The 72,089-nt window shown below is 41.4% G+C and overlaps 2 long non-coding RNA genes across 4 annotated transcripts; both read right to left on the bottom strand.

The window, feature by feature from the left end:
- Nucleotides 1–2,657: 2,657 nt before the first annotated feature.
- LOC140530250 (uncharacterized) lies at nucleotides 2,658–19,262 on the bottom strand. 3 transcript variants are annotated; one of them, XR_011975872.1, is made up of 6 exons: nucleotides 18,225–19,262; nucleotides 17,327–17,415; nucleotides 13,943–14,252; nucleotides 10,159–10,221; nucleotides 7,659–7,861; nucleotides 2,658–6,990 (listed from the first exon to the last, which is right to left on the bottom strand). It is a non-coding gene; the product is annotated as an uncharacterized lncRNA (long non-coding RNA). The 3 variants fall into 3 exon arrangements; XR_011975871.1 differs by having other exon boundaries at nucleotides 2,658–7,861; XR_011975873.1 differs by having other exon boundaries at nucleotides 2,658–7,794; nucleotides 18,225–19,261.
- Nucleotides 19,263–36,474: 17,212 nt separating this feature from the next.
- Nucleotides 36,475–42,504, bottom strand: LOC140530252 (uncharacterized). Its single transcript, XR_011975875.1, has 2 exons — nucleotides 37,625–42,504; nucleotides 36,475–37,527 (listed from the first exon to the last, which is right to left on the bottom strand). It is a non-coding gene; the product is annotated as an uncharacterized lncRNA (long non-coding RNA).
- Between the last annotated feature and the right edge of the window lie 29,585 nt (nucleotides 42,505–72,089).

Here is a 72,089-nt window from a genome sequence, read left to right on the forward strand (position 1 = left end):
AAACATTCCTATCATCTACAAGGCACTATGTGAGGCACTTGAGGAATCACAAAGATGGGAAATTATTCCATTGGACAGGCCACTATCATATTTTGATTCCTATGCTCAGACCAAAAGGTAGAAAGCTGGATTGGGGGCAGAATCTAAGATCAGTGCCCTGTCAGATGGTAAGGTGACCAAGGCTGACAGTTGGATCAATATGACCCATGATATAAAGCAACAGTTTTCAAACTTTATGATCTCGGGACCTCTTCACATTTTTAAAAATTGAGGACCTTATACATTCAAAAATAATTGAAGGTCCTAAAGATCTTTGATTTGCGTAGATTGTATCTGTTGATATTTACCATGTTAGACCTTAAAACAGATAATTTTAAAAATATTTATGAAACCATTTGAAAATAACAATATTAAACCCATTATATGTTAACATAAATAGCATATTTTATGAAAAATAACTATATTTTCCAAAACAAAAATATTTGTGAGTAGTATTGTTTTAGATATTTACAAATTTGTGGAGAGAGGGCGAGAGAAAGAGAGAGAGATTTATGAATCTTTTTAGTGTCTGCCTTCAGTAAAAGACTGGATTCTCCTATCCGCTTCTGCATTCAATTTGTTGCAGTAGGATTGTTTGGGGTGAAGGATATGAAGAAAATTTGGGTTCACACAGATAAGTAGTTGGAAAAGGATTTTAATAGGCAAATAATCTTAGAATTATTGTAAAAATATTTAAACTTTAAGGGCCGTCTGAAAGTCTCCACAAACCTTGACTTGACTTGGTGGGCTAGATGAGTTTACATTCACTCATTCACCAACTAGAATATCTCAGCCCCAGAATGAGGGTTCCAAAGCTGAATGAATTAATTTCCTTTAGAACTGAGAGCATGGTTTCTGGAGGTCATGTGCAGAGGTAACAGGTGTAGAGAAGCAAGCAAGGTGGGGCTATAGTGCACAGAGGATTGGGTCTGATGTTAAGAAGACCTGAGTTCAAATGTGACTTAACAAACTTAACAGCTATGTGATCCTGGGCAAGTCACTTAACCTGTTTGTCTCTGTTTCCTCATCTATAAAACGGGAATAATAGTAGCCCTATCTTGCTGAGTTAAGTGGATCAAATGAGATAATATTTGTAAAGTGCTGTGTAAAACTTAAGTAACTTTAAAAATGTTAGCTATTATTATCTTTAGTATATATGCTTAGGTGTTTGATTGGAGCCAGTAAGAAATAATGGTCTACAGGAGTTAGCATTCATGCATCCCCTAAACACATAAATGTTATGGTAATCCAGACACTGCCATTGGAAGAGATTACATTAAACCCCAGAATACTACTCATTAAGGTTTACAGACCCTCAAAAGAAATTAGCCTAGCAATCCAAATGGGAAAAACCGAGTGGATGCTTCCCAGATTGAGTCAGGCTGTTTAATAGACAGGCCACCCATTAAATCAATCAGTCTTGGACAGGGGGCTACAAATGAACAATAAGCCTGAAATTGATTAGGGGGAAGGGAGGCTAATTGATTACATTTCAGAAACTGAGGAAATTGAGCATCATTTTCACTGTTCCCAAGTTGTTTTCTGCAGCCAAAGCCTGTCTTTTTAACAAGACTGTCTATCCTCCAAGTGATGCTATGTGATTGGGAATTATTGAACAACACCATATTCTTCGAAGTATTAAAACTGCAGGTCTCCCACAGTGGAAGTAATAGGATATAGTGTGTCATCAATGATGATTTGCATATGAGATATGGTATCAAAGCATCATCAAAGAAATATATGAATGGAAAATCTGATCTAGTCTTAGAGCAAGAGGTGAGCAGGGTTGTGGGGAGGGGGATGTAGGGGCAGGGGTAAGAATTGGTGGACAAACCACATGTGACCCTGGGATCTGTAAATTATTAAAAGCACTAGATTAATTAAGGTCTCCAGTGCCAAATGCATATCTATGGCTGATAATTTATGAAAGAATATGCACAGATGTTGATAGACTGATAGAATGTGGGTAATTTGCATCTCTGCCTGCTCAAAGATTGCCGGTATCACTTAGACCTTGGATCCATTGAAGAATCCTATCCAGGGAATTCTTAACCTTTTTGTGTACCCGGGACCCGTCTGGCAGTCTGGTGAAGCTGATGGCCCCTTCTCAGAATCCTAGCTTTAAATAATTAAAGGAAATGCCAAATTTCAGTTAAAGGTTAGTGAAAATAAAATGCAGATTTTCCTAATCCAAGTTCACAAACCCTTTGAAATCTATCAGTAGACCCCTTGAGGGTCCATGAGTCCCTCGCTAAGAAGCCCTGATCCACGTATTTTTATATTAGTAAGACATACGAGACCTATATAAAGAACATATTAAAACAATCATGACAAATGTTAAAGAAAACCAGAATAAAGTTAAACGCATATGTACAGTAAAAATTTCAGCACAAATTCTTCACAATAACCCTCTACATGGGTAATATAGGAATTATTCTCCCCATGTTACAAATGAAGAGATTGAGGTTCAGAGTAATTTGTCCAAGGTCACACCAGGACTCTACAGTTGAATAGCACTTTACAAAGTCCCTTCACACACACACACAGTCTTATTTGATCCTGACAACCAGTGGTGTGCAGGTAAATATTTAACAATCAGCTCTCCAGAAAAATAAAACAACTGAATGTTGGACACACTGTTAAGTTTTATTTTCATTATTGGCATTTTCTCCATCGCTTTCTTAAATCTTGACAATTAACAAAATAATAAACCCTGATTTGTAGGATTTGCTGATTTCCAAGGTGTAAGAGTTCATAGTAAAAATTTTACAGCCTGCTATCTCAAGCTGACTCCAGCACGACCCTGCTCACAAACATGATCGTGCAAGAATCGTTACTCCCATTTTACAGAGAAGAAAATTAAAGTTTAGGAAAATCTATATGTCTTGCCCAAGGTCACATGGTTAGAAAATGACAGAAGTAGACTTGAATCCAGTTCTTTGGACATGGATTCTAGTGTTCTTTGCAACATATATGCCACACTGCATATGGTAAGCACTCAAAAATTACGTGCTGCTAGATTGGGAATGGCTCACTCCCTTCTGTGGGTGCCACATGAGGATATGATATGAACAGCTCCCACCCCTAAGGTGTGATCCAACTCCGTGTCTTATCTGTCATCTTGGATTAATGTGCTCCCTTAAGCAGGAAAGTCAGAATGTCTTGCTTCCATAAATCTGCTCTCAAATTCTTCGAGACATTTCTTCCTGGCATTTCAGGAGAGCTGGCTTAAGGTTCTCTGTGAGGAGAAAAAAAAAATACACGCACGCGCACACGCGCACACACACACACACACACACACACACACACACACACACACACAACTGGAGAACAAAGTATCCGCTCTGCTTGACAGTCCACCAGCGTAGGTTCTAGGGAAGGAGGCTAGTACTTCTATCCCTGACAGGCACCAAGATACCTGGAATGTGTGAGGTATGAACTTTACGCCCCCATCCAACCATGCACCTACCCCTTTCCCCACTGCCCCAGTCCGGTTTCTTATGATTTCTACCAGCACAACAACAATCTACAGAAAAGATTGAAGTGGCCTTTAGGGGTCATACCAGAGACAACCCGTGGAGCTGCCAAAAAGCCTTTCTGGGACTCTGGAGACAGTGACTCAGCATTTGAGCCCTGATTGCTTCAGGTCACATAGAGGTTCGATGTTGAAAGGATTTGTTATTTCTGTACAAAGCAGAAAACCCTGAATTGTTCCTTAGCCCTCCCTACTCTCCCTGCCACAGGCAGATGGGGTGCTTGTCCATTTAAAAAGACAAACACCTTCCATGCTCCGGGGGGCGGGGGTGGGGGGGGGTGGTGGTGGTGCATCATATAGGTCTAAGACTTCCAGTGATGGGCGAGGGTCGGCTGGCTCTACTTCACCCTACCATCTGAGCACCCACATAGGAACTAAAGCAGGGAACTCTCTTAAGCAAGTTAATGCCTGAACCCCAAATTGGATTTTCCACTTTGCATTTCTTTTCCCAAGTAAGTGATCAAATACATTCTTGAGATGAATGTGTTCAGACTTAAAGGTGATCTTATGAATTCAAGAGATCTGGAAGTCTTTGGTCCAAAGAGTTTTCCAGACTGATATCCCAGGCAACTTTTTTAATGGACAAAGATGACCACCAGCAGGGAGATGACTGGAAATTGTTTGGACAGTGCAGAAGCAAGGTGAAATATGGCCATGGCTATTTGGCAGTCTCACAAACTATGTTATGTTATGTTCTGATAGGATTTAAATGTCAGCTTTCCAAGAGATTGTAAGAATAATTACAAGTTAAGTTGCTAAGTCCTCTTTTAAGTCATTATGTTAATGTGCCCTGTGAATTCATTACTTTTGAGTACAGGAAATAAATACCTACTCCACACCTGATTTACACTGTGTATTAAATACTTTTCTACTTCTGCTTTTAGAGAGACATGGACATGAGTGAAAATAAACAGACAGATAGATAGATAGATAGATGATAGATAGATAGATAGATGATAGATAGATAGATAGATAGATAGATAGATAGATAGATAGATAGATAGATAGATAGATAGATAGATGGATGGATGGATGGATGGATGGATGGATGGATGGATGGATGGATGGATGGATGGATGGATGGATGGATGGATGGATGGATGGATGGATGAATGAAGCTAAGCTTTAAATATTTTGTCCCCAGGAGTCAGGGTCAGGGTAAAATGAGTCCAAGATTATGAGGAAAGGGAATCTAATCTCTCTCATTAGAAGCCAGACTCCCCTAGACTGAAAATAATCTGAACTGCATGTTTGGGTCCAGAGTAGAAAAGGGTCCCTGGAGGAGGAGTGGGTGTGGGGGCCCAGGGTTCTTGGCCCCCACTTTGTGGAGTAGATACCTCCACAGCATCTTTCACTCTTGTCCTCTTCTCCGTAATCCCATAGCTGCCCCTCAAGCTCATGCATTCCACCATCTCTCAGCTGGGCTCTTGTTCTAGATTCCTATTTAAGTATATTTTTTTGTGTGGATGGTTAGGATTTTGTTTTGATGAGACACTATGATTTCATCACTAGGCATTCTCCCTCCATGCTCTGTACTGTATGTGGCAACCCAAGATACAATGGGAAAAGTAGTGACTCAAGTTAGAAGCCCTGGGTTCAAATCCTGACTCTCCTATTTTTTTAATTTAGGTTACCTTCGACAAGTCACTCCACTTTTCTGAGTATCCTTTTCCCTCCTCTGTAAACTGACATTGCTTGATTAAATGATTTCAGAAAGGTTTTCTCACCCTACCATCCTATCAACTCTCTATATTTTTTGTATTTGTTTTTTGTCCATGTTTATTTTTCCTATAAATGCCCCATAAACTATCTCACTGACCCATGGGAGGCTTCTCTTTTCTTCTGCTGCTAAAGGGATTTTTGTGTCAGCCTTAAAATTCCTTATACCCAGAAGTTTCAGGTTGATAAGTACCTTTAGTTTAGATTACAATTTCTCCAAAGCAGCCAGGGTATATTTATTCTTTGCACCCACAATAAATACATGCTGCTGTTAACAAGGAGAAAGGGATGGGTGTATTTGTGTGTGTGTGTGTGTGTGTGTTTCAAAAACAGACAAAGAGAGATTGAGAGAGAGATTGAGAGAGACAGAGAGATGGAGAGACAGAGATTGAGAGAGAGAGAGAGATTGAGAGGGAGAGAGAGGGAGAGAGAGAGGGGGAGGGAGGGAGGGAGAGAGAGAGAGAGACCTGACATCAAACTTTAATATGCCTCTTTGTACCTTTTACCCCTTGCTCCTGATTTGCCTCCTGCATGAAGCAGGAAAAAATCGAATCCATCTTCATTGAGACAAGCCTGAAAACACTTGAAACCAGCTATGACATCTATCTCAAGTCTTCACTTCTCTAAGCATAACTGCCTACCTCATGTAGTTATTTCTGGGAAAATCAAAGCAATTTGTGGATCTTAAGTCACATAAAAATGTCAGTTATCATCAGTATTGTCCAAGGCTTTTTTTTCTTTTTGTCCAAGATTTGCCACAGGGACAGTTTTCTTTTCTCTTTACATCCCATCTTCCCATGATGTCTCTTCCAGCTTTGATGAGAAGCTGGTGTAGGACCTGATTTCTGGAAGTGTCCTACTGTGTACAATTATTGAAGGAAGCAATTATGAAAAAGTTCAAACAATTAACTACTAAGCATCTCTTTATTAAGCATCTACTATATGCTAATGATTGGAATTGTGTTCATTCTTTGTTGCCAAAGAAGACAATGCCATCAGAGAAATGATGACATGACTTGCATTTGATTTTGTTTTGAGTGAGGGAGGGCAGTGCAGGCCACCAGCCTCACTTCTCCTCCAGATTGGAATATAAAGATTAAAAAGGAGGAAATTCATGCCCTTAAAAAGATTGCATTCTTTGGGAGAAGACACGCATAAACATATGCAAAGTATAGAAAAGTTAAATGTGAGTTAATTTGGAAGGGAGAGGGAAAGATACAAGCATCTGGAGGAATCCAAAAGACTTCTTAAAGAAGGAGATATTTAAGCTGAACACTGAAAAAGCAAGAGATTCTGAGAGGCAAAGACAAGGAAAGGGAGCCACCTCCCTTCCTGGAGTGACAGCAGCCTTTGTGAACATTGAGGATGCTAACTCAAACTCCCATTTATCCAGATGATTCAAGTTCCCCCAGGGCAAGGTTACATCTCCCTTCACCTAAGAGTGGAGCACCCCAGAGGGGTTGGGGTGATATCTAATGACATTGATTCAAGCCCCCATTCCAATATGTTCTCCTCAATATAAATTGCCAATGACTAGCACCCCAGTTTCATTTAACCAATTAATAGAAGGCCTGTCTACCACCAGAGGTTTGCAGCATTTATCTCTTACTCATACACAGCCAGGCTGCTTAGTGCCTTTTTAATGCATACCAGTCCAGTCTCAACAGCCAATCAAAGATCCATCTCCTCATCACCACCTAGGTGGAGGAGCAGAATTAGTTACCAAACCATATGAGCATGCTCCTAAGTCCATGTGGGGATGGCATCAGCCGGACCCAGTATACATACTGGACTCATTGGCCACTCCCTCATTATGTAGTTAGTAAGTGAGAGAGTTGGGATTTGAACCCAGGGACTCTAACTCAGGAGCCAATGATTTTTTTCCCACCCCACCTGGGACTCCCATCTACAGTATATGGTGGGGAGATAGTACACCTAGTGATGAACTCGTATTTCCACCAACATAGAAAATCCTACTGAGGAAGGAATTTCAAAGGTCTTCTAGAGGAGCCCTGTCCCTTACTGGATGAGAGTCCTGAAACTCAAATGGGTACAGAGGATCACTCAGATAGTGATGAGAGGCAGGATTTGAACCCAGGCCTTGACTTGTAAATCCTGCATCCCTGCCCCTGTGGCACAATATAGCACTTCACAGACTCTTCTCATGAGGTAGGAAGGAAAGACATTCTTCCCATCTTGAAGGTAAAAAGACAAGAGCTCAAAGAGGAAAATGACTTGACTCGAGGTCTTAAATCTAGCATTTGTAAAAGCCAGTATGGAAGGCCAGGTTCCCTCATTCCAATTCTACTTTTCTAATCACTCTCTGATATTCTGTCACCCTTCACCTACCCAGCCCCACACTCACCAATGCTCAAGACTTCACTTTCTCTAAGATAAATGAGGCGATATAGTAATGGTGGCTTGGGTTAGTCTTCACTCTGCTGCTTCCTCTTTGGGCATCCTTGGTCAAGTCAATGAATTGATTTGGAGTAAATCCTTCCCTAGAAGACAAGAGGTGTGGATGCAATGTTTCTAACATTTCTTCCAGGTGTCCATCTCTCTGTGATTCTGTGAGAAAGATGAAAGAGAGACAGAGACAGAGAGAGACAGAAACAGAGACAGACAGAGAGAGGAGGCAGAGAGACAGAGATAGACAGAGAGGAGACAGAGAAAAAGACAGAAAGACAGAAACAGAATATGATTCTCATCAAACCAATTAACTTCCATTCATAGTACTGGAGTTCCTCTCCTAGCCCCTAGCTAGAAGGGACCTCAGCAATGTTCTAGTCCCAACTCCTCGTTTTACAGACTAGGAACTGAGACCCAGAGACATTTAAGACTTGCCCTGAGTCACATGACTAGGATGGAATTGGAGGTGAAAGGGAAGTTTTCCTTCCTCCAAGGCCAGGACTCTGTCTGTCCCTCCATATTGCCATTCCAAATTTCACAAGCGTCCTTGGATAGCCATGCTGTATGCATGTAACCACCTGCCCTCCACCTCTTCCACTTAGCAGCCATGTGACCTTGGTTGAGTCATGAACCTTGCTGGGCCACCAGATTTCCACATCTGTAAAACAAGAATAATCTTCCTCTCAGCCTATCTATGCCTGCCTTACAAGGTTGTGAGCATTAATTAGTTAGTTAATTAATTGTGAGACAATGAGCATCGATGTGCAGTATAAAAGTAATACTATACTAATATTATTAATAAATTGGACTCCCCCAGAACTGTACAAGAGAAGCCCTGTTCAGATGTTCTGCACACTCGCCCCAGAATTTCAGCTGGTCCTGGTCTAGTTGTGCGATTCCACTGGTGTTGGAATCCCCACCCCCAACGAGGTCACCAGCTCTTCTGCAGCAGCCAGCATGGGGGAGCTGTCCAGAGCATCAGTAGCTGGTTCAGGGTCTCACAACACTTCAGAGGTTTGTCTTGAACCCAAAGTCTTTCAAACCCCAAGACTGGTCCTCTGGATACTGTGAGCCATGTTTACTACCTCTCATCTCAGGTGCTCCCAATTTTGACCTCTCTCAGACCCTCGCTTCTGCTTAACAGAAAGCCTTCAAGCCCCCTTGCTTTCGTATTGGTGATACATAATCTTCAGAAATTTTCCATCTCCTTTCAGGCTTATTGTTATTATAATGATATCCCGGAGGGATTTCTTCTATGTCATGAAACAACAGCCTTTTAAATTCATGTGATGGGCTGATCTTGCTGTTTCATCTCATCCCTAAATGTAAATGTTTCTGGTGCTCTGGAAGGAAGGAAAATGGAAGAGCATTATTATGGCAGTGGGTGAGTCTAATGGCTTTTCTCTGCCAGGGACAAGCCAAGGCTGGAAATATTTATTGGTTCGGTCTTTCAGCAACACGGTATTAATTGTCTTAGAGTGTTTTGATAGGTAGTTAGCATGAGGGCATTAATGAAAACAACCCCACTTCATTTTAAAATTAACTACTTGGCCATTGAGCAAGGGGAGCTGACAAATGATGGCAATAAATTTGTGACGGGAATTTATGTCATCGTAACTCAGAGTGGGTCCATGGGCATGCTCAGATGCAGTGAGGAGAAAGGGAGCGCCAGAGGGGTGATGCATGGGAGTGATCACAAAGATCAGACATTCCCTCCCAACTTTGCTGAATCTTCCCTGAACATCCCTGCCAGGAATGCCAGCTCTCGTGGCAGATTTACAGAGGAGTGCACCTCCTCCTTACCTTGGCGGGGCTGACCACCAAATCCCAGCTGGCCCAGGGAAATTTGTCTTGGCTCCAACTATCTAAGGAAAATATTCTGCTACAACTTTTAGGTAGTAGCCAACATTAAACATCCATAATACCCATGTCTCTGAAGACCATACAACTTTATACAAAAGGCATACACAGCTGTCACTAGGAATACTGGCACCTGGGGTCAATTTAGTTGAGGGGAGACTTCAGAGGCAGAGACAGTGTCTGACACATAGTAGGCACTTAATTGATGCTTGTTGATTTAGTGACTTGTCACTATACTGTATGTAAGGAGAGAAGATATAGACCCAAGTATAACCATCATGGACAAAGAGCCCATGATATTGTTTTGGAAAGAAGATCATTGCATCATAAATTTAGAGTTGAATTTTCCCGTTCTTCTCCTGCCCCTTCCCCCCGCCCCCCAAAAAAACCTTGTGGTGTTGAGAAGAAATTTTAATCCATTCTGATAAAGCCATTCAGACCATTTCTGTTGATGGGACATATACTTATTAAATTCTTGGGCTAACATGGTATCTGCTGAACAGGTTTCCTGTTTCCTCTCTTTCCTTTTCACTAAAATAGTAAATATGGCATAATGCATAGAGCCAGGAAATACCTGTGTTCAAATCTCCACTTACCTATTTATTAGTTGAATGACCTTGGGCAAAGCATTTTATTTCTCTGAACCTCAATTTCCTCATCTGTAAAATATAAATTAAAAATTACACTTATTTTTATTTGATCAGAGTTGTTAAAAGGATCATATTAGATAATAAGCGAGAAAATACTTAGTAAACTTACAATTACTATGTAAAGGTTAAGCTATTGTAGAAATAGAGAAGATTTTGGTCATAGGATTATGTTAGAAGGGAGAGTTAATTATCCTTGTCCTCTTGTTGGTGAGATCTATGTTTGTTTCTCAGGCTTTCATCTGATTTAGAACTTGAAAGTTATCTTAAGCCTAGCATTATGAGATCCGGTTCTAGAACTGCTAACAATAGAAATATGACAAGAGAAAGAAATTAAAAGTATAAAGGTAGGCAAAAGGGAACCAAAGTAATCCCTAATTGCTGATAACATGATGATTTACTTAGAAAACCCTAGAGAATCAACAAGGAAACTAAGGGAGAAAAAGTTATAGGTTATAACATAAACTCAAAAATGAGCAGCATTTTTATGTAATAACCAAATCCAATAGGCAATACTACAAAGAGAAATACCATTCAAATAACTACACAATGCATAAACTATCTCTGCTATTCACTCTACCAAAGCACACAAAATATTTTATAGATTCAATTACAAAGTGCTCCTTAAAGAAATTAATAAAGAGCATTTTAAATAGCTGAAGGAAATGTCAATGTTCATGGCTGGTCTGTGCCAATATAATAAAAATGACAAAATTAATGTTAAGTTTACAGTTTTAATGTGATACCAACCAAATTGTCAAAGATGAATCCTTTATAGAAGTCAATGAAGTAATAACAAAATTCATTTGCAAGAACAAAATATATAGAATACCAAGGAATTAATGGGGGAGGTGGGAAGGGTAGGAATGAAAAAAAGAATAAATATTCCAGTCCTCAAGCCATATTATTACAAAACATCAATCATCAAAACCATTTGACATTGATTAATTAAAAAGAAAAGAATAGTCACCTAACAGAGCAGACCAGATGGAGGAGTGTCACAAATAAAGGAACTCAATAACTGTGTTTGATAAACTCCAAAACATAAATTACCTAGGAAAGAATTCTTTATTTGATAAGAACTGCTAGGACAACCAGAAGACAGTCTGGAAGAAATTAGGCTTAGACTCAAACTCTCTTCCACATTCCACAATAAATTCAAAATAGACTTGCAATGAGAATATTAAAGATCATGACATTAAAAAATTTGAAGAGACATAAATCATATACATTTCACAGATAAGGGATGGATTTTTAACCAAACAGGAGATGGAGGCAATTACAAGAGATAAAAACAGATGATTTTGATTATATGCAATTGCGAAGCTTTTGTACAAACAAAATTATGCATCTATTATAAGAAGGGAAGTAATCAGCTGGAAAAAAATCTCTAGACCACATATCTTTGATAGCCAAGAAGTGTAAACAACTAACACTAATATATAGGAGACAAAAAGTCATTGTGTTGTTATAAATGTATTTTTGTGATTCAATTTTTGAACTACAAAGCTATGCTGTTTGGTAAGTAACAACTTAATAATACTGATGTTTCATTATCTAGCTGCCTGTGGACATAATGAGACTTCCCTACTGGTCAGTCTTAACATCATGAATTTTTGCTGTTGCCTCTCTAAAATCATGGTCACCATTTCTACTTCTCTTGAAATGTTTGAAAACAAACAAATATACTGTTCCAACTTCTGGAAGAAAAAGAATGGGGGAAATTAAATCATGTTTTTAGGCAGAATGGTGACATAAGAGGTCTGAGTGAATGACAGAAACTTCGGAATAGCTGCTATGAGGAACCACAGCAATTGTGGGGGGTACAGAATAAGAGGATCGTTCTGCGGCAGTGAGAACTCAGTTGAGATTAGAAAACTTAAATATGTAGAAGATGCAGGCAACATGGGTGTGCAACTTCATCAGAGTCATTCAGAAGCAGAGAAGGTGAATGGTGGGGGTACCCAGAAAGGATGGGTTGATGTACAACAAGGAGGCAGGAGCTTTGAGTGTTGAGAGTAGCACATAATTGAATTGTGGGTCCAAAACTGGGAAGCTGGAGCAGGGGGTAGTGGCCTCAGAGAATAGGGAGAAGGTGCTGGGACTGGTAGATTTAGGAGGGATGGAAGCATCAGAAGCTATGATCAGATGGATGAATTTCCAAGTTCAGGACCAAAAAGGTGGGACCTTTGTGATTAATGACAAAATTAAGGGTATATCCATCCCTGCCTGATGGATGAGGTAGAGTGAAGATGCAAGTCACAAGAGCTGATAAGTGGAGTGAACAGGTGAACTAGGGAATTTGAAAAGGCATCAACTAGGGGCAGCTAAGGGACACAGAGGATAGAGCACTGGCCCTGGAACAGGAGGCCCTGAATTCAAATCCAGCCTCAGACATTTACTAGCAAGTCACTTAACCCCCAGTTGCCTTGAAAAAAAATAAAGGACATCAACACATGTATTGAAGTCCCCAAGTGTAAGGGTAAGGGTTCCAGTGGAAAAGAAGCTATGAACCTGGTTCTGAACTCCTTGAGAAAGGAGAATGACCTGGCACTCTTGCTCACATCCTCACCTCTCCCTACCTATACTATTGCAATAAACTCCTAAGTGACTTCTGGTCCACTCCATCTCCTTTCCACAGTTTCTCAGATTATCTTCCTCATATATCACTCTAATCATGTCATTTCCTGTAACAGCAAGCACCCTAGCACACCCAGGATGACTGCTAACACAGGTTCTTTGATCTGCTTTACTAGGAAAGATAGCTGTTTAAGGGGTCAACAATCTTTTTTTAATGACATTCACGAGTTCAAGGGGAAAGTCAGCACCCTGAACTTTGGAGAAAATACAAACAGAGAAAATACAAGCAGAGAAATAAAGACCAACAGACAGGGCTCTGACTGTCTGAATCAAAACAATATTGCTATACACTTTACATATACCACTGGATCAAGAGAGTCTTTACATCTGAGAATTTGGGGGTCTGAACATACAACTACTCAGAGTCTCAACTAGGGAATCACAAGGTCCTTCTCATAAGCAAGCCCCCAAAGCAAAATACCAAATCAGAGTATATATACTCTTCTCAAAGCCAGAAGGCATCACAACCCTCATGACTCAGTGTCTAATTAGAAATTATCAAAAGGTGTGAAAGCCTTCCTACAAGCAAGCCTGCCCTAAGTAAGCTTCCGTTAATGGACTCCACATGCGGCCTATTAATGGGCAGGGAAGATCGTAAATCTCATTAATATTACATTCCCCCACTGGAAAGACTTTAGTGGTTTCTTCAATGCCTGCTGAAGAATAGATTCCTGATCCTGGCACCCAGAGCCCTTCATAATCTGTCTCCAATCTACCTTTTCAGAATTTCCATCTCCTTCATCCATTCTACACATTCCAGCCAAACTAGAATTTTCTTGGACTGCATTCATCATCCACATGTCTGCTTGTATCACCTCACAATCTTGTAATAGACTCCTCTCCCAGCCTCCTAGATATTCTCTGTCTAAATCTTTCCCTTTCTTAAGGAAAAACTCAGATGCCATTTCTTCCAGGAAGCCTTCCTTGACCCCCTTAATCAATCAAACATTTATTAAGTACTTATTATGTGCCAAGCACTATGCTAAACTCTGGGGACATAAAGAAACACAAAAATCAGCCCCTGTCCTCAAGGAGCTCTCATTCTAATGGAGGAGGCAATGCCTAAATAAATAAGTTCATGTAGGATACATACCAGAATAGGTGGGAGTTAACCTTAGAGAGGTCAGTGGTGAAAGTCATCTCTTTGTCCTCAACTCTTTCATAGTACTTTGTCTAGACTTCTCCTTTACTATTATCTCAATTTCCTCCATATCCTAGCAATCTGTATACTTGTCCTCTGCCTCCACACACAATTTTGGTAGTTTCTTGAGTGTCGGTTCTGTGCTGTATGTCTTTGCCTAGCACATAGAAGTGCTCAATTAATTGAATTGCACCATAGCAGCAAAGAGAAAGTGGAATGATGCAATGATTTCCTTCTCATCTTCTCTGCCGAGGAGTTTGACCTTCAAAGAGAAGAACAAGCAAAGTTAATCTTTTAAAAATTGAATCCCAAGTGAGGCAATAAGATATTCAGAGGGAGCAGCCAGATGTCTGAAACGAACCCAAATCTCCAGGCCCACATGAACCACATCCTGGGGAGTTGTCCAACATACACATGGGAAGATGGAGGCACTGGGGATCATTTTGGACTAGTCATGGAGAAGGAAGGAGGTGATCCAAATCCAAAAAGGAAGGAAACAGTAAGAGACTTCACTGGCAATTTCAGCCCAGGGCAAGCAATACTGTGATTGGAAGCATCTCACTGCCATGGAAAGAGCTTGATATTTAGAGTTAAAGGAACTGATTTCAAATCTGACCTAGGAACTTACTGCCCATGTACACGTGGGCAAGAAACCTAGCTTCAGTGGGCTTTCTCACGTGTAAAATGAAGGGATTGGACTAGACAATGTTTAAGGTCTTGTCCTGTTCTAAATATTTTATCCTATTGAAACCCTTCTTTGTGGAGAAATAGAGAGAGAGAGACAGAGAGAGAGAGAGAGAGACTAATAGAGAAGAGAGAGAGACAGAGACAAAGACAGAGATAGAGAGAGGCAGAGATAGAGTAAGAGAAGAGAGATAGAGAGAAAGAGAGGAGAAAAAGAGAGACAGAGAAACAGAGAGACAAAGACAGAATCAGAGACAGAGAGAATATAATTTGAATTTCAGCCTAGTTATGATTCCTTCTGTATGTTGTACTCATTTTTAGCAAACGCAGAGAATGCAGTAAAAATCAGCTTATTTTTATCTGGACACAAGACCTGTTATGAAAATATAGACAACCATCAGGCAAGGTTTAAAGAGAACAGGCAACTCCCAAAGATGATTGATGCCAGTTCCACCAGCTGAGGTGAGGCAGATGAGAGGCAAAAAGTAGAGAAGGGCTAAATCCACCATGTCCCAATGTGGCAACAAATTCTGTTCAGGCAAATGTCTCCTTTAGCAGTGAACCAAGGCTAGTGAGTCAAGCAAGGTCCCTATTGCTTATGACGGTAGCAGCATCCTTCACTTGCTTCTGGCCCAGCATGCATCCACACTCTGGACCTCCATAGTTAATGAATGAATGCAGTGTTTACTATATGCCCAACACTGTGTTCAGCAATGGGGATTTTCCAACTTCACTCCCTCCACCAGCCTTCTCACCCTGAAGATACCTTGACCTCTGAAATCTTTCCTCTGATTGGTGAGTTCCCGCCAGGACTGATATTTCATGAAGAGTACAGGCTGTTTGTTCCTAACTTGTTGGTATCTTGCACCTCTACCCCAACAGCCCATTCTGAACCCTTCCCCTGTGGCCCCTCCTCTGATTGGTGAGTTCTTACTAGGACCAGGATTTTATGAAGAGAAAAAGCCATCCATCCTCATATTTCTCCTAGTTCCATTCCAGCTACTTTTTGTGTGTTGTCATTCTCAGTTACCATAGAAGCTCTTTGAGGGAACTGATTCTTTATTTTTGGGGGTGGGAGGGTGTATTTGTATTGCCAGCACTTAGCATAGTAGCTGATCCATAATAAGGACTTAATAAATGCTCTATTTAGAAACAGGGGCAGTGGGCAGTCATGGTAGCAGGGTAAAAGACAAAATGATCAGAATGGAATTCAAAGCATCGCTGAGGCCAGCTCAGTACAGTGGGCTGTGTAAATTGGTGCTCGGAGCTTCTCCATCCTAACAGTGTGGGAGCCCTAGAATAGGAGACTCCAAGCTGAGTGGGGGAAGCCCCCAGGGCATGGTCTCTTGAGGTCTGCTAGGGAGTTCAGGAACAAGACAGATGGAAGAAGATGACTAGGAGGAAAGTGACAACAACTTCTCCCCTAGGCAAGGGAATTCATTGTTACAATGACCCAAGGGCAGAATCCAAGTTGGGATAAAACTTGGAGGTCTTCCAGTCCTACCAAAATGGGATCTGGCATCCCATGGGTTTTTTGTTCCCTCCTACATGGCAGGCAGGTGTGAGGGAAGCATGACAGCTATTACTAGCCCTTGCTGGATAAAAGGGCATTATTTGTGTAGGGAGGACAGGGGAGCCCGATCCCTCTGAGAGGAAGGATGTAACAGAGAGGACTGGATTCAGAATTTCTTTTGGAAGCAAAATGAATCAGGAAGTAAGGAAATCATCAACAACTTCCTAGCAGCTCAGAACTTTCTTCAACTCCTTGGCCAGCATGGGACCTGAGGAAACCCTCACCTCTTCTGCAGAAGGAATAGACGTGTTAACATTTCACACCCTTTTCATTTCGTACCCTGGAGCAAAGCTTTGATCACCACCGGATGGCTAAACTAACCATGTTTCCCTTTTCGATAGAGTTATTTATGCTGCTAGATTTGGAGAATTCAGAAGCATTCCTTCTCTACTTCAGTAAGACATTGGATCGTCTTTCTCCAAAATCTTGCGAACAGGATGCAAAGACATCAACTATACGGTTGGATTCCTCTCTAATGGGACAACTGAGTCCAAAGGTTATAGATGAATGGTTTGGTACAAGTTTGCAGGGAGACCTTTGTAATATGCCCCAGAGTTCTTCATTTGACTCTGTCCCATTCAATATTTTTGCCAATAATTGAAGACATACTGTAGATGACATTGCTTATCAAATCTGTGCATGGCACAGACCTGGAAGGGATGGTGAACTGATACAGCATATGGCAGAATCAAGATCCTAGCAGTTCAGGCCAAGTCTAAGGAGATGGAATTTAATAGAGGCAAAAAGTTAGGTGGTGCTGAAGTGGATAGAATGCTGGGCCTGGAGTCAGGAAGACTCATCTTCCTTAGATCAGATCTGGTCTCAGACACTAGCTGTGTGACCCTGGGCAAGTCACTTCACCCTGTTTGCCTCAGTTTCTTCACCTGTAAAATGGCCCAGAAAAGGAAATTGCAAATCAGTCTAGTATCCTTATAAAGAAAACCCTAAATGGGGTCATGAAGAATCAGACATGACTGAAATGACTTAAGCAACAACTGAAAAAAAAGAGCTAGAGGTTTAAATTGAGGGCAACATCATCTTATCATCTGCTCTGCCACTTTGGACCCAGTTTTCCTTACCTGGAACAGTGTCCGGCTCTGAGTCAGGAACTGTGCTTCCAGGCTGGGAAAGCTGATCCACTCAGCTTTGGAATTCTCACCATCTTGATCTGCAAATAAGAGTGTACACAATTACCCAGGTCAACGCATCTGGCCAGCCCCAAAGCAAGCATCCCGTCCTGTTTAGCCATCCACCCAAACTCTTTTAGCACCTGCCCTGCTTCAGAATGCATTTCCTTCACTCCACCACACCTCAGCCCCTCTTCATCTCTTATTCTGGGCATAGCTATCAGGTCGCTGCCACCATTGCTTCCAGAATGGGAGTGTCAAGTAACTGTCCTATGGACAGACCTGCCATAGCTCTGCATCTCCTGAATGAAAGTACCTTTCTTGGCCAACTTTCCTTGTGCCTACTGTCTCCTCCATTAGAATGCAGGCTCCATTTTTAATATTTTTATGCCTAGGGCTTAGTGCTTAGGAATGTTTTTCATTCATTGATTCACTTGAGCTAAGAGAGAGAAATGGTCACCCCAAAGCTGCATTACGGTCATTGTCCAGAATAAAGTGGTCCCCACTTACACTCTCAAACCTTTTGCTCAGTCATTATGTCTACTGCTACTTTACTTTCCATCAGTTCATAGAAGTCTTCTCAAGTCTCTCCGTGTCCTTTATATTTATTGTTTCTTATGGTGTCTGACATGTTTTGAGAAAGTTGTTAACAAAGCTAAGCACATCCAGAAGGTAACTGAGATGGTAGGCAGCTGATGGTGCTGGGTCAGGAGTCAGTAAGGCCTGAGTTCAAATCCAGCATCAGACAGTTACTAGCTGTGTGACCTTAGCAAGTCACTTAATGTGACAACCTTTGGAATTTCCTCAATGTAAAGTTTCCTCAATGTAAAATGAGGATAATAGCACCTACCTCATAATATTGTTGTCTTAAATGAGGTGATATTGTATAAAGAACTTAGCACAGTGCCTGGAACACAGTAGACACTAGATAAATGGCTGTTCCCTTCCCCAAGATGGTGAAAACCATGTCATGTATGTAGTGGTTGAAGGATTTGTGATGGTTTATCCTGGAAAAAGGAAAAATTAAAATATGTGAGGGGAGACTTCAGCTATTTGAAGAGCTATCACGTGAAAGAAGAGAAGATCAGCTCCATGTGTCCTCTAAAGGTCACGTCTTCCTCACTTCCTCACTTCCAAATCTTGTTTGGAATTCATGATACCCCCTCCCTGCCTCAAACAGCTATCACTTAGAGAATATTTTATGGCTTGCAAAGTACTTTGTTTATATGATTTCATTTGACAAGGACTAACACCAGTGGACAAAAGCAACAGGAAAGCAGATTTTGATTCAGCATAAGAACAATTTTCTAAGAATTTGAGCAATTCAGTGCAATGGATTACCTTGTTAGGTAGTGAGCTCCTCAGTATTCAAAGTATTCAAACCATAGATAGAAGCTCATGAATTAGGGATGTTGCAGAGGCAATGTCACATGGGGTAGAAATGAGGCTATGTGACTACTGAGTCTTCCAACTCTAAAACTTTATGTTCTTATTCAATTCAATTTTGTGTTTGTTTGATATCGCTCCAAAGTTTCTATTATCTCAATGAAAATTTGTTTGGATGGTCTTTGCTATTTATGAAAAATGAAAATGGCCTCCTTCTATTTCAAATCAATCAAGAAACTTCTATTCCCAGAATGTTCACTGTGTGCCCAGAACCATGCTCACCATTCCCCTTCCACTGGCCTTGGTTAGAACCACTCACTTTATTATGAGAATACTAGGGGCAATGGGAAGATGAAGGGGCCCCAGAGACAGGATCTAGGTTCAGATTCTACTTATGGAACCTTGGGCAAATCACTTCATTTTCCTCAGCCTCAATCTCCCCAACTGCAAAGTCAGGCAATTGGAATCCAAGGCCAGAGAGGTCCCTTCTATACCTATGAGTCTATGAACTTACCATTGTCTCCATTTTCGCCCAAGGGTATTTCCCTTATCCATGAGTGGGGGGGGGGGGGTATGGGTATGTGTGGGTGTGTGGGTTGATGTGGGGGGGGTATGGAGGGGTATGGGGGTGGGGGTATGGGGGTGGGTGGGTGTTGGTTTCTACTAGGTGAAGAGGTATTACCTCTTACCCTATTTAAGGCATTTCCAACCTGGGGATAGAGTAGCCATCTTTAACTCACTATGTCCAAAACTGAACTCATTGTTTTCCTCCCCATTCCTAACTGTCCTTTACTTTGGAGGACACCACTGTTCTCCCAGACGCTCAGCTCAAAACCTGCCTGTCTTCTTGGACCCATCGTTGTCTCTCACCCTTCATATCCAACCTGTTGCCAAATCCTGTAGACTTCACCTTAATTTTATTTGCTGACATTGACATGGCACCTTAAGGTTTGCGAAGCACTTTACAAAGGTCATTTGATCCTCAGAGCAACTCTGGGCAGTAGGTGCAATTATTATCTTCATTTTACAGATAAGGAAATTAAGACAGAGAAAGATTAGGTTACTTGCCCAGAGTTACACAGCTAGGAAGAGCATAAGCCTAAATTTGAACTCAGGTTTTCTGCATTCCTGGCCTATATCCACAGGGCCCTCATTCTAATGACTTTCTACTGTCAAATTAATCTTCCTGAAGTGCAAGTCTGACCAAGTTATGGCCTCACCCCCACTCAGTGAGCGTGAGTGTCCTAACACTCCCAGGATCAGGTCCAAAATCTTCTGCCTTTTCAAGCTCTTTATAACCCGACCCCCTCCCACCTTTCCAGCCTTTTTATACCTTACTCACCTCCAAGGACTTGGATATCCAGTGACACAGACTTTCTTACTGTTCTTTGAACATGTTTAGGTTCAGGACATTTTTTCTGACTATCCCTTGTGCCTAGAACTCTCTCCCTCCTCACCAACCTCCTTCCCCATCCTCCTCACTGATCTCCCCTTTCCCCCAGCTCCCAGTTTCCCTGGCTTTGCTCAAGTCTCAGCTACAATCCTGCCTTCTACAAGAAGCCTTCCCAAATGCCTCTTGTTTCCAGTGCCTCCTTCCCTCTGTTAATTGTCTCCAATTAAGCCCATCAATGCCTTGGGTGTACCTAGTCCTTTGCATGTTGTCTTCCTCATTAGACTATGAGATTGTTGGGAGTTGGGGCTGCTGTGTGCCTTTCTTCATGTCCCCAGTTCTCAGTGAAGTACCTGGTACACAGTAGGCACCTAATACATGCTTGCTGACAACTTGGCTTGGCTTGAAATCTGATTGGGGGTGTTACCACTAGGGACCTGGCTGATAAGTCTGAGCTAAGACACCCCTGAGCCCGCCCCACAGAAAGCTTCAAGCACCAACTGCTGTTCTGTGCACAGGAAGTGTGACTCTATCCAACTTTCTCATGGAAGTCATGGAAAATCAACCTAAGATCAGAACAAGTCATTGCCACATGAGTGTCCCCTCCATGACCACATCACTGATTCACCTTCTAGGAGGGAGGAGTGATGCTTGTGGCCACCAGCAGAAAAAGACCATGGAATCATTTGTTTTCCTCTTGGCCAACGGAATCCTAGAATCCCAGCATTTTAAGAACTGGGAGGGATCTGAGAGGTGGAGGCAGCTAGGTGGCTGTGAATAGAGTTCTGAGCCTGAGTTCAAATGCAGCCTCAAAAACCCTAACCCTTGGTCAAATCATTTAACCATTATTTGCCTCAGTTTCCTCATCTGCAAAATGGGGATAATAATAGCACAAGGTTGTTGTGAGAATCAAATAAGATAATATTTGTAAAGTGTTTAGCACACAGTGCCTGACTTAATAAATGTTAGCTCTTACTTTTCATTATCACCACCACCTAGTCTGACGAATGCCTGAACAAGACGTGCCCAGAGCATGGCCATCTCACCTCAGCCTGGACTGCATGAGGATGAATGCAATGCATGAGAGCTGTGTTGTGTGAGGGTGTTACTACTCTTGTGCTCCTAGCCCCTCTCTCCACTTTGCTCTAAGAGCCCTACTGGATGCTCACTTAGTCATAATGTGCTCTGCTTACAGGTGAATTAGCTCAAGATTTTCCACCTTACCATTATAAACATTTCCCTCATTACCCTATTTCTTCTACTGGAGATAAAGTGGCATAATGGGAAAAGAACAGGAGTTGGAAACAAGAGGTCCAAGTCTGAACCTGCTCAGGCCCCAGAAGACTGCATTTCAGAGATCCTCACTTTCAGATACGGGTTGGATTAAATGGCCTTTGCTGTCCCCTTCAATTTTCAGGGTCTTGAATGATTGATTATCTGATGATGTAATACTACTGATTAACCTTCTAGGGCAGCTAGGTGACTCCCTGGGCTTGGAACCAGGAGACATCTTCCTGAGTTCAAATCCTGCCTCAGATACTTAAGCGATGTGACCTTGGACGAGGCACTTCACCCTGTTTGCCTCAGCTCTTCATTTGTAAAATGAGCTGGAGAAGGAAATGACAACAAGAAAACCCCAAATGGGGTCATGAAGGGTCTGAAAGGACTGGTCAACAATGGCACAGATTAACCAAATGACCAAAGGCTTTTCTATCTGTCTGCAACCTTAGGGTCAGGAATTACCCCCAACTTGAGATCCCTGGTATGACTTTGGAGGGCACACTCACATAATCTTTCTAGCTCATCCCTCATCTCAGGAAAACCCTGGGAACATGTGGGAGCCCTGCATGAGGGGAAGGGCCTCCTGCGTGCCCATGATATGTAAAACAAGAAGACCAGTGCTAACAACCAGACAGGGCTGGTCTGAGGAAGATAATCCATAAATCTTACATTACTATAGAAATGACTGCTCTTGTCTTATGAGATTGTTACTTTTGAAGGCAGGGAAGGCTCTACTGATCTTATTCCCCACAACATTTTGCACTTACGAAATATTTGTTTGAATGAACTGGCGCCATTAATCTTTGAAGATTTAGCTAAAGAAACCCAAAGCTTCTCTTAAGTCTTAGACGTGGGGGAGAACACAAAGGGAAGGTCACACTTTATTTTTCTAGATTGTGTCTTCTCCACAATTAAAGGCTGAGTTGTATTAATGTCAGTCGTAACCAGTTAACATCAACCTTAGCCAAAGCAATACACACACACACACACACACACACACACACACACACACACACACACACACACACACACTTCTGGATGAACTAGAGGTAGACTTGAATGTAGGTCTTCCAAGTTTTAAGATCGGCTCTCTATCCTCCAGGCCATGCTGTTTCTCACTGGTTTGTTATGGTACTAATTTAGTGATTTTCAATTTCACACTCAACATCGTTACCCCAAAATTCTTAGGGTGTTAAGTGAAAAATGTAGTGGTGACAACATTTAAATTTTCTCTTCATTCTTCCCAGACTCAACTTTCACCAGGCTTTTCTAGCCAATATTTCTAAGGAGCTAGGTTCTATAACCATGAACCAGAATTTAAACTATACATTTTTTCTTGTAGGCTGGATTGTATTGGCAAATTTGGTTTGCAATATCCTGAAATTGTTGCTTGATGTGGAATCATAGCCTTTAAACACCAGTATTTTCATAGTGGATCATGGGAAATCAATAGCTTTGAAGAATCCAACTTGTAGGTGTCCTAAAGAACAGAGAGCAGGTGCAACTAGGCTATAGCTGGATACCAATGACCAGTGGTGTGCATAAAATGGCATCCATGGTATCAGACAGGAAAGCTATGACCAGAAAAATGAGTAGGGCAGTCATCTAGCAACCACTCATAACAAATAGAGAGCCCATGTATAGCTTTGGCTGCCTCCAAATAGTCAGAGAATCTGAGCATTGAATAGATCCTCTGTGAAGCTCTCTGTGCCTTCTTTTAGTTGGCAGCTGGGTGGCACAATGGATAGAGGACCAAGTGTGGAGTCAGGAAGACCTGAGTTCAAATTCAGCTTCAGACACTTATTAGCTAAGTGACCTTGGGCAAGTCACTGAACCTGTGTTTGCTTCAGTTTCCTCATCTGTAAAAATAAGGATAATAATGTTATTATAACAGGATTGTTGTGAGGATTAAATGAGACAACTGTAAAGCACTTAGCACAGTGCCTGTGATGGTCTCTATACATTAGTGCTGCTGCTGCTGCTGCTGCTGCTGCTGCTGCTGCTGATGATGATGATGATGATGATGATGATGATGATGATGATGATGATGATGGTGACGATGACGATGATGGTGGTGGCGGCGATGATGATGGTGGTGATGATGATGGTGGTGGTGGAAGCATTGTTGAGAGTCCCCTCACTCATGGTCCCTGCAGCCAGCTGCCTCCTTCCTTGGGTGAGCTCCTGCCCAGGACCTCCATTTGAGGAAACTCCTGGGCTGATCATAATTCATTTCTCTCCTAAATCTACTCCTGTTGTTCATGATTCTCCAAATATCCTCACCTGTGGAGAAGATTTCTTGGCTGGGGTTGTCCTAGGATAGAGAGATAGATAAAAGAGAGAGATAGAAATGAGTAGATGGTAAATGGATGGGTGGATGGATAGGTACATGGAGACAGAGAGAGAGAGAGAGACAGAGAGAAAGTGAGAGACAGAGACAGAGAGAGAGAGAGAGAAAGGGAGAGAGAGAAAGAGAGAGAGACAGAGAGAGGGAGGGAGGGAGGGAGAGGAGGAGAGAGAGAATATTTGTTAAACACTATGTGCCAGACACTTATTAAGCACTCAGGGTACAAACACAAGAAGGACAGTCCGTGCACTCAAGGACCTTACATTCTCATGGAGGAAAACAGCACCTGAAAAGTGACCCAGAAGAGAGGGCTGGGGGAGAAAGGGGGAAGGTAGACATGGCCTGCAAGTGTCATGGAGGCAGGGTCCTGAGCAAAATAAGGGGAAGCTCCCCTATCAGAGGAGGAGATGAATAGACAACGTCTTAGGTTACACAGGTGGGGGTGGGGTTGGGAAGGGCACAGGGAATGAGGTAATGATGCTCAGGGTGCAAACAGCATGGTGAGGAGATGCCTGGGAAGTTTCTTGGAGGCCTAGTTCCAGGCTAGACAAGATTAATGCTCACTTATTAGAACTGGGCTTCTGAGGTACAGAGTCTGAGGGATCAGGTGTTTTGGGGGGGAGCACTATGAGGATGCTGGATAGCACGCAGAGATAGAAATGGCCAGGAAGCCTTTGAGAGGCAGGGGGACATGGACACTAAAGCCTGGTCCGGAGGTTGCCTTATGAGTAACTCTAACTTTGAGAGTTCAGGGATCTCTCTTTCTTTGGAGAAAAAGGGAATTTTCTGGGTTAGGCTACTTTTTGGGGAGAGAATAAGAGTGGTATGGACCCCAGTGCTCCAAGAAACAGCCAGAAGGGACCAAAGCCTTTGGGCCCAGGGGAGAGGGAGCGAAGAACAAGCTGTCTTTAGATAACTGGCATCCCATGGGAAGAGAGGCTACCTCCTTAGGAGCCTCAAGGGAGTCTCCCTTCTGGGGGAGAACAGACCCTTATAAGGTTGTATTTGTCTCCACGAGTTGAAAAGAGGACTCCCCAGAATGGTAGACTACCATCACCTTGCCAGCAGCCCCAGGCTGTTTTTCATCCTGAGAGTCCAAACCCAAGAAAGCCTCTACACATCTAAGAATATCATTAGGAGCCTGAGGAGACATGGGAAACATATTCTCCTGTCCGGATTGCCGCATTGGGCTCTCCTTCCCAAAAGGAAAGGGGATAAACCTCGAGGTGGCTCTGTGAGTCGAGGGACTGCGTGGGTCTATGGACGCAGCACTGTGTTGGGAGTCACCTTACCTGAAACCTTAACTTCTGTTCTTTTCCAAGGGGTGTCCCAGGAGACCTTTTCTAAAAGGAGATCAGAGGACTTCAGGACCTTGATGGAAAAATAGAATCCTTGGAGAAGAAAGTAAATTGTATAGATTATTTATGAATTATAGGGGGTCCTTTACGTATTTATTTTCTTCCTTTGTTTATGGGCTCCTTTGAGTTTTGCATGTTTTGTGGTATGTGTATGTGTGTGTATACACATATATACATATGCAGGTTTTGTCTCATGTCCAATTTGTGTACTTGTGTGGGAGCTGGGGAAGGATATTTCCCCCTCTCTGTAGCCCCAGATATAAGCTGTACTCTGAGAGTTTCTGAAGTCAGCTGTGACTTCAGAATGAGCCTAAGAATTTGTGATCATTTGGTGGTTGTGGCCAGCATTGGACCGAGTTTGTATAAAGCTTGTTTGGGTGGGTGAGAGAGGGTTTACTTACAGAAGAGCCATTCCTTTGGGGCCCTGGAGCTTGCACCAAAAACACTGCAACCACTTTTTTTTTCAGCATCACAATCCCAGAAACTCCGCATTCCTTCCTCCTGTCACTATCAGCTTACTAACTTTATGGTGCTTTTACCAAAGTGAAGTTAAGATTTGTCTCCAGAAATCTTTGTACCCAGTATTTTTTCCTTTGTACACTTGGACTCCTCAATTATGGTTGCTTCAGCTAGCCACAACCCTCCCCCATCCTCAAGGGCAGTGCAAGGTCTTGGGCCTGGAATTCATTTAGCAAGGCTCTAAATTTAGAGATAGCCAAGTAGCACCCACAGTCAGTACAGTCGTGCAGCTGTGGTTTGGGCCTTCCTCCTGACTCGGCTTTGCTCTGCAGTGGGGCACCAGCCTGCTGGGACTGGGAGAGCCTGGGAACTGGAATCAGGCCAGCAAGCTCAAGCTAGCTGCTGTTGAGGCAGTATTAAGCCAAGACTCAGCTGTTACCCTCCTGGGAATTGGGAACCCTCCCTACCTTGCAGCCAGCAGGTTACCTGGCTAAGGAGGCAGCCCAGAGAAAGGAAATCTGGGTGAAGGCCACATCTGGTGGGAGACCTGACACTTCCATGCCTGCAGCGTCAGAAGCTTTTGCCAAACACCACACCCTTCTCTGGAAAGGGTGACTTAGTAGTTTGTGAATGAAAGCAGCAACAACAGAGAGGATTTCAGGGCAAATGATTGGGAGATGGGGCTCTCCTTCACATAGGAAGTCTATCAGCCATGGTCTCTCTAAGTGCATCCAAAGTGTCTAATCATTAGAGCCAAAGGGGACAATTTCAGCTCTCTCGCTGTGAGCTGGAGCCTGCCTTAATAAATCACCCAGCGGTTGGTGTATCTAAGTCCAATCATTGTGAAGCGGGGATAAATCACGGTTGTCAATGCCTACTTAGATTTTACTTATTCAAAGTGGTTACATTCCAAGATAGATGCTCCAAGCTGGTAACCAAACACCTCCAGTGTGGCAGCCCAGGGCCCTTCTGGAAACAGCTTCTTGGAGCTGGACCACTTTCTGAGCATTCTCTTGGGGAAATGTGGAAGAGCATGGGGGAGGGGTGTTAGGTTCAGTTACAGGCTGAGAGATGATACAGTCCTCGGGACAGAAAGAGCTCTGCCCTGGAGAGCTAAATAATTCACCATTTCTTTCAATGGGGGGTTGAATTCCCTCCACTTTCCCTTTCCATCTTGACAGAGATCAGGGCCAGAAATCTTACTCCAGGTGTTCACCTGAACATTCAAACAAATTGGTCTGTCGTCAATAAAGCTCTTTGGCACCCAGTACTTGAACAATGGGATGTGTGAGGGGGAAGTGGGGAGATCAGAGAGGGGGTATCCTTCCTAGGGGAATCAAGGCTGGGACAACATTTCTGTCTAATATCAGAGGCACATTCATGGTGGACAGATCACTGGACATAGAGTCAGGAAGACAGGAGTTCAAACATGGCCCCTGACACTCACACAGTACCAAGCATACAGTAGGTGCTTAATAAATGTTCATTGAATTGTTCAAGTCACTTAATCTGTCTTGGTTGCTTGGTTGTTCATCTGTAAAAATGAGGATAATAATACCTGTAGTAACCATCTCTGCATAAGGGAAGGCATCTTACAGTGAACTTTTGGGAGAACATGAAGAAAAGTAACACAGGGTGGCCAGGCATGAATTGATGAATAAATCAGTGAGTATTGTGGAGAATGACATTGGCTCCCACTCTTCTCTCTTGTGATTCTGGGTTGACTTGCTCACCCAACCTGTACTCATAATGGCAGTTCTGGATTTCCAGAATGGGGCCTCCAGGTTGCTATAAGTCACTCTCCTAGGATCCTGGAGGTAATTCTGGTGGGGGAAATTTCCTCCTACTACTTACAACCATAGCTCTTGAGCTCCCACCAGTGTTCCAAGACTAACTTCATTAACTCTTTTTTAAAATAAAATTTTATTTTCCCCAATTACATGTTAAAAAAACAATTTTTAACTTCTTTTAAAGTTTTGAGTTCCAACTTCTATCCCTCCTTCTCTCCCCTTTCCCCTCCCTGAGATGGTAAGCAATCCAATGTAAGTTATATATGTACAATCATGTAAAACATTTCCATATTAGTCATTTTGTATAAGAAAATGAAAGAAAGATGGAAAGGAAGGAAGGAAGGAAGGAAGGAAGGAAGGAAGGAAGGAAGGGAAAAGAAATGAAAAATAGCATACTTCCATCGTATTCAGACAATATTAGTTATTTCCCTGGAGGTAGATAATATGCTTCATCATGAGTCCTTTGAGATTGTCTTAAATCCTTGCATTGCTGAAAGTAGCTAAGTCATTCACAATTCTTCATCTTACAATGTTGCTGTTACTGTGTACAACATTCTCCTAGTTCTACTTACTTCACTTTGCATTGGTTCATGTAAGTTTTCCAGGTTTTTCTGAAATCATCCTGCTTGTCATTTCTTACAGCACAATAACATTCCATCACAATCGTATTCCATAGCTTGTTCAGCCATTCCCTAGTTGCAGGGCATCCCCTCAATTTCCGATTCTTATCTACCATGAAAAGACCTGCTATAAATAAATATTTTTGCACAAATAGGCCCTTTTCTCTTTTTTAAAAAATCTCTTTGGGATAAAGACCTAGCAACGGCATCGCTATGCACAGTTTTACTGCCAACTTCATTAACTCTTCATCAGAAACACTTACTCAACAGAAGGCAGAGAAATAATAGCAACAAAGTATCATTCTAGCTGTAAAGCGAAATTGACCTCTCCTAGCAATGCACCTATTGTCTCTAGTGGGGAAAGTGGGTACAAACTTAGAGAAACCCAGCAGGAAAATTCTGCCTGTGCCCAGAGCACTCCGCACAGTCAGCCTTCATGTTCTTTGTCCTCCTTATGGGGAGTCTATACTACAAGCCACAGATGGGTGAGGCCTCTCTGCCCTCTCTACTCTCCCCTGTAGGGACTACTATTATTCTAGACTGCTGAAACAGTGTTAAACTCTTTCAACAAAACAGAAATCCTAAGCCTGAGTTCTATAGAGCATTTCCAGATCTGTTACCTTCTCTGAGCTCTGAGAACTTTCCACCTATCTAACAGCAGACAAAAGTAGGAGCTCCAAGGTCTGTTCCCATATGCTAAGATTAACTCAGAAGCAAACAGAAAGCCTGTTTTCTTCCTCCAGCCCACTCAAACAGGTAGCAGAGCAAAACTTTTCTTCCTCCAGTTAGGTAGAAGATGGCAGCGAAGGCTCTCTGGTCTTCCTGTGATTCAATGTTGAGGATGATTCTTTGTCCCAGAGTTAAGGATTCTTTTCAAACTCAGATCTAAGGTGTGTTCTGACGCACTCAGAGATGTGGGCTTAACAATCCCTACTGTTCCAAAATAGGGTCTCTTCTATGAAGTTGTTCACCTCTATCTCATGAGAAACAAAAAACCACCTTTCTGTGGGCCAAATCACAACTAAGCAGTATACAATTATCTCATGGTCACCAGGCAGTTCTAGGTATTAGGCTACCATCTTCACAGTCTTATCTAACAATCATTTGCAAAACAGATGCTAGGAAATATTAGTTTAGCCACCTATAGTTTTTCTCTTCGATCTGTTTTCCCACTATTTCTTTTACAACTGCCTTTGTTTCTATGCCCTTTCAGTTAAAATATCTAAACCAGAAAGAAGTATCACTTTACAAACAAAAGAATGAGAAAAGATTGAAGTGTTTCCCATGTCCTAGGTACAGTGCTACAAAGTGACACCATATCTCCTCTTAATGACTTTTCATTCTAATAGTAGCGACGACATACAGCAGAAGTGGCGGTCAGGTAAAGGAGTTAAGGGAATCATAAAAATGGTTAAGTTTTTGATTTTGAAGTTAAATAGCAGCTTTTTTTAGAAACAATAACAATATTAATTTGATTACTCTGCCCAAATAAAGAAGTAACAGGAATGGTTCCCCACAGACGCCAGAGCTGACTACAAGACTGCTGAGGTGGTTAGAAAGGATGGTTTGATGCTGCCTGTTGTAGTAACCTAAGGAAGTCCTCACCCATCAGTCAGAGCTCACCTCCACGCTCTCATCAGGACTACTGACATGGATATCTACTGAAATATTCCAGGTAATATACTATGTGCAAGGGAATTTGTACTTGGCCTAATGGGGATTGGATGCCCGCCCTGCCCTGTAAATCAGCAGATTACGTGGCATGAAAAGGAGCCCACAGTTGAGAAATCTGGTTTGCTGATACTTCTGGCAGGTCAGCCATATGTATAACACAGTAGCATAAACCATAACCCATAACTTTAATCCAGAGTCCAGGGAGGGTACTCCACATTGGGAGAAGCCTGGCATTGTGGATAGAGTTCTGTGTTCAAATTTCACATCTGACATTTTAGTGTTGGGTAACCATGGGTAAATCACTTAATCTTTCTAGTCTCAACAGCCCAATATATCAAATGGGGATAATGATGCCTGTAACACCCAGCTCACAGGATTGCAGTGAGGCTTGAATGAAATAAGGTATAGACAGTTCTTTGGAAACATTATAGTGCCATAGAAACACCAGGGATCATTATTATCACTTAGAGATCCCTTTACCCTCGAAACTCAAGATAAGTTTCATGTAAAAGGCGAGTAAGTACAACATCTATTTATATTTATAAACATGTCAACTTGAATATGGTTGGATAGGTATTTGAATTATTGATTGTTAAAACCTGAAGCTGAATCCTCTGTCCATTAGTTCTTGTGAGAAGCCTGGAGACAGATTTATGATGCTGGAGTTTTTCTGGTTAGCTGGCAGTCAGTATTTCTATTAATTATCGTTCATACATTAGATTCTGCAGAATTTGTTATAAGCACAGAAAAGAGACACTGCTATTATCCCACCTAAAAAATGTTTGCTCAAGAGAAATGTTTCCTATTGGAGATTAAACCATGGTTTGACTAAGGAGCCAGTGAATAGATTGAGTAATGTCACCCTCATGGGAGGGGATCTTTCTTCCCTAAAGTGAGCCCTCGTCTAGTGGGTTTGGATGATATCTCTGACCTCTGACCTCAAGCTCAGTGCATCCTGAGGTCTGTCAGTAACTTCCAAGTTGAGAAAAATATAGGGCCCTCCTCCAGCCCTTAAACTGCACCTTGTTTTCAGTCCCTAGCAAAACAAACCAAACAGGCAAAAAGCAGATTATTGAGTATGTAGTGAGCTTTTAGAAAGGGGTATGTTATTCACTAGAAAGCAGCAGGGGCTCCCTTAAAAAATTACACCTATTGGCTGAGGAAAGGGGTTCTCGGATGTACTCCCCAGGATGCACCAAGGTCATGCTCAAAGACAAGCACACCAAAAGCTGGGCTCAAAGAAGTTACTTGATACAAGTCAGCATATTCACTCAATTTATTCATTCATTTAATAAGCATTGATTAAGCATTTATTATGTGTCAGGTACTGTGTTTTATGCACTCCTCCCCCTCCCTCCCCTTTGCAGCTCATTTTACATTGGATCTTCCTTCCTCACAATTTAAGCTACCAGAGGGCAGGCTTTGTCTTGGGGTTTTTTGGCTTGTTTTTGTATCCCAAGAACTTAGTAAATGCTTGTTGACTGAGGGGTTTCACTAACATTCTATGGAGAATACAATGAAACAGATGTAAGATGTAGGCATAGATATACGCCTATCCAGTATTGTGTATATGTGTGAGGGGTGAGGCATGCATGTATATATGTTTGTATAAATGTATGTGTGCATATACGTGTTGTGTATGTCTATATTTATTGTGTACGTACATGTTATATGGGTATCTATGTATGTGTTTATATGTAAAAGTAATTTGAGTAGAAAGATACTAGCAACCCGAGGGATCAGGATAAACCCTATGTAGTATGAAAGTTAATTCAAAACAATTAGAATTAAACTGGCCATATCTGCACACGAAATGTCAAGAATGTGGCCAGGATTATAGCAGAGAGGTGATCTCATCCCTAGGGAGGAAGAGGCTTCATTACCACAATGCCCAGAGAGACCAGGCTTGGAAACATCTGGCAGACTATAGGAATAGGATCTCCTGGAGCCACATCTGTCAGAGCCCACATCTCCAGCAGACCAGAGCCCCACTGAGCCATTTCTGCCAGAACTGCATCCAGCTGAGCAGAGTTCAGCAGAGATCAAGTCCATCAGAGCAGAACAGGCAAGAACAGCATGATGTCATCACCAGAAGACACTAGGGGCCCCTCAGTGATGGAGGTTTGGGTTTTCTGTGCCTCTCCATGTACCCACTTTTCCCACCAATACTGTGTGAATTTGCGTGAGAGTTTGTCCCAGGTTTTGGGGGGTTGAAAATATTGTATTGCCACTCTTCCTTACTATGCTTTTACATTAAATGTTTTTGTTTTGAATTAACTGTCTTCTTGTTGACTTAAAGGTAATACACTAGTAGGGGCTCATGAGCTATAGTTTTAATGTTTGCATAGTAACAGAGAAGCTTAGACTTTATCTCTAGTTATCTCTAGGGGGGGTGACCCATTCTGCAAGTTATTTCCACTGTGATAGGACACTTGAACTGAGTTTTAAAGAAATCTAGAGATTCTGTGAGTCAGTAGTACAGAGAAAGGGCATTTTGAGACATGGGGAACAGCATGTGTGAAGATATGGAGGTGGGAGTTGAAATGTTACATAGGGGAAACAGCACATTGGTTAATTTGGAGGGTAGATAAAGTCCACTGGAAGGCATCTGAGAGCCCTCAAAGTGCTATGTAGCCTGATGGATCTCCAGGTGACGCCGTAGTGCATAGAGCAAAGGGTTTGTAATTAAGAAGACTCATCTTCCTGAGTTCAAGTCCTACCTCAAACTTCCAGCTGTGTGACCCTGGGCAAGTCATTGAACCCTGTTTGCCTCAGTTTCCTCACCTGTAAAATGAGTTGGAGAAAGAAATGGCAAACTATTTCAGTATCTCTGCCAAGAAAACCCCAAATGGAGTTATGAAGAGTCAGAAAGGACTGAATGACAACAACATGTAGCCTTTCTTTGGGTGACAGTCTCAAAAGTGTGAGGAAGCAGGGTTGTTGTATACTAAGTCTGAGTCCTTGTTTTCCTATCAGAGCTGTCCATGGCTATGCTGAAAAAGTGATCAATCAAGTAATAGAAATTTATCAAGTGTTCACTTTATGGCACTTTTTTACATTAAATGTCTTCATTTTGAATTAACTGTTAGACAATGTGGAAGCAGAGATCAATCAAGAACAGATCCTGCCTTCCGAAGGCTTCTCTTCTACGTTATGAGTTGTCCTGACAAGCCTGTCTGTCCATCATCCTCACATTGTCTGAGGGACCTGTCCCTGAGTTTCCAGCTATTTGACCTGACTAATAAGCCTGGGGCTGCTAGTGTCTTCCTCTGCCCTTCAGACACCTGGGAGTCTCGAGGTTCATCGCCTGAGGTAAGTTGTCCTTAGCTGACAATACCTGCTCATTTCAGAGGGCCAATTGTTTCCTGCTTACTGGGCATAGGCAAGGGATTGACAGCCTTTTAGGGCACAAAATCATTTAAAAATATTGTTATGTATCAATAAAAACTGTCCGCTGCTGCTTGTTTTCACCTTCTCCACTGAGGGCTCCCTCTTAAACCTTGGGTCCACATGCATAGACCAGGTGCAGTACTGAAAAGCCTGGCTCCTAACTACCCAGATGTTTTTTTCTCACACTTTTGGACTCTCTATGCCCCCACCACAGTGCACTTAAGGCTCAGGTGTTGTGTTTTTTGGGGAGTGGTGGTGAGGAATTCAGGATTGAGTTGTCCAAGATCACAAGAGTCAAATATCTGAGGCCAGAATTGAACTCAGGTCCTCCTGACTCCAGAGCTGGTGCTCTATCCACTTTAAGGCTTAGTTTTGTTTAATATCTATGATCTCCACAAAATGAAACAGAATTACCCAAGGTACAATGTAAATGAGGTCTAGCACAGCTCTTTTTCCCCGAAGAGGAGGTTCCATGATTCGATGATTCTCTGAACTTTCAGAGAATTAGAATCTAAGAAAATTAGCTTGGTAGATAGAAAGCTGACCTTGAAATCAGGAAGAACTGGGTTCAGATTGTCTCTGATAGCTTCTGTGTGACTAGGCAAATCACTTAATATCTCAGTGTTAATAAACTCAGACTCTCAGTTCCATAGCAGGGGCTGGTCTGCTTTGGGAAAAAGGAAGAGAGAGATGGAGACAGAGAGAGACAGAGACAGAGACAGAGAAAGAGATTCTTCCATCCCTACACCACTGACGCTAGTCAAAAAGAAAAATATTCCCAGCATAGTCTGCCTTGTTTGGTAGTGAGCTCCTAGTCACTAGAAGTTTTCAAATAGAAATTGGTTGATCCCCTAAAAGAGATGGTGTAGAAAGGATTCCTGAATTAGGCAGTGGGTTGGACTGAAATGTCCCCTGAACCTACTTTCAACTTTAAGAAACCAAGATTGCAATATTCTAAGAATAGTGCTGTGGTTTTTGGGGGAGTGGGGGAGTGTAAATCTCCAAGCAAGCCTCAATTCTCCCCAAGAAAGTGAGATTATTTTCTCTTTTTAGTGTAATAGCAGAGGCCTTTATGGAAATAAGTCCCTCAAGGGAATACCCCTACTTCTGACCTCCACATGAACCCTGAGGTAATGGGATTTGAACAGGAAGTAAGACTCACTGTGGCTATGTTGGAAAAAAAAAAGAAATGCCTCTATTCCCTGTGATTTGCTAATTCTGTGACTAAAGAAGAAACTTGCCCTAACATCTGGGGCTCATCACATCTGCATGTGAAGTTAGTCAAACATGTGAAAACAGGGGGTGGGGGGAGGAGAAGCCAGAGGCTGCTCAGTGCTGGCCCATGGGAGCTGGTCAGTGAGGTCCAGACTGGCCTTGGGACAGCTGTGAAGATGCTCGGCTGGGAGTGGGGAGGGCATGGGCTGGGGGGTGTTTCCTGTAGCTGCCTTTCTACAGTCCTGTGGAAGGATCCTCTCCCTCTCATCCCCTTCTGATCCAACCCCCATGACCTGACACAACCTTGGTCTTGATCAAGACCGCCTGAGGAAGTCAGTCAATCCAGAGAGGAGCCAAGCCCAAAACCTGGTTCAGGGAAGGATCCATTTCCCAGAAAGTCCTGCTGCTGTTAGCTTTTCATCTTGGTGGTCTTTATCTGGAATTCCCCACTGGATATGTCTCCCTAGGCCTTCTACAACTGAGCCACCAACCCTTTCCCCAGAATTGTCTTTCCTTCTATCAGCCCCACCCCCAAGGCACTGAAGGCTTCCTTTCTGTCTTTATATTCCTATATTCCTTTATATTTCGGGGCAGCTAAGTGGTGCAGTGGATAGAGCACCAGAGCAGGAGTCAGGAGGACCTGAGTTCAAATCTCACCTCAGACACTTGACACTCACTAGCTGTGTGACCTTGGGCAAGTCACTTAACCCCAATTGCTTCATCCTGGGTCATCTCCAGTCCTCCTGATGAATATCAGATCACTGGATTCAGATGACTGTGGAGGAGAAGGGAGGCTGGTGACCTGCACAGCCCTCCCTCACTCAAAACAAAGTCAAGTGCAAGTCACGTCATCATTTCTCTGATGACATGGTCTTCTTCGGCAATGTAGGATGAACACACGTATTCCTAGCACACAGTAGGTACTTGATAAATATTTGCTGATTGAGTGATCCTTGATCTGCTTAAGGGAGCATATGGGCATGGAGCATGAATTCCTGGAGCCAGTGGACCTTGAAGGAAAGGAACCTTGGGCTAAGCTAGAACCATGGTGTTGACCAGCAGGACCTGCTTCAGTGTTGTGTGGCAGCTGTGGTCTCAGGGGGAAAATGACTATTCAGCAGAAAAGAGCCATGTTTGGGAAGAGAGTCTTTGCCTAATGGTCCTTTCCCCCACCACGTTTTCTCAGCGTCTGTCTTCTGAGCAGTTTGGGTCTGGAAGGCAGACATGGTGAACATCAAAATCTCAGAATCACAGTCTAAAGTGGAAAAGAGCATAGAAGAAAACTTTTCCCATCACAGTTTTCACAGAATCAACCACAAAATTTCGGAGCAGAGTAGGACCTCACTGACCTCAGGGAATCTGAGAACTGGTAGGCGTCCAGGGGCAAGATATTCTTCCAATCCTGCTTGAAGACAGCCAGTGATGAGAACTCCACCATATCCCAAGGCTTTCCATTGCCTTTACTATTTAGGTATATAGTCATTTGGTGTTATGTTACCTGGAAATAACCTTGGTTACTTCTCATGTTTATGTCATTCCTTTCCTGACTCAATTAATTGTGTATAGGTTCACAGAACAGCAGAATCACAAAATATAAGAGTTAGAAGTGAACTCCATAACCCTCTAGGAGGTCCCCACAAGAGGCCCTGCTGGATGAGTGACTGGATAAATGTTTCTTCAGTTCCTGCTTGAAGACCACCAGTGATGAGGATTCTGCTGCATCCCAAGACTTCCCATTGTACTTACAGGTGGCTTCTATCATTAGGGAGATTGTTCTGGCATCAAACCTAGCCATTGCTCTTGGGTCTACGTTGGGGTCAAATTGTCTTCCATGAGACACCCCTTCCAATATTTGAAGGTGGCTATCACATCTTCTCAAGTTAACATCCTCAGTTCTTTCAACCGATTTTTAGGTGACATGATCTCAAGTCCTTCACTGCCGTGCTAACCCTCTTCTGGATGTGCTCCAGGTTTTCAGTGTCTTTCCTAAATGTCAGCACCCAGAACTGAATACAGCATTCCAGGTGCGCTCTGACAAATGACTAGAAATGCCAATAAATTGATATGCAGGTGACAAAACCCACACACATTAAATTAAAACAACTCTGAGCTCCCATCTCACACCTATCAGATGGGCTAATATTACAAGGAAGGAAAATGACTCATTGAAGGGATTGTCCACAAAAGAAAGAAAGAAACAAGCCTTTATTAAGTTCCTACTATGTGCCAGGTACCGTACCACGTGCTCTACAAATATCCTGTTTAATCCTCACAACAAACCTAGAGGTTATCATTTTTCTCATTTTAGAGTTGAGGAAACAGAGTAAGTGACTTTTCCAGGGTCACACAGCTAGTAAGTGTCTGAAGTTGGATTTGAACTCAGGTTTTCCTGATCCCAAGTCTGGTGCTATGCTCACTGCGATACCTAGCCACCTCTACCAAAGACTGATTAGTTAAAATAGGAAACAACAGGCAATGATCTGAGTTGCACTCTTCCTCGACCCTGCCTCTTTCTATCTTCTGCATCCCTTCCCACTTCATCAAGTCCTCCCCAGCTGTAACCTCGAATGGTTGTCTCCAGGTCACTGTCCTCTCTCTTAGCTAGGGTGTAGTGGGCCAAGTGCTGGACTTAGAGTTAGAATTACTAAGTAGTTACCACAACTATCTCATTATTATTCTACATGCTGCTTGCCTCTGGTACAAGCCGTGGTACTAGTTCTGGGATAGAAAATCCCTAGTAAGGGCTATGCAGCCTGCCTCCTATTCTGGTCCCACACATCCTCAATAATTCACCTGTTACAGGATGGGAGGAAACATGGTCCTTTTAGCCCAACCGGTCCCTCAACTGCCATGAGTGAATGCAGAGCAGAGTTAAGTTACCTGACTGAAGCAATTTCCCCTGACCTCCACACCCACAGTGAATTTCAGCCCAATGTCTGTAGCCAGGATCAGATAACTGTGGTAAGTCCCAAGGTCACAGATGGAGCCCTGCTCTAGGCAGAGGTACCCCAAGGGAGTTCACAGCAAATCTAACTTGGAGTTCTTCAGTCCACCAGCCTCTCTTCTCACGCCTTTGTTCAGGTGAAACCGGGTTAATGAGTCTGGGAGTAAAATGCAGCCTGAAGGAGCAACAGGAGAGGATCAGCTGCCAGGCAGCCAGTCTAAGCACCCATGGTCATTCAGAACAATCACAGATAGTCTCGGACATCCGTGCAACCCATCCAAACCGCCTCGGCTTGAAACCTAAAAGAGGCAGTAGAAATAGGCACAAATTGAAAATACAATTCTGAGAACTAGAAAGAGGACTGATCTAGCAGTCATGAGGTACTGATTTTACTACCAGGCTCTTCTTTATCGGTAAGATGTATGACTTCAAGCTAGCCATTCATGTAAGTCAAATGCTTGTCATAGCGAACAGAACGCTCAATCTGGAGTCAGGAAGATCTGATTTTGAATCCAGCTTCAGATACTAGTTGTGTGATCTTGGACAAATGATTTAATCTCTGCCTCAGTTTCCTCATCTGTCAAATGAGAATGATAATAACACTTATTTTCCAAGGTCTAATCCTTTGGGGCAGCTAGCTGGCACAGTGGATAGAATGCCACACCTGGAATCAGGTAAATCCAGCCTCAGACGCTTACTAGCTACGTAACCCAGGGCAAGTCATTTCCCCCTGTTTGCCTCAATTTTCTCATCTGTAAAATGAGCTGGAGAAGGAAATAGCAAAGCACTCCAGTATTCTTGCCCAAATGGGGTCAAGAAGAGTCGGACGTGACTGAAACAACAAAACAACAAAAACTAACTGCTTTGCCAAAGTTTGGGCTATTTAAGTGAAAGCCATTTTCTTGATGTATTTTCTCCTTCACAAGGCATTTCTATTTGTAGAATCTCAGGGTCAGAAGGGTCTTCCAAGGCCATCCAGTCCAAGCTGTGCCTCAACCTACCTCTATGCTTATACATTCTTGTAAGTCCTTCTCTCCTCCCCTCCCCCAGTGAGTAAGCTCTTTTTGAATAGAGATTATTTCATTCTTTGTACATTTCCCCACTACCTGGCACATAATGGGGGCCTAATAAGTATGTGTAAATTGATTTTTGATCAAGCAAGAATTCTTGCTAGAACATACTTTAGAAGTGATCGTTCAGCCTTTGCTTGAAGAACTCCCGTCATAGAAAACCAATCACCTTCCACAACAACCCATTTCACTTCTGGATAGCTATCTGAGGAAGTTTTCCCTGAAATCAAGCTTTAATTGCTATCTTTGCAAAGTTCCCTCTATACTCCTGGTTTTGATCTCTGGGGCCAAGCAGAGCAAAACCATTTCCTCTGATACATGGCAACCCTTCAGAAACTTGAAGAGAGTGGTTGGATCCTCAGCAAGGATTCTCCCTTCAGGCTAAATGTCCCTGATTCCTTCAACTGATAATACACTATGGTCTTGGGACCCTTTACCACCTTCGTAATCCTCCTTTGGACATTCATTTATCCAAAAAAGTCTTGAGGTAGACATGTAGCAAAAATATTGAGGGTTTTTAGTGAAAATGCAGGGAGTGTCACCAGTGTGATAGGACAGCCACTACATAAAATCTTAGGCATTAGATATCCAGGACTAAATTAACTGATAGTGCTGATGACATCATACCTCATCGGGAGTACTGTGGTCAGTTAGGGGAGGCCTATTGGAGGAAGGACATTGATAAATAAATGCATACCAGGACAGAAGTACAACCATTACAAAGACATGGAGACCAGAAATGGAGTGTCATGTATGAGAAACAGAGAGAAGGTTATTTTGGCTAGATCTCAGATCTCTGGAGAGGCTAATAAATGAGCCTAGTAAAATGAGGCTAGTAAAATCTATTTGGGCCAGGCTTTATAGGGCTTTAAAAGTTAAATAGCTATCAAGTGCCACAGTGCACAGAGAGAGACAAGGCTGGAGTCAGGAAGATCTGAGTTCAAATTTAGCCTCACATACTTACTAGATGTGTGACCCTGGGTAAGTCATAACCTCTGTTTGTCTCCGTTTCCTCATCTGTAAAATCAAGATAATAGCAACCCCCACCTCCCAGGGCTGTTGTAAGGATCAAATAAGCTAATAATTATAAAGTGCTTAGCACGGTGCCTGGCATGTAGTAGATACTATAGAAATGATAATTATTATTCTTTTTAGTGGTGGTGGTGGTGGTGCTTAAAGGACTTGGGAGTTAATGATCAGATGTTCACTTAAGAAAAATTATCAGGGCATCAGTGTGTCAGATGGCCTGGGATAGCCAGAGGCTTGAGGCAGAGAGGACAGTTAAGAGGTGTTGTATATATTTGATGTGGGAGAGCTTTAGCCAAGGAGGTAGCTGTGTGAGCTGTTGTTAAGACAGAAATGGTGAGATTGGGAAACAGATTAGATCTATTGAGTGAGAAGAGCAGAGTCCAGGGTAAAGCTGAGAGACCTGGTGACCGGGTGACATTGGTGACATTGACAGAAATAGGGGAGGGTTTAGAGGAAAAACAATTATTTCAGTTTTGAACATGTTACATTTTAAGACGTCTCCAGGACATCTAGTTTGAAAGGTCCAATAGGTAATTGGTGATATGGAGCTGAAGCTCAGAAGAGAGATGGGAACTGGATATGTAGATCTAGGATTCATCCACATAAAGACACTAGTTCAATCCAGAGAATCTGATGAGGTTACTATTCACTACACCAGGATGTCTCATAAACAATGGTCCTGTTGGAAAAGACCTGAGATCAAATCCCCAGTTTCACGTATAATCTATAAAATTAGAAAATTGGACTAAATGACCTTGAAATTTCCTTTCCTGATCTTTACTTATGATCCTAAGAGACTTGACTATGATCACATGGCCATTAAATGTCCAAGGTAGGATTTGAACCCAGGACTCCCAAAACTCCAGCCCTCTATCACTCCTTAAACCTCTCTGTCTCTTTCTTTCCCTCTGGCTCTGGTTTTGGCTCTGGCTCTCTCCCTATCTCTGTCTGTCTGTCTCTCTCTCTCTCATCAATAGAATTATCAATTAGGAGTGTTTATAATAACAGGTTGGGAAGGCATTGTTGGAGGTTGTCCTGTGGCACTGGAGAAAAGTAGGGAATCCATCTAACCATTAATCATTGTCATTCATGGGAAGTGAATCAAATCTCCTCAGTGAACCTGCATAAGGATAACCTTGGGCAGAGGAAATCTGACATGGTGGAGAGAGCACAGGATTTCTGGATTTGGAGTCAGGAGATTTGGGTTCAATCTTGGCTCTGGTGCTTAAGGCCAGGACGTGCATGACATCAAGTTGGCCACTTCCCCTGTCTGGGACTCAGTTTCCTTCTCTGTAAAATAAGGGGATTAAACTAGTGAATCTCTAGGGTCCCTGCAGTCCTAAAATTCTATAGTCCTGTGAGAATTGGCCCATTGCTTCGTGTCCACCTTTGTAAAGGAATGCACAATTAATCTTCCTCCCTATTTCCTAGACTTGGAAGGCAGTCAGAGAAACAAGACCTGCTAGAAGATGTGTATTCAGGAAAGGAGGTGAAAAACTTAATGAAAAATCTTATGCCTGGAAGAATTCATAAATAACGCATACAGTGTAGGAATAATTGAGCTTGTGTGGGCGAATTACAGCCACCCTGGGACATGGGGGTGTCGATGCCCTTGACTGTTGCAGCTGGACTTGTTTGTGATGGTTATCTGGTGATTCATGGGTCATGAATAATCAGTGACATTATCACTTTCATGCCCTCCCTGATAGTATTTCACATCCCTTATCAGAGATCCTGAGATCTTCATTTTCCAAGGCACCTCTGCATCTGGTAACTTGGGAATATGATGACTTCATACTTTGCTTTCTGAAAGCTGAGTGGTCCCTCCAGCTCCTGCTGCAGAAAATCCCAGGCTCAGACTACCAGCCTGCAAACAGTACTGGTCACTGTGGTATGAGCATGGTGACAGAAGCAACATTTGCATCAAATCTGGTCTAACTTGTTTTCTTCTACATCCTTTAAGGAAGGAGTGGGGAACTCATGACCTCAAGGCCACACGTGGTCCTCTAGGTCCTCAAAATAAATCCAAACTGGATTCAAAGGGCCACACTTGAGGACCTAGAAGGTCACATGTGGCCTTGAGGTTGCAGGTTCCCACCCCTGTGTCTAGGAGAAAACCACTGGAATTGGAGAGAAGAACAGATTTAAGATCAAATCTTGGCCAAACTACTAACTGTGTGACTATGAAAAAGTCCCTTTTCCTCAGTTTCCTCATCTGTGGCATAGTGATGATAATAATCAACTAGGGTTGGTATGAGAAATATACTTGTTTAGTGATCCTCTTGCTTTTCAACCCCTGCCCCTCAGCAGGGAGGGATCATGGGATCATATGAACTCAGGTCTTCCAAGTCCTGAACTCTACTGCCCTATGAACTGCACCACACTGGCCAAGATTGGTTGACTTTTGCAATAGTTACAGAGGGAAGTAACATACTTCCTATCCAAGGAGAAGGAAAGAGAAGAAAATAAAGAACTAGGAGAAGTAAAATACTGTAGAGGCAGCTGGTGGTACAGAGCGGTACAGTGGATAGAGTACGAAGTCTGAGTCAGGAAGACCTGAGTTGGAATCTTGCCTCAGACACTTCCTAGCCATGAGACTCTAGGCAAATTGTTTCACCTCTATCTCCCTCAGTTTCCTTCACTGTAAATAGGAATAAATAGCACCTGCCTTCCAGGGCTGTTGTGAGGCTCAAATGAAATAGTATTTATAAATTACTTACTGGCACATATAGTAGGTGCTCTATAAATGTTTATTCCCTTCCCCAGACAGGTTAAGATGACACTGGGAGCAAGAGGTAACTTGCTCGCTCTTTGGCCTGCTCTTGCTACAGACCAGTACTCAACCATTAATGAGCATCCTAGGAAGAAAGGTCTAAGTCAGCCCAGATGATGAACAGAAAGGCAGGAAGCTACTGGATGAGTCTCAGAGGTTGCTGTCAGCAACCAAGACTGGAGTTGAGAGCTGGCCCTGAGCTCCCCCTCCTCCACCCCATCTGGAACGGGTACAAGCCCCAGAAATCCATGAATAAAACCACAACAGAGGACTATTGTATTTCCTACACTCCTTTGCATGCTGTTGGAGTCTTTAGGCTAATGAAACACCTGAATTCTGTCTTTCCTGGAAGCACTGGGTTTGGAGTATGTCTATAGGCTGAACTGCAGAATTTTAGAGCAGGCATCTAGTCCAAGCCATCCACAAAGAACCCCACCCCACCCCCCCCACTACACAACTCAGAAGCAGGCACTGCCATATAATCTTTCCTTGGGGATCTGTAGTGAGGAGGAGCCCCTTTCCTTCTAAAGCCACTTACTCCAGCCTGGATAGTTCTGACAAGAGAAGTTTCCTGAAGTCAAATCTCCATTTGCCTTTTTGAAGCTTTTACTCCTTGCTTCTAGATCTATCCCCAGGTACAGTTGAATCCCTTTTGTACATGGCAGCGTCTCAAGCACCAAAGAATAGCTATCACACCCTTCCTGGTTGGGTCCAAAAGAACTTTGATGCAGATATTTTATGATGTGTTATTGTACTTTTTATCTTTTCCTCCAATCCTTTCCTTCTTTTAAATGGCCCTATCACTGTTGAGAGCACTGCTAGGCTCGCCATCACTCAGGCTCCCAACCTCAATGTCATGTTTGACTCGACTCTCTCCCAAATACACAGCAATATCTTGATATTTCTGCCTTCACCACATCTATAGTGTGTGTGTGTGTGTCTCCACTCACACAGCCTCCACCCAAGTTCAAGACCTGATCACCTCTCACCTGAACTACTACAGCTGCCTTTTAAATTATCTCCTTGCCTCAAGTCTCTCCCTACTTCAATCCACCCTCCACACAGCTGGAAAAGTGATTTTCCTTAAGCAAAGTTCAAGAGATGAAGCCAAGTGAAGCATGATTTCAGAGAAGTAGAAAAATGTAAAACTAAGTTTCCTCCTCATCCAGCTGCTCCTATCTCTGCCTAATTCCTCCAAAACAGTTCTAGAAACTACACCAGACTAAACTCTAATCAATAAATCCAGGAAAAGTCAGGCATCTTTCTAAGCTCAAGTGGTATAAGGAGATAGCATGAGAGGTGTGCAGACACTGGGGATAGGTCTGGTCAGAGATGTGTAGAGCATCCTAATACAGGGAGAGAGGTTCTCCAAGGAGAGGAGAAGAAGAGGTCCCAGATCTGGTAGAGAGGAGCCTGACCCTGTATAGGGTACAGGGACAAATGCCAACTGGCAGTTCTCTCACTCACTACCCAGTTCCAGATCAGGGATCCAGAAAAGGTCCTGTACTAGAGGTGGCAGGCCAGGATAAGGAGAGATCTAAGTCCATAGGACTCAATCCATGGACTGAGCAAGTAATACATTAAAAACAAGCAGCAGGGTCTCAGTTCCAGCTTCAGCCCAATCTGAAGCTTGCATAAGAATTACAAGGACAAGAATACCAGACCAAAGGGGATCTGTCACTGTGAACCAACACAGCTTTCCATCAGGCTGATAGTGGCTGAGTCCAGCTACATTGGCTGAAACTTAAAATAGGGCAAGCCCACAGGTGTGTTGCCCAGCTCAGGAACTTGCAGAGGTCAGAGCAGGAAGATAGAATTCTATACAAACAAGAAGGTGAAGGGGAAGAAGGTGACATTTCAGCCTCATTCATAAGCAAGACAACCTCCATGTATTTACAAAATTATCTGTAGCAGTTCTTTTTTTCAGTGGCAAAGAATCGGAAACTGAGGAAGTGCCCATTAATTAAGCTATTGCTGAAAAAATTGTTGTATATAAAAAGGATGACATGCTATTTTGCTATAAGAAATGATGAAGGGAATGGTTTCCCAGAAACCTGGGGAGATTTATAGGAATTGATATAGAGTGAAGCGATTAGAAGCAGAAGAACAATTTATACAATGACGATGTTATTATTAAAACAAACAACTTTGAAAGACTTAGGAATTCCAATCAGTGTAATGAATAGCCACGATTCCAGAGGACCCAAGATAAAACATGCTACTTGTGAATGATCTATTTGTCTAGCTATTTCTCCTACAGAAATCTCTTTTGCTTAATTATATGTGTTTTGCTTTTTTTCTTTTTCATTGGGATTTGGTAGAAAGGAGAGAAGGTAGATTTTTCCTGATGAAAAAAGTGTAATTTAAAAAATCAGAGGTCTAGCTATGTCACTTCCCCTACTCAATAAAATTAAGGAGCACCTTCTTACATCCAGAAATAAATGTAAAATCCTCTGTTTGGTCTTAAAGAAAGGCTTCATAACTAGGTCCTCTCTTACCTTTCCAGTCTTTACCTTTCTTCATGTACTCTACCATCCAGCATGCTATTGCTTGCACACAGCATTACGTTTCCAGCCTCCCTGTCTTTGCACGGACTGTCCCCCATGCTATGAGATGGCTCAGGAGAAGAAAGTGAGGTTGGTGACCTTGTACAGTCCTCCCTCCCTCAAATCAAAGTCAACTGCAAGTCATGTCATCATCTTGATGTCATGGTCCTCTTTGAGAATGAAGGACAAACGCAACAACCCGCATCTGGAATGTTCTCTCTGATCATCCCCCCCTCCTGGTTTTCCTGGCTTCCCTAGTTTCTTTCCAGACTCACATGAAATCTCACCTTCTGCAGGAAGCCTTTCCTCCTGTCCTTCCTCATCCCCCACCTCCTATTGATAGTGCCTTCCTCGTGATATTACCTTTCATTCCTCTACATGTATATATGCATATAGTACACAGTTTTTTCACATGGTATCTCCCATTAGACTGTAAGTTCCTTAAATACCAGAATCATGTTTTTTGCTTTCTTTGTAACGCCAGTGCTTAGTTCAATGTCTGGCACACAGTAAGCGTTTAATAAATGCTTAGGGGCTACCTTTATTTGAATCTGAATGCCAGGTACTGTACTTTTGTATATGAAGTTGTTTTTTTCTGAAAGGGGCAGAGAAAAAAAAAACTGTGTAAACAAAACCACAAAATCCACTTGCAAAGAAATACAATCTCTCAGACAAAATGTCGATGAGAGACGTTGTCTATTCTGAGCACCAGATAGGGACTACCTTTTAGATAAATGTATTACAGGGCCCATTTGAAGACAACGACCGAAGTAACCTATAGGTAGCTATAAAGCATTGTGCTCTAGAAGTTCATTTTCACGTGACTGTTTTTAGAATTTTGAAAGTTATAATTGACAAATTTATAAATCAAGAAGCTGTTTGGAGATGGTTAGAAGGTAATATAAAGATTGTTGGTTTCATACTAGGCAGAAGGTAGATTTTTTTAAGTTTTAATTCAGAAGGTAAAGATGAGTTGTTGACCGCCAGGAGGTTCTGATTTGAAGACTGGAATAAAATTCCATATTCCTTCTTTTAAGCAAAAGTTCTTTAAAACCATTTTTATCCATTTAGATTATTCTAATATAAGCATTTCTAACTAGAGAGAAAGAGAACCAAATATAGATAAAGCCACCCCATGACTCTGAAAATGTTTTTGACAAGCAGTTTTCAAGGTTATAATTTATAGAGTTCCTGAACAAGGAAAATTTTACAATATGATAAAACATAGTTACAGTGTTCCGGGGTAAAGTTCAGTTAACATTTTGCTTCATCAAACAGAACAATAGTCACTTAACTTTTGGCACACCCTTGGAGAATCATTTTCCTAAAACTATTCAATCTCCCTTTCACCAGTCCCTTTAAGAATTCTCTTTTCCAGCTGGTCAAAGGTGAATTCAAGAGATATTTCCATTAACTGAAGTAATCAAAGAGACTTTTTCCTTCTCTTACTCTGATAATTAGCCTAATAAAGTCAATGTAGATCAGCCAAGGGCCCTTTCCCTTAATTACTTCAAAGAAGAGTCCTTTCCTGAGCTGATGTGGAGAGAAGAGAGCAGGGCATTCTTTCCAAATGGCTAGTTAAAGAAAGACTGATGAGGTTTCTCTTTCACTTTAGTTCAAAGGCTTTAAAGGAGGCTAATTTTTAAATACTTTCTTAATATTTCTAAAAGAGAGAGCTGGGGATAAGAGCTTCTACAAGCAATGGAAGATGTAAGAAACCAATTAAGCTGTAGAAAAAAGATTTAAGAAACCATAGGGAGATAGAAGAAGCAGGAGAATAAGCTGGAAGCAAGAATCACAAGAAGCTCAGAACTGAAGACAGACAAGGGTTCGACAAGACACATCTGACTTGTGACCTTCTTTGATGGGAGATTGATGATTGAAAGAGATCCATAACTTTACTGATTAGCTAGACAAACACTGGAGCAACTTCTGGAAGCTCATCGGAAGAGATCTGAATCCTGCTTCCATTTTAGGAAATTCCTTTTTTTCTCAAAATGTCTGCAACTCAAGGAAAGGGATACTTTGCAGGTGTGCCTGTGTTACAATCTATTGTTTTCTCTGGTTTAAGAGGGAAAAGACAGAAAGGAAATTACTTCTGTCACATCTGTTTTGAAGTGAGTCTTTCTTTGCCGTAAGAAGAGGCTTTGAACTAATTGGACAAAGTAGAATCCTTTGTTATTTGCAGATCTGAGGAATTTGGCAGCTATCTTGCTTAAGAGAACTCCTTTTTCACCATAATAGTGTAACACATTTCAACACCCTATTAAGGGTGGCTGTGAGCTAAAAAAGCTTGTCACTGCTTTATCAGTTCAAGAGCAGAAAAGGAACAGCTCCCAATCATATTGTTCCTGAAAGGACCAAGGATATCTAAGCCTGTCATACAGGGTTGTGAGTTTTGTCAGATACATGGGCTCCCCAAGCATATGCCTCCGTGAAAAGTTTCTCTGTGTTCCTGTTTTCTCCCTTGGACACCACCTGCATTGTCAGACCATGCCCAGGCTACACCACCCATGTTTGTGGGTCTCTCATCATGTCTATGCTATAGATCCAAAAAGAGTAAAACTCTCTACATAGTACCCTACAGAGGCCATATGTTCAGCATGCAAGAGGGTTAGGGAGAAGGGCAGCTGACTACACTCTACCCAGGTGATGTGATTAAAGCTCAGGGAAGTACAGTCAATGTCAAGAGACAGAGACAGTTTCCAGCAAGTGAAGGCTCAGAATGATGATGACTGGATATATCCACACTAATCATATGCACAAGACACATATGGCTACCCAGAGAGAGACAGAACTAAAAAATAAAAGGTGATGCTCCAAGAATCTTAGAGAACTTGGTTCTTTCCTGGCATGCTCCTTCTGCATTGTGGAGTAACCAGCATGACTGAGGGTCTTTGCAGAGCCTGTCCTTTTTCATGAATGCAATTAGGTTAATGGTTAGCAATGCCCCCTTCTGGTTAAACTCATAATCCTTAAATTGCTGTAGAAATGTGACTTGTTATCTCATTTGATCCCCTAATAATGATGAAGATGATCTATTAATCAATCATCAAGGATTAATTCATCATTTATTATGCATCAGACACCTGTGGAAAGTGTTGGATGATGGTGGTAATGATGATAAATAGCTAATATTTACAAAGAACCTTAAAGTTTGCAAAGTACTCCACACACAGTATTTCATTTATGTTACTGCAAGTACTGTCATAATCATTTTGCAGGTAAAGAAACTGAGGCTTGGAATCATTAAGTGACTTATGAATTACACAGAAAGTGTCAGATACAAATTTTTAACCCCGTCTTCATGATTCCAAGACCATTCCTTTATTTACTATACCACATGTGACCTATAGTGAGAAAGATTAAATGCTTTGCCCAAAGTCACGGAGATAATGTTTCTGAGCCGGGATTTGAAGGAAGATCCCTTCATTCCACATTCAATATACTTTCTGCCATTCAATGCTCGATACTTCTACAAACCTTTCCGTGATCCTTTCCTCTCTTCTCAGACTTTTTGTAATTCTTGTCCTTCTTAAGCACTTTTGCTCTCTACTCTCTCTTCTGACCCAGTAGATTATAACCTCCTTGTCTTATTCACCTTAGTAGCCTCCTCAAAACATGATATAAAGCCTTGCCTAGAATAGGGGTTCCACAAAAGTTTGCTAAATTAAATTTGATACCTAAAAAAGGCAGAGGTGATATCTGTCAAGTTTTATCAACATCAGATATGTTAAAACAATGACATCTCATGTGAGTTTGACAATAAAGATGTATTTTTTCCTAGTATAGAAACTGCTCTGGAGCTGTATCCACAGGTGCTCTCTATCACATGGTAATAACAGCAACTCGCTCTGGTGAATGAACCTTTCTAAAGATACAAGTGACCCAAAACCTGCAGCAGACAGATGTGACCCAAAGGCACCTCACCAATCTTACTGTAAGCAGAATAAGGCATAATTCACAGTTGTGGATACAAAGATATAGGAAAAATATTGGAAAGTCCAGAGGGACTGATTTAAAATCAATGCCATCAGTGTCTGTATTTTCTAGGTATCTAATACTGGATTTGAAGCAAAGGACTTGGTCCAAATCCTGACTCCACTGCTTGCTTACTAGCTTTGTGACGTTAGGCATGTTGTCTTTCCTCTCTGGGCCTCAGTTTCTTTATCTGCAAAATAAAGGACTTGACTAGGTCAGGGTTTCTTAACCTTGAGTGTGTGAACTTGGTTAAAAAATATATAGGCATGATGTTGTAAAGTATCTCACATGTGTTATCTTATTGAAGTCTCGCAGTGACCCCGTGAAGTGGGTCCTGGAGACATTCCAGGTATCATGTTGCCCATCTGGCCATGGCTCAGACAAATTAAATGGCTTGTTCATAGTCATATAATTGGCTTTTGAAGTAAGATTAGAACAAAGATCTTCCTAACTCCAAGTCTAAGACACTATCCATTAAGCTAGACCACACTATATCTAAAGTATTGTCTAAATCTATATCTCATTCCATGGGAGATTACAATGGGGAAAAAAATGTAGATGAGATTAGTAAACTTGAAAGTTTTTACACAAATCCTTATTCGTATAGCTGATGATGAGGATTCACACACTGAGATGATTCTGGGCTCTTTATCAACAGGGTTCTGCAGTGCTGGAAAGGCTTTGAATAGGATCCTTAAACATACTATCTCTATTTTTCAAGAATCAGCTTAGCTAAGTATGAAGAGATAGGGCCAGCAGACTGATCTCTTGATCAAATCTTTAAACCACAGCATGAAATAAACTTACAAATGACCCGAGGTCCTAGACAGTGCCCTTCCACTCCTGCCATGATCATGGCAGAGTGGCAGAGGAGGCTGTCACAGTTTTTAGCCATCTATAAACATAAACTTAATGGCAAGCACTCCGATAATGAGATCCTTGCCCAAAGACCAATGAGTACTCATACTACTGGCAGAACTGAATCATATTAATCTTGAAATGATTGCTTCAAGTAAAGCCAGGAGACAAAAGGAAGTTGAGGCTCAATGAGAGGAAAGATCACAGGAGAGGCAGAGAAGGGAATTGGCAGAGTTCATTTTATTGAATGTTCAAAGGCAATAACATCATTTTATGAGACACGGTCATCTCGTAATGTAGCACTAATGATAAACAACTGCAAAAATACCACCGTGAAAATAATTGCAGCATTTGTGCCAACATTTCTTACTAAGGATGATGCAGGAAAATTCTGTGAAGAATTATACAGGACCTTTCCAATTGAATCCACATTGGTTTTAATACTTGTTGATTTCAAAGCAAAGGATGACATAGATCAGAAGAAGGAAAAATACATTGGAGAAGATGACAGAGGAGTAGGCAGAAGCCCTACCACCACACATCACAAATAGTGTCTTTAAGAAGCAAGTAGAAGATGCTACATACGGTAAACACCAAAACATCTTAATTTAAAAATTAAATTGACTGTATTTTAACATAGAGAAAATATATTCCAAAAGTATTCATTATGATAAAGTTGGAATTATAGCACTAATGCAAGGATGGATCAACATTAAGAAAACAACGAGGATGATGAATTACATGATTAACAAAGGGAGTCAAGAGACACTGCTCCCATGAGTAGCAAGGTCATAGGGTCTGGGTTCTGATTACACTCAGTAACTTGGATAAACACATAGATGACTCTGTCATCAAATTGGCATTTAACATAAACCTGGGAAGAAGTGTTAACAAGCCAGTAAGTAGTCATTAATGCACCTGTTATGTGCCAGATGATATACTGGATGACAGGATCCAAAAGGATCTTGTTAGACCAGAGCATTCAGTATGAATTGATGGCTTTTTGCAGTTAGGTTCCAAAAATCAACCTCACGTGACATCAGTAGAGAGCAATTATTCTGAGGAAGACCTAGGATAGACTATATCTATATTAATAGACTATAAGCTGAGTACAAGCAGGCAGTGGGATGGGTGAACAACAAAAAAAAAAGCTAATATGGTTTTAGGCTACATTAAGAGGGCCATGGCATCCAGAAAGAGGAGGCTGATAAATCCACTGATGATCCTCCTCACAACTCTGCTGAAGTTTTGTGTTCAAAGTATCCTAAAAATATTCAAAAAGAAAGAAAAGGAACTTAATTCAGCCAAAGTGATCAACACGCAACCACGTTGGGCAGGATAAGCAACATTCCAAACCCACAGACTTGGCTTTTCAAAGGGGTGCATTTTCTCAGCTCTCCTCTGGGACCCAGGCTTCATCATCATAATTACAAAACACTGAGCTCCTTTTTTATTTCTGTCTTCATTATTGCTCATTGTTTGGCATAAATTTGCATTGGACATAGGTTGTAGTCTACTATGCACCCACCATATACCTCTCCATCGTTTTGGGGGTAAACCATAACTTTGATTCTGTAGAGACTCCAGTATTCCACGATTCATAGTTATGATCTATACCCAGAAGAATTGTGATGTTAAAAATAGGGGCCTTTATTTCAAGAAAAAGCTTGGGATCATTAAATTCATAATGCAATCAAGTCTTTTCTCCTTTTCCTATTTGATTTTTTAGCCCAGCTTATCCACAATGTCCAAGATGTACCAACTTGTCCATTCAACTACATATCAGACAGCAGACAATAAGTATTTTTCATCCACTTCATTTTTCCTGCATGGATAGTCAGACCAAATTCTTTTCAATAATTATGGATCTCATTTAGGAAGCCATTCAGTGTTCATACAATTAGAGTTTCATACAATTAGCACAGTGTCATCTGTAAATAGGACTTCACTATAAAAATATTCACTACAAGAAGCACTTCACTATTTATAGGGAATCCATATTCCATTTGGACTCTGTGCTGGACAGCTACAGTCAAGTCCTATTGTTCCTTGATATTAATAATCAAAGAGTGATGGAATGAAGTGATCTCTGTTATTACATCTTTGGCATATGCAAGGGAGACACCTTGTTGGAGGACTGCTTTTGGGGATCCCTTCAATTTCATTTTTTGTAGCCAATGAACAATTGACAAGGTGAGGTTTTGTGTTCTCTAGACCTTTCAGTCACTTGTGGGACCCTTCTCAAAGCTTCATCAATAACATACATAGTCAAGTAAGAATGGAGGTTTGGTTGTTGTTCAGTTTATTTAACCGTGTCCTACGCTTTGTGACTCTGTGAAGAGTTTTGTGGTTGTTGGTTTTGTTTTCCGGGTTTTGTTTTGTTTTGTTTTTTGCAAAGATGCTGGAGTGTTTGCCATTTCCTTTTCCAGTGGAATAAGGCAAATGGAGATTAAGTGACTTGCTCAGTCACACTTAGTGAGTGTCTAAAGCCAAATTTGAACTCAGGTCTTTCTGACTTTTGGGCCACTAGGTGGTGCCATAGTGCACAGAGCACTGGGCCTGGAGTGAGGAAGACTCCTCTTCATGAGTTCAAATTTAACCTCAAACACTTCACTAGCTGTGTGACCCTGGACACGTCTCTTCACCCCGCTTGTCTTCATTCCTCATTTGTAGAATGAGCTGGGGAAGGAAATGGCAAACCACTCCAGTATCTCTGCCAAGGAAACCCCAAATGAGGTCACCAAGAGTCAGACACTACTGAAACAACTGAACAGCTTCCTGACTTCAGGCTCATTCCTCTATCCATTGAGCCACCCAGCTGCCCCTAGGCTGGTAGTTATTTACCTTTTTTTTTTTTTTTCAAATTTGCCTTCTTTGGTAATAAGATCCATTAATTTTTCAAAGTATTTGATATGTACCTCCCTTTTGGATTTCTCATTATCTGAAATATATCACATATAAATACCCTCAACATTGTCATTCCCTCCAACATAGACCTCTACTCTTGTTCAGCTCCTCTTTCCATCCTGTTTCCTTCAGAACATTTTCACATCATCCTTCAAGACACCCTGGACCATGGTGCTGGGGGCCAGATATGGCAGCTCTCCTATCGCGGATGGACCAAAAGAAGTGTGATGCAGATCTCTCTGCAGATATTTTCCATCTTTCATGGCTTTGTGGTCCTACTTCCAGTTTCTTCCTCAAATGCCCTTCAGATAATTTAGGTTTCTTAGAAATCTCATCAAACTTTTAGTAAATTTGTTTTTCCCTCCACTGCTTTGTATTGTTTTATGAAAAGCCATCTTGTTCTGTAAGATCTGTCAAGGAAGCTTATAATCTAAACCAGGGTAACCCCCGGCTGCCATAATTTCTGCTTGGTAGAAAGACCAAGAGATTGCTGGATCAGGCAATTCAAGACTATGTTTTTCTTCTTGAGAAAAGTTGCTTTTATCAAGGTTAGATTTCTTTAAGAAAAGAGAATGATATTGAGTTGAAGACTATTATTTTATCCATTTTTCATTTCTAAACGTAAACAGCTTGTTTAAATAGGACCTATTGGCATTGTCCAAAATGCTCATGACATTTCCTTCTCATTTTTTCTCTTTCTTCTAATTTGGTATTGATTTTAATTATTTCTCTAACAAGTCAATAGTCCATGTGTAAACTAACAGTTGACTTGGAAATGACTCCCTCAATTATAATCAATTTCTTGTCTTTTAAAATGGAATCAATGATCATTTCTGTGATGTCATTCGGTGTTCTTCATGTCCAGAGCTCTTAACTCTCCTGTTCAATCAAATATGCATGATATATGGGAAGGGGTGTGCTGACAAATGTTTACCAAGCAGCTCTCTGGGAAAAGTGCCTGCACAAACTTTTAAATGTAATTTACCTTCACTTTTCTCCACCACTTTCTCAAGACTAGACAATCAACAAAACAACATATCAAATCTGGTTTGTTACTGATTTCTGAAGTGTAAATCTTGACACTGAACATATAACAAGTTTAACAGTTGGCTCTCCAGAGTTTTGAGCTAGATCTAGAACACCCCCTGCACGAGGCTCTTTCTTATTCTATAGGCTTCTGTTGTTTCTAAGTCTTGAACCACATTTTCCATTGTCTTTTCTTCTGCTCTTCCCTGTATCCACCTTTGTATGCAGTGCACAGAGTATTGGAGTGTACATTGACTTAATTTGGACGCACTTATGGACTCATAGAATTTCTTTCCTTCCACATGCTCCACAACAGATGTTGGCACATAAGCTATAATGATTTTCATAGTGGTCTTTTCACTAGTAAGACTATACAAGAAGACCAAGTATACTATGAAATATTGTCTCTTGGTCATGTTGGAACCATGATAAAATCAGCTCTATAATTTTCCTATGCCAACTTCTTTATTTGCCTTATGCCAAAGAACCCATGATCCACTCTTCCATTTACTATAGCATTCTTCTTTTTCTTTAATTAATTTTATTTTATTTTCTAATTCTCTCTCTTTGCCACTTCCCTTCCCACCCCCACATTGAAAAGCAAGAAAAAACAAACCCCTGCTAAAAACATTCAACAAAAACAGTCAACAAAATTTCTCATTGACCATTTCTTAAATATGTATATATATGCGTATACACCTATATACAAATGCCTGTGGGTGAGTGTATATATGTATATGTACATACACACATACACACATGATCTGGGTCATCACATCTCTGTCAGGAGGTGGGTAGCATGTTTCATCATGAGGAATTGCATGTTGGCCATTGTGTTGATCAGTTTCCTAGTTTCCAATCAGCCAAGATCCACCTTCTTACTCTTCTATCTCAACCACTGCCCCCATTGATAACACACAAAAAAACAAAACTCATCACAAATATGTAGTCATTAAAAACAAATTTCCACATTGACTATATCCAAAAACAAATTTGTCTCATTCCATCCTTTGAAGCCATCATCAGGAGGTGGATATCATGCTTCATCATGAGTCTTTGGCAATCCTGGTTGCTCATTACCCTGATAAAAGTTCTGCACACTGGTATTCTGCCACATTCCTATACCATAACTTGTTCAACCATTCCCAGTTCAGGGACACTTCTCCAGATTCCTATTCATTGGCATTGCTAATCCTTCCTTCAGTTTTGTTGTTGCTGTCATTCATTCATTCATTCCCTTCTGTCTGACTCTTTGTGACTCCATGGGTTTTGTCCATGGGATTTTGTTGGCAAAGGTGCTGTAGCAGTTCACCATTTTCTTCTCCAGTGGATCACCTTTTGTCAGAATTCTCCACTGTGGTCTGTCTGTCTTGGGCGACCCTGAATGGCATAGTTCAGAGTTCCACTGAACTACACAAGCCCCTCAGCCAGGCTAGGGCAGTGATCCAACAGAGGTCCTTCAATTTACCCTCCCTCAAACTTCCCCTTCCCCTTCTCCCCTTTCCTTCCTATTTCCCTGGTGAGTGAGATATACTTCTATCTCCAACTATGTGGGTCTGTGTGCACATTTTTTCTTCTTGTGACCGGTTCAGATGAGAGTTAAGTTACCACTCCTCCCCTGTCCCTCTCTTCCTTGTTTCTTTAGAAGTCTACTTGTACACCCTCATTACAGAATTTATTTTCCGTAACTTTCTTTTCTCTTCCCTCTTAACATGTTCTTCTTCCCCTCTCTATTTTTTTATTAAGATTATCAAGACATAATAGAATCACTGACAGGTCTTGTCTAATTGGACTCCCTCTGTGAACCCTGATGATGTTAAGGTTCAAAGAGGACATATGCATCATCTTTCCATAGTCACTTGTTTAGTTGGTACAGGGGATGGAGCACAGGGCCTGCAGTTAGGTAGACCTGAGTTCAAATCTGAGCTCAGACACTTACTAGCTGTGTGACCCTGGGCAAATCACTGAACTTTGTTTGCCTCAGTTTCCTCATCTGTAAAATGAGCTGGAAGAGGAAATGGCACACTACTCTACTATCTTTGGTGTCACAAAGAGTCAGACATGATTGAATAACAATAACATTTTTCTTCATTCATGTTTGCCTGTTTATTTTTCTCTTCACTGCTGTATTGGACTCCAGAGTTACTCTGCAACTGTGGTCTTTTCATCAGGGATGCTTGGAAGTCCTCTATTTCATGAAAGGTTCATTTCCCCCCATAATGTTATATTGAGTTTTGCCGGGTAAATTATTCTTGGCTCTAACTCCATTTCCTTTGCCTTCTGGAACTATATTTCAAGTTATCTACTCCTCCATAGTGGTAACTGTTAAATCATGTGCGATCTTGATTGATTTAACTTGGTATTTTAATTCTTTTTACTAACCACTTGTGATATTTTTTCTTTGACCTAGAAGTTCTAGATTTTGGATATAATGTTACTGGAAATTTTCATCTGGGAGTTTCTTCCAGGAAGTGATTAGTAGATTCTATTTCCACTTTTCCTTCTGGTCCTAAAAGACCTGGAAGGTTCTCTTTTAATATTTCTTGAAATAGAGTGTCTAGGCACTTGTTTTGATAATGGAGTTCGGTAGGGCAATGGTTCTTATTTTTTTTCTCAATCTTTTTTCCAGTTTTCTAGTTTTTCCAGTTGTTTTTGTTATGAGATACTTTACATTTTTTCTTTTATTTCCTCTTTTGATTTTATTTTAATATCTCTTATTGCTTCACAGAGCCACTGGCCTCTGTTTGGTCCATTATAATTTTCAGGGAGTTTCTTGCTTGGGCAAAGTTTTGCACCTCTTGAGTTGAGCTATTAATTCCTTTTCCAGTTCTTTCTTCAATAGTTCTCATTTCTTTTCCATTTTCCCTCAACTGTTCTTATCCCATTTATAAAAACATTTTAACTCTTTTATTAACTCTTGGTTGATCTCTTTCAGGCATTCTAGTTGAGTTTTTACCCAAGCTGTGTTTTTTCCTGAGGCTTTGCTTGTAGATGTTTTGAAGTGATCTTGGGATAGAATCCTGATGAGAAAACATTTGAGTAAAGTTAGCAAACAAAAAGGGGTTTAAAAAAAGGTTCTGGCAGCTTTTGCTATTGCTGGAAAGAATAGCTCTTTAAAAAATAACCAATCTCTAAGAAGGGAGCTCCCTGACATCAGTTCCTGAGGCTAAAATGAAACAACCAGCCCAAACCACTTCCTACTTCCAATAGAACTAAGGTCTTTTGAGCGCAGTTTAGAAAACTCAGACGTATACCAAGGCGGATTCATTGGGGGACATATACCCTTCAGAAGAATTAGGGTCAGGGAGGAGAAAATAGCCTCTCAGATACAGCTCAGACATTTAGAAGACTAATGCTTCTTAATTAGCTAATGGCTAATTCCCCCAAACCTTTCCTAATCTGATCAATGAGATCAAGGCAGCTTCTTTGATCAATATTCTTCTTCCTCATGTGCATAGGAATATTTGTAAGGAAGCAGCCAATAGTCAATAGACAGAGACTGCAAATTTGCAAGACAATAGAGATAATAAGCGGAGGGGGGCAGTCAAAGAAAGAAGGATGTGATGGGATCACTTGTGCATGTAAAGGGGTTAACCTTGTCAAGGGGAAGGGCAGCTTCTTCATGTGAAACATGTAAAACAGGGGTGAAGGAGAGTGAAATGGCAGAAGGTATCTGGGTGACGGGAGGCAAAGAGAGGAAGAAGAGAGAGCAACTGGCAAATGGCCTCAATTTTTGCAGGAAAATACTCTCTCAAGATACTCAGCTAAGAAGGTGGTGGGGGAGAGGAAGAGCTGTGGAAGTTTGAGGAGGGATGAAAGGGTTTGGAAGATCTGCTGTGGTCCATGAAATGTGTGTGTTCATCCTTTTTTGCCGAAGAAGACGATGCCATCAAAGAAATTATGACATGACTTGCACTTGACTTTGTTTTGAGTGAGGGAAGGCTGTGTAGGTCACCAGCCTCACTTCTCCTCCAGAACCATCTGAATCCAGTGACCAGATATTCATCAGGATGACTGGAGATGATCCAGGATGAGGGAATTGGGGTTAAATGACTTGCCCAAGGTCACACAGCTTGTGAGTATCAAGCGTCTGAGGTGAGAACTGAACTCAGGTTCTCCTGACTATTGCACTGGTGCTCTATCCGCTGCACCACCTAGCTGTCGATGAAATAGTGAATTAATTAAGGAAGTGTCAAAAGATTTCCTTGAACAATAAGTACCCAGCTGAACTTATATAACAAAAATTTGTAGGGGATACAGTCAGCATGGGTTCAGGGTTTTCCCCATCTTTGTTCAATGGTACATGTGTACAAGCAAAGGCAACAGATGGTGGGAATGACCCAAGATAGAGGCTTGGCAAGGCGAAATTAATGAATAATAAGGGGGCAAAAGCCTGAAAAGAAAACGACAGTGTAGAGTGAACTCCATGGGACACCAAGAGGTCATGATGAGGAAAGGAGGACAGGGTAGATCCCAGGAAGAATTCAAACTCAGATCTTCATGACACCATGTTCAGTGTTCTAATCACTGCACCACCTAACTGACTATGACCAGACGCAAGATATATCCAGGCCATATAAGAACGAGTCCTGACAACTAAGGTGACGGTGTTGTAATATTTCTAGAACCGGAGGATGATTAGAGATCATTCATTCCACAGTCCTCGCAGTAGGGTGGTATTCAGCAAGGGATCATCCTGCCCCCTCTCATGGAGATAGCACCACTGGGTTATTGAGCAGTAGGGGTGGGGGAACACCGACATGACGGGTGAGAGAAAGCAGAGAGTTGGTAAGTCCATGTTGTATGATTTCCAATAACATTTCTTTCCACCAGTTGACTTTGGCAAGAAGAAGCAAAACCCATCATAGACCATGGAATATTAGCTATGAAGTCTGTCCTGGAAACATGTCAGCAAGACTTGGAGGGAAGAGAGCGGCCAATGAGTCCTTGCTGACTAAATGCCAACTCACAAAAATACTTGAAGAAGCTATTGTGCCTCATTAAGTCTTCTTTTCTCTGGGCTAAAAATGTGGACAATCAATATTCACAGAATGATATTAATGCCATTTGCCGATTGTTTGAAGCCAACGGCTCAACGTTCATTTCGTAAACTATTTGTCTTCAAATTTCTAAGGCTGGACAACTTCCTTAGTAAAGGAGAAGATCGTAAGAGTCACAAAGTGATTGTTGAACCTTTCATTTTTTTGAGCTGTGCTATGTCACTTAGCAGAAACACAACGGTGTGATGTGGCCTCTCGATGCCACTGCCTTGATTGAAAGAAACTGCAATGACTTTCTTGCCTATATGTAAAGAGACCAGAGACAGCACAAAAGCCAGGGACTTTGTTGCTGGCAGATATATAATAAAGGAAGTAATTATAGTTAGGGGTCCTGCCTATATTACTGTGGAAGGAAGGAAGGAAGAAAGGAAGGAAGGAAGGAAGGAAGGAAGGAAGGAAGGAAGGAAGGAAGGAAGGAAGGAAGGAAGGAAGGAAGGAAGGAAGGAAGAGGAAGTGAAGGAGGGAGGAAGACTCAGGAAGATCTGAGCATGCTTCTATGAAATTACTTTGGAAAATGTGTATTCTGAGGGAAAGAGGACAACTCCAAATAGCTCATTTTTTCAGGGTATTTTCCTCCATCAAAGATGCCCCTTCTGTCTATCCCAGGCAACAGAAGTGGTTAACAAGGTTGAGCAATTCTCCCCTGTCTCCTCACCCGCCTCCACCCCCACCCCTGACAGTTGGGTGAAGGATAACACCAGTTTGCCAGAAATCGCAAATGCAGTTTGTTTCCCCAAGACATTGAAAAACAGCAATTATAACCATCGCAAACACTTTGAAATTAATTATTTCTTTTCCATTTAGGCTAATAGTCTTGCCAGGGCAACGCACCCAGTCATGTTAATATCCATTGCAGCATTTGCTCATTATTCCTCTGGATCCACCTGCCTTATCTATCTTTATTTGGACGGTTACAAAGTAGTTCCTAAATTGTGTGCACCAGTAAATACATTAGCCAGGCCCAATTTTTATGGAGATTTATGCGCCTGCAATGTAGAATATATTCAGTCCCCATAAAAACTTGGCATTTGGGGTGTATTTTTTCTAAAGACCCTATGGGGTCCATTTTCAATGTGGAGAGCGATATGTCAGGAACAAAAATCAATGGGCTTGAATTATTAACATGCTAAGCATTCGTTACTGATTGGGTCAGGTATTATAAAACTTACCATCTTTCCATTTACCTTCTATATTAATTTGAGCCTTGTGCCTTGCCATGGGAATGGGAAGGGGGGTGGCATGGGGTAACATCTTATTCTCAGCTGAAACTGAAGGAAAGTGAGTCTGAAATATGGACCTTCTCTGCCTTAGGGAGGGAGATTTATGTCTCGCCCATCACTCTCCTCCCAGGGAGAGTGCAGGTGAATGGCAGAGCCACATTTATAAATGCCAGAGGTAACTATAAAAACATAAATGGTATCAGCTTATCGATTTCTTTTCTTTCTGGTGCCCACAAATTAGAAAAGTCACAGGGAAAAATCCCCAGTCTCTCCACAAATTTTAATTAAAACATAAATAAATCATCTTCCTTGCTGCACTTGCATATAAACAAAGGGAAAGATGGCACTCTTACAACTCCTTGTCAACATTGGGTGACTAATGACTCACAGGGAAAATACAATCTGAAACAATTGAATTGGAAACAGATTCCCAAGCTAACGAGTATCACATGCAGACCATCGCCAGTGATTCAGGCAGAAGGCCTCGAAACCACATATCAGATTTGGGGGCTTGGGGAGGGAAATAATTGTGTTCAGGACAGCAATACTATTTTTTATTGTTATTAAATAATGTGCAACTCCATAATAAGTTATTACAGCTGCCCTGCTTTGGCCACATTGCCCTGTAACAGTTCCCGTGTCCTTGCCTTGCCACAAACAATAACCATATGCCGCATTGTTTCCAAATGTTTCATCTTATTTCTTAATCCATACAGAGCAGGGACGGATGGGAGTAGGCTTGGTCAAGGAGGGACTTTTCTCCTTTGTTCATCAGAACTTGTTGCGTGCTCTTCACCTCAGGAAATGTCTGTGTCACTTCAGATATTGGCGTGGGGGTCAGGGTGTGTCAAAAATGATGGAGCCCTTTTCTTGCTCCAGATTTTTTTAAAATGAAATTTTTGGATCCCATTTTGTAGGACCATAGGAGCTCTCCAGCTTGTGTATTTTCCATGGAAGCCTTAGTGTTGGAAGGTCAAAGGGATCACTGGACAGGGGGCACCTGGACTGGGGCCTGTGGACCTTGTTGGCCAAGCTTTCTGAACAGAAGGGACTGTTTCGTCCCATACTGGTGGCAACCTAGGTCTGGCCTCACATTGTGCCTGCCCTAAAACCAGGACTGACCTGGAGATTTTTCTCTCCAACTAAATTATAAGCTGCTAGAGGGCAACTAGGCAAAGCAGTGGATAAAGTGCTGGGGGCTGGAGTAAGGAAGACGGGACTTCAAATCCAAACTCAGACACTTCCTAGCTGTGTGACCCTAGGCAAGTCACTTCACCTGTTTGCCTCCCTTTCCTTGTCTGTAAAATGAACTGGAAAAGGAAATGGCAAACCATTCCAGTATCTTTGCCAAGAAAACCCCAAATGGGGTCACCAAGAGTCAGATACAACTGAAAGGACTGAACAACAAGAAGAGGGTGGGAAGTGAATCGTTTTCAGAATTATTTCTCATAACTACTCCCCCATGGGTGGGAGGAGGGGATTCCTATGTCAATAAATTGTTTTGAATAACTGAAGCAACTTGATGCATCAACACTTTTTTTTCTATTTTAACCATTTTTGATAAAAGTTTTTCTAAAGCATAGCACACAAACTTTCTGATTTTCTATCCAGAATCCAGTTCAAATCAAGGCAACAAAAGGTTTAATTGAGATGAATTTATTCAGTACTTGTTTGCAGGAGAGAGACTAGGGACACTAAGGTAACAACAACAGAATGGCCCTGATCCTTACGGATTTGAAATCCTCCTGGGCTATTACAACAGTGCTCAGCTAAGGCAGCACCGTTTATTCAGTTGGTGTAAACTTGTGATCACACTGGTGTAGGGAACTCCCGATGGGGAAACTCCTTCCACTTGCACAGATCACCACTTTGTTGGTGATTTTTCAGCTTAGTTGCCTGTGGCACTGAGAGATCAAGTGACTAGCCTAGGATCACACAGCCAGTAGACATCAAAGGTGACACTTGAACACAAGTCTTTCTGACTCTAGATTTGCACTCTGTCTAGTAAGTTGAGTTCCCTCTCTAGTAAATAAATACAAATAAACACAATTTAACCTCTGGCCTTGTACTGCTTTTTTTGGAAGTGGGGAGAGATAGGGGTCACCATTTTATGAGCATTTCAGGGAGTTGGGGAGACGAGGTATCTCTATCTCACCAAAGCACAAAAGGCAGTGCCAAACCAGTTAGAGATAGTGGAGAGAGGACTTTGATCTGGAGTCAGGAAGACCTGAGTTTAGATCCAGACTCAGACATTTACCAGTTGTGTGATCAGCACAAGTCATTTAACCTCTGTTTGCCTCAGTTTCCTCATCATACCTACCTCTCAGAGTTGCTGTGAAGATCAAATGAGATATTTGGGTTTTTGAAGTGCTGGCACATAGTAGGTGCTTATTCTCTTTCCCTTATTCCCTTTCCAATACTACCTACTGATTAGCACAGGAGCTTTGACAGGTCACCTGACACCTCCACTCCCATCCCAGCTACTGAGGGAAGCACCACATTAGTGCCAGATTTAGACTGGACACTTGATCAGCTTTAGCCTTACCAAAGCTCAGAATACTCAAGCCTAATCAATCTACCAAAGTTTGGATTTTAAAAGGAAACAAACAAAAAAATAAAAGGGAAGGCACATAACAAAAGACAAATACAAGTGCCTGGCAAAGATCTCTCACAGTGGCTTCAGGAAATGTACCTCTCTGATGCAGAGGAATTGGAAAACATTTTAAGGACAACGAAAAGGGGCTTTTAAATTTTTTCAAATCAACGTGCTGGGCAAAAAGGGCTAGACTGCTCTTTGGGGGTAGCTGGCATAATGTTAAGAAAACACAATTATTCAACCCCTGCATTGTTCCTGTCTTCTCTGCCAAGGATGATGATCTCCAGATTGAATGAAAATGGTTAAGAGGGAATTGGAGCACAAGTTAGGTGAGATGATAACAGGGGAAAGCATCTTGATCTAAATTTATTCAGGTTTCCTGACCTGGGCAAATTATACTCCAAGGTACTGAAAAGCTTGCAGATGTAGTCACCAGGTTGTTATTCATGATATTTTAAGAATAAGCAAAGTACCAAAGTATTAGAAATGGGCAAATGTTCCAAATTTTGAGAACAGAAAGAATGTAAGTTATGAAAACGAGAGCCCAGCAAGGTGAAGGCAAATCCCTGGGAAAAGGGTTAAGATAAATGTATTAAACAGGTGGCCTTTGACTCTTCAAAAGGGAAGTAATGATCACAAAATCCAGCATGGCTTCATTAAGTACCAGTTATGCCAGACTAACCTTATTTCTTTTTTTGACAGGTAATAAAAATGGTAGACAAGGAAATACGAGAGATACATATATCTAGATTTCAGCAAACTATCTAACAAAATGTCTCATCATTTCCTTAGGGACAAGATGGACAAACATAGACTGACTAACAATACTGTGAGATCCAAAGAAGTGCTGATGGAGAAATTGATGCTAACCTGGAGGGAAATCTTTAGGGATGGGCCACAGAAATCTGTCCTGTTCTATTTAACATTTTTATCAACGAGTTAGATGAAGACATAGATAAGCATGCTTATTAAATATAAGAATGATACATATCTGGATGGGACATAAGGAGGGGATACTGCTGCTCATGTATTGCATGACAGAATCAATTTTCTTATCTGTAATGCTTAATGAATAGTCATTTGTAGTACTTAATGAAGCCGTGCTAGCTCCCAGTGATCATTGCTTCACTTTCTATATAAGCATAGGCCATCTGTTTTAATGAGAGTTTTAGATAAAATGATTCTTATAAAAAAAACTCTTTACTTATAAAACTTTATGCTTCAAAAAAACAATAGGTTAAAATGACGGCTTGTCTCTTAACAAATGGAATTTGGGGTGGGGAAGGAGGGTAAATATAATCCCCAGCAAGTTGGGACTAAGCAGTCCACATGAAAATGAAAAATACTTGAGAATTCTAATGGATGGCAAATTCAAAATGAGCCACTAGCACAATGCGATGATTAAAACAAAATAAAACCAAAATACTAATTTCTTAGACCATCTCAGTAGAAGCAAGGGATCACAGAAGAGAGAGTAGTGGGTTTGGAATTAGGAAGACCTGTGTTAGAATCTTATCTCAGATACGTACTAGCTGTCTGATCACAAACAAGACATTTAACTACCCTCAGTGTCAGCTTCCTTACCTATGAAATGGGGATTTGGTACATGCCCAATCACCTAAGAGGGAGGAACTCAGATGGGAGATGCTTGGGAGATGGAGAACTGGCACACATATGTACATTCTACATTGGCCTACCATGAGGCTGAAAACAGTCTTTTTCCATTGGCTACATAGCTTCAACTGTCTGTCTTTAACTACCTGACTGAAGCATAATCAGTCAGTCTCTTTCCAGCAATGTGCAGGGGTGTAGGATTCATTCCCTCATGATAGATGATATTATGTAGTAAGGAAGGCCACTTTATCTGACAACCACAACCATCCCGTTTCAAGTCATATAGGTCTGAAAAGCCCATTGCTTGCTGGGCTTTGGATTCTGGTCTGTTTTGTAGATCAAAGAGCTCAAGCCTTGGGGATCTTGGAGCCCAGGCTTCCATACTGGATCTTGTAGCCCTTCAAGGGAGCCCTGAGAAGCCATGATCCCAGGATGTTAGCCCAAAGTGCTCTTTGGACTTGAACTTGATGGAACTAATACACTGTAGTAACTGAACTAAGTTGTGAGCCTAAAACCCCCATCTACCCCTACTCTCTCATCTGAGAACCTTGAAAACCTCATATTTTACTTTAAAAATTAAATCCATTTGCCATGAGCTCGCTCTTCTCCCCTCTTCCTCATCTCATATTACTCATATGCCTTCTGTCACTATTTCCTCCTTCACACCTATCTCAATCCCATTCCATCCTATCTCCTCCTACAGATTTCCCCTTCTCTTACCTCTCTCTATCACTTAACTTCAATCTCTCCTTCTCTACTGGCTCATTCCCTACTATCAACAAATATGCCTGTGTCTTTCCCTCTCTCTTCTTAACCCCTTAAATCAGTCTTCCAACTTCATCATTCCACCAAAACTACTCTCTCCAGAATTGCCGATAATCTCTCAGTTGCCAAATGTGATGTCTGCTATCTTTGGCACAACCGATCACTCTCCCCGCTGACATCAGTACATAGTTAATAAATAGTTATTGACCGACTGATTAGGCACTGACGATACAAACAGAAGGAATGAAATCCCTACCTTGGTGAAACTTACATTCTAAAATCTATAGCACTTCCTTCCCAAAGTTGTTATAAAGCTCAAATGAGATAGTATATCGAAAGCACTTTGCCAAAACCTTACATTTTATAAATGTCAGCTCGTATTAATGGAGAAACTTGAACATTTGTTGACAACATTAAAAAGTGTAGCAATTAATTACTCCCTCCGGCTTTTAAACATCCATAGTATAAGTAAGGAAAAGTGGTGCTCAGTGTTAATAGGAAAATCATACAAAGTTAAGCAGTGATAACTTTCACAGTTTACTTGGGTAAAGTTCTTGTACCTGGGTGTTCATTTTATTTGATCTGCATTATATCTTCACGTATTGACTATGTAAATGTTATTAATTAGTAAGGCACAAGAATACTCACATTTTTTATAATGTTGCAAGATTTCCTTCCCTGACAATAACCCTTGATAGAGGAAATTTCTCCACCTTTGTCCCCATTTTATAAATGAGGATGTTCATGCTCAGAGAGGTTAATTCGTGACTAGCTCGACAGCATAGCAAGTGTTGTAGGTGGAATTCAAACCAAGGTATTCAGAACCCATATGCTGTAAAGCCATTTCTCATTTCTTCTCAAGGTCTGTGTCCATCTGAAGTCCCTTCCAACACTACATCTATGATCCAAAGAGCCTATGAACACAGGCACAGAACACACAACAACAAAGTCTGTGTCCCATCTGCTCCCATGCTGCTAAGGGGTTACGTAAGGTTGAAAAGAACCCAGGGAAGTCAGGAAACTGGAAAAAAAAAAAAAAGGTAGAGACCTGGGAAATTGGGCTGGGAAATATGGAAGAGACATTTTAAAGATTACATTAAATCTTTGAGATATATACTAAAATTTCTTTATGTAAAGAATTTTAAAATTCAATGTCTTTATATGGGTTTATGGAGCAGCAACTGCCAACTGTCTCTATACTACAAATCAGAGCACTGAAGCAAACAATGATGTTCTGAGATTTCTCCAACCCTGCCACCTTTTCTGCATTCTGAATACATTGTGGTGTAGACTACAGAGAACAGAGTGCTGAACCTGGAGTCAGGAAAACATGGATTTGAAGTATATGCATGATAGTATTTATACAGCATTTTAGTGTTTACAAAACACTTTGAAAATATTTCATCTTTATCTTCATCACAATGCCAGGAGATAGATACTATTATCATCCCTATTTCATAGATAGGGAAACTGAGGCAGGCAGCAGTTAAGTGACTTGCCCAGGGACTCACTGTTAGTGTCTGTGGCTGGATTTAAACTCAAGTCTTTCTAACTCCACGCCCTGTGTTCCATCCACTGGGACACTTAAGATATTTCCTAGCTGTGTGACCCTGGGCAATTCACCTGAACTCTCTGAACCTCAGTTTCCTCAATTATAAAATGCACATAATAATACCTATAGTGCTTGTCTTACAGGGTGTGTGTGTGTGTGTATGTGTGTGTGTGTTTGTGTATATAAACTGGAGAAAGGGACTGCCATCAATGATAGAAAAATTGAAATTAAGTTAAATCATGTGAGTTGTAACCATTTACTGTTAAATAAATTGGGAAAATATATATATCTGTCTGTGTGTATTTCTCAATTTATTATTTGTGTATATATACATGTATTTGTACACACATATAAAGTTACATATAATATATTTAAAGATTATATATTTCTGTTACATATGTTTACGTATAATATATAAAAGATATGTGTGCATATATACATATGCATACACACACATATACATATACAGCAGTGTACTGATAAGTGTTTAACAGTTAGCTTTGTGGGGGGAATGCATGAATAACACCCTTTTTAGTCTAATGTGCTTTACTAACATTTTCTCCATTCCTTTCTTAAGTCTAGACAATCAACAAAACAACAAACTAAACCCTGATTTATAGACTTGACTGATTTCTGAGGTGCAGATGCTCACCCTGACAGTTTAACAATGTACTCGGTCCACCCCCACCTCCCTCAGTCAGCATCCATGGCTCCCTATTACTTTCAGGAAATAAATTTCTTTTCTTGGCATTTGGAGTTCTTCATAACCTGTTGCTTCCTACCTTTTCACTATCTTACACTTGACTCTCCTTTACAAACTTTGTGTTCCAGCATTACTGTTCTACCTTCAATTCCTTCAGGTGGATACTCTGTTCCTCATCTCTTTGCATTAGGTATCTCTCATGCCTGCAAATCCCTGAGCCCTTACATCCACCTCTTAATCTCTCTGACTGTCTTCAACTCTCAGTTCAAATCCCAACTATTCCAGGTCTTTCCTGGTCCCATTCCCATTCTTTACCCCTAAGTTACCAATGATTTCCTTCACTCAGGGTCCTTTCCATCTATTAGGCATATATCTTGACAAATGCTTTCAATGAGGATGAACACAGCTTCAAGGTCAACAACCATACTGATGGCAAGTTCTTCAATTTGAAAAGGTTACAAGCCAAGACCAAGGTGGAGGGAGTGTTGGTGCATGGTTTTGTGTTTGCCAATGATTGTGCACTCAATGCAGCCTCTGAAACTGAGATGTAAAAAAGTATGGATCAATTCTCGGCTGCCTGTGCTAATTTTGGCCTAATAATTAACACCAAGAAAACACAGGTGCTCCATCAGCCACCACCACACCATTCATATGTGGAACCATCAGTTACAACAAATGGAGAAGTTTTGAATGCTATGGATAAGTTCACTTACCTTGGTAGTGTACTTTCAAGGGATGTACACATTGACAACGAGGTTGATGCATGCATTGCCAGAGCTAGCTCAGTGTTTGGGAGGCTCCGAAGAAAGGTTTAGGAGAGAAGAGGTATTAGACTGACTACCAAATTGAAGGTCTACAGAGCCGCTGTGCTGACCTCATTGTTATATGCTTGTGAAACATGGACAGTCTACCAGCACCATTCCAGGAAACTGAATTGCTTCCACTTGAACTGTCTTAGGAAGATTCTGAAGATCACCTGGCAGGATAAGGTACAAGACACTGAAGTCCTTGCTTGAGTTGAACTGCCAAGTATTCAAACTATGCTTCAGAGAGTGCAACTCTGGAGGGCTATCCATGTTGTTCGAATGCAAAATGTATGCTTGCTAAAAAGACTATTTTATGGAGAATTCGCATGGGGCAGGTGATCACATGGTGACCAGAAGAAAGGATTCAAGGGCACTCTTAAAGTCTCTCTCAAGAACTTTGGATTTGACTGTATGACATGGGAGACAATAGCACAGGACCGCTCAGCATGGCATGCCCACATAAGAAAAGGTGCTGTGCTCTTGGAGCAAAGCAGAATTGAGACAGCACAAAGTAAATGCAGGATGCACAAATTTGAAGTATCCACCCCAAATATTCACCCAGACTATCTGTGCCCAACCTGTGGAAGAGCATTCCGAGCTCATACTGGTCTGATCAGCCACAGTCGGACACACTGAAATTTCACTTTATCTGGTGATGTCATTTTGGTCCTCTTTGAAGACGAAGGATAATAACCTCATCTTATATCTACTTAATCATTGGCATATTTTGTTGCCCATTAGAATCTATGCTTCTTGAGGTCAAGGACTGTAATTTTTCCTTTCTTTGAATCCCCAACACTTTGCATAGAATCTAGCACACAGTAAGTGATTAATGAATGCTTATTGACTTGTCTTCTAAGCTTCATAGCTATTGCACATTTCCAGAAGAATACTGATGCTAAAAACATGGAAGTAGGTAGCTCAAAGTAGGTAGCTAAAGTACTGGGCCAGAATGCAGGAAGACCTGAGTTCAAATCTAGCCTCAAATATTTACTAACTGTGTGACTCTGGGCAAGCTACCTAACCTCTGTTTGCCTTAATCTACTAGAGAAGGAAAAGCAAACCACTCCATTGTCTTTGCCAAGAAAACCCTACAGACAATGTGGTCCACAGGGTCACAAAGAGTCAGACACAACTGAACAAAAACAAAGAACCCTTTTTTAAATTGCTTCATAAAAAGATGTATTCCCAAGCAACAATTTCTTATTTTTCCTTAGTTACAATGATTTTCAGCCTATTTTATCTTTTGAGATCTCTATCCTTTTGTTAAGAACTTTCCCCATAGTTACAGCTGTGAAAAGTAACTGTCCTGGATCTCATCTTCATTTTTATGGTGTTATCTTTAATATTCAGGATGCATAACCATTTTGGGCTTATTGTGGTATATGGTATAAAATGTTGGTCTAAACCTAATTTCTGCCAAAGTGTTTTTACTTTTCCCAATTCTTGTCAAATAAAAAAATCTTCCCCAAGTAATCAATACTCCTGGAGGTATAGAACACAGAAATATTTTTTCAGTGTTTCTAATTCATCCTCATCTAGTCTGTTTCACTGATCTACTTCTCTATTCTTAAATAAGTATTAGTTTTGATAATTGCTGTTTTATTTTATAATTTGAATGGCTATTATATACTTATATGTAATATACTGTTGTTGAAGCTGGGAATTGATCCAACTATTCTGGATAACAATTTAGAATTAGACTCAGGAAGTAACTAAAAGGTCCACATCCTTAGACCCAGGGAGCCTCTTGCTAGGCAGAAAACTCAAAGGTAGGTTAAAAGAAAAGGAGGGGATGGGAGGGGAGGGAAAGGTAGAGGAAGAGAGGGGAGAGGAAGGTTGAAATTAGAAACAAAGTCCCCATATACATAAAAATATTTATTGCACACTTTTTAAAGTAGTAAATACCTGGAAACAAAATAAATCTCCATCAATTGGAGAATGATTTGCCAAACTGTAGTGTGTGAATGTAATGTGGTATGTGAATGAAATGTGATATGTGAATGTAATTATTGCACCATGAGAAATGATGACTATGAACTCTGTGGAGACTCATGGGAAGAATGATCTGAATCAACGCAAAGTGAAGGAAACCGAACCAGGAAAATAATATGCAAAATGATTACCAAAAAAATGGAAAGAACAAAAAACAAAATGAAGCAAATCTTAATGCCATATAATTATAATGACCAAGCTTGACCTCAGAGATCAGAAAATGTACCTGCCTTAGTGATCTATGGATGCCATATATTCTGTCAGATTCAGTGGATGAATTGATTAATTTTAAAGAAATCCTTTTTTCCTCTTTCTTTTTTACTCTGTGTTAGAGATTGGTTCACTGGCTATTGGGAAGAGAAGGAAGACTTTTGGAAATGAAATTGATATATAAAACAAAGATATCAAAAAATTTTTTTTAAAACAAGATTTATCACTAAAAGCTCTCTACAATTTCCCAAGGGTATCCTAGTCTCTTCTACCTCATCAGTTCGTTGTCTGTCTACTCTGTTCATCCAAGATTGACGAATGAATTCAATGAGTTGTCCATCCAACTACACATCATAGGTCCGGGCAATAGACTCCTTGATAAAGGTTTGAAAATTAATTAATTTAAAGTATTTACTCCAGGTCAAGCACTATTTTAACCTCTGGAGATAAAAAATAAATTTAAAAGGCAAAGACAGTCCCTGAGCACGAGGAAGTATTATTCGAATTCAGAACAGGAAGGTTTCAAAAACCATATTCTACAGCACCTTGCATCCTTCTAGTCATACAGATGGCTAACAGGCAGAGAGAACACAGGACCCCACTGTATTTGTTGTTAGTTGACTATAAAATAATTGAGGAGGAAGTTGATCAGAGGGGCTCTACTATGGACATACATATTGCCACCCTCTTTGATGACAACTAGCAATTCCTAATTGGTTTCCATTGACTGGGGCTACTTCCAAGGTGGATGGCTGACTGAGAACTGTCAGTCTATTGTCACAGACTATTGTCACAGGAGCTGACCCTTCACACTGGTGTACTCAGTCTTGTTTGGACTTCTTTTCATCATTTCTCTGTTCAGAGGACAGACCAGAGAGCAGCAAAGTGGGCCTAGTCCTGTGGAGAAGGATGCTTATGCCTGCCCAGTTGAAGTTGTCCCAAAGTAGCGTGGCTTATCTTGGAGAATCTCCCAATATACATACACATTAGATGTCTTCAAACAAAATGTCACGGTCAGGATGGTCAAACATGTTGTCAGTGTGAGTTTTGTGTCAGATCCAAGTTGGACTTGGACTAGAAGACCTTTGGGGTGGCCTCCAATGCACAGATTATCTGATTCTGATCAAGGTCATCCACTGCGTGCTGGGTCATTGCCAGTTGGGTTGACTTTTGGGTTGCCCCTGGACTTTGATGGCTCTGGAAGAGTGAGTGAGGCTGGCAACTTTGCCCAACTCTGTGTTCCTTAAAATCAATTCACACTCAAGTCAGGACAGCACCCATGATGTCCTTAGTCATCTTAGAAAATAAAGGACAAGTAATTACAGTATTTGATTCTAAATCAAAGACCTGAGTTTGAATCTCAGTTTTACAACTGTGATCTCAACCAAGTCACTTACATTCCCTGGGCCTCAGTTTCCTTCTCGGTAAAAGGTAGAGTTAGCTAGATCAGGGGTTCTTAAGCATTCTAATATAATAGACTACCTTGGCAGTCCAGCGAACCTTTTTGAGAATGATGGTTTTAATATATATATATAGTGTTATAAAGGAAGGACAGCTAGGCACAATGGATAGAGCACTGGGCCTAGAGTCAGGAATATTAATCTTCCTGAGTTCAAATCTGGCCTCAGACATTCACTAGCTGTGTGACCCTAGGTAAGTTACTTAACCCTGTTTGCCTCAGTTTCTTCATATGTAATGTAAGTAAAATGTAAAATGAGCTGGAGAAGGAAATGGCAAACCATTCCAGTATCTTTGCCAAGAAAAGCCCAAATGGGGTCAGGAAGAGTCAGACATGACTGAAAACAACTGAACAACAAATTATAAAGGAAACCAGTTAGATCAGTTTGACAGTTGTCAAAATAGTTCTTAAAATAAATACATAGATTCCCGATGAAGAACAACTTTAAACAGATAAAAACACAAGCCTGGATGCCCTTTCCCTCCCCCCCAAAAGGGCAGTTATTATTATCAATTCTACAGGCTATTTTTCACACCAGGATTTAATCCTTGGAAAAATCTTGGTGAGAACAATTGAGTGGGGTTGAGTGCCTTTAAAAGGAGAAGCCAAGTAACCTCAGATTTGATGGTTACATTGATTTGTCATTCAAGCTCCTCTGCCCAGAGTGCCCCCGGCAATTTGCTAGTGGCCA

Source organism: Notamacropus eugenii, chromosome 2 (genome assembly GCF_028372415.1).
Source record: "Notamacropus eugenii isolate mMacEug1 chromosome 2, mMacEug1.pri_v2, whole genome shotgun sequence".
In the NCBI taxonomy this organism is placed as follows: Eukaryota; Metazoa; Chordata; class Mammalia; order Diprotodontia; family Macropodidae; genus Notamacropus; species Notamacropus eugenii.